Source organism: Saimiri boliviensis, chromosome 9 (assembly GCF_048565385.1).
Source record: "Saimiri boliviensis isolate mSaiBol1 chromosome 9, mSaiBol1.pri, whole genome shotgun sequence".
Classification (NCBI taxonomy): Eukaryota; Metazoa; Chordata; class Mammalia; order Primates; family Cebidae; genus Saimiri; species Saimiri boliviensis.
Genome location: NC_133457.1, coordinates 96,388,279 through 96,454,445, shown reverse-complemented (window position 1 = coordinate 96,454,445; position 66,167 = coordinate 96,388,279). Strand labels below are relative to the sequence as shown.

Sequence of the window (66,167 nt, the reverse complement as noted above, 5' to 3'; positions counted from 1 at the left end):
CCAGGGATCCAGGTTTCATCCAGCTTTCCCATCTTTAGAGTTTGTTTAACTTCTTCAGGGTCCAAGATGGCAGCTATAGCTCCAGCCTTCACATGCACATTCTAGGCAGCAAAGTAGGGGAAGAGATAAAAAACAATGGACCTACATCGAACTGCAGGTAACTCCCTTAACACACACACGTATACTATATCACACACCACCACAGCTGGCTAATACAACTATACATATATCTATTTAACACACACACATGTACTATATCACACACCACCACAGATGGCTAATATAACTCTACATATATCTATTTAACACACACACGTATACTATATCACACACCACCACAGCTGGCTAATCTAACTATACATATATCTATATCTAACCTCTATCTATCTGTCTATCTATCTATCTATCTATCTATCATCTATCTGAAGGGGCAAAGATCCTATACCACTTGTCCTTTAAGAAAGGTCCCTGGGCCAGGTGCAGAGGTTCATGCCTGTAATCCCAGCACTTTGGGGGGCCAAGGTGGGAGGATCGCTTGAACCTAGGAGTTTGAGACGAGCTGGCCAACACGGTGAAGACACTGTCTCTACAAAAAATTTAAAAATTAGTTGAGCATGCACCTGTGGTCCCAGCTACTCAGGAGGCTGAGGCAGGAGAATCCACTGGAGCTTGAGACTTCGAGGCTACACTGAGCCACGATTGCACCACTGCACTCCAGCCTGGGCAACAGAGTGAGACCCTGTCTCAAAACAAACAAACACAAAAAATGAAAGATCCCTGGAAGCTGCTACATTCCACTTTCCACCTACAACCCGTTGATCAGAACTTAGTCACACTTTGCTGCAAGGGGGAGGTAGAGTACGGCCTTCATTCTGAGTGGTCACGTGTTCCTGATGAAAATTCTGTGTCTCTAGAGCAGGCGTCCCCAAACTACGGCCTGCGGACCGCATGCGGCCCCCTGAGGCCATTTATCCGGCCCCCCGCCGCACTTCATGAAGGGGCACCCCTTTCATTGGTGGTCAGTGAAAGGAGCACAGTATGTGGCGGCCCTCCAATGGTCTGAGGGACAGTGAACTGGCCCCCTGTGTAAAAAGTTTGGGGACGCCTGCTCTAGAAGAAGGAGGAGCTCTCATGAGATCTGGCGGGGGTTGGGGGGAGAAGAAGAGGGAGCATGGCTATGGGGACAACTAGCAGTCATTGCCGGCCCCTACAGTGGAAAGGATGGGCCGAGCATGGTTGTTCATGCCTGTAATCCCAGCACTGTGGGAGGCCGAGACAGGTGGATTGCCTGAGGTCAGGAGTTTGAGACCAGTCTGACCAATATGGCAAAAACCTGTCTCTATTAAAAATACAAAAATTATCTGGGCGTGGTGGTGGGCACCTGTAATCCCAGCTACTTGGGAGACTGAGGCAGGAGAATTGCTTGGACCTAGGAGGCAGAGGTTGCAGTGAGTGGAGATTGCACCACTGCACTCCAGCCTTGGGGACAAGAGAGAAATTCCGTCTCAAAAAAAAGGAAGGGAGACAAATGGAGTGCAAATTAATATAGTCTTATGGTCAGAATATAATGTGATGGGGACAGATACATGATCAAATCAAGGGTCCAGTTAGGGGAATAAGGCAGTAGCTTTCTTCCATATTATAGGGGGAAAATGAAACAAATGCTTTATATATATTTAAACTCAAGCCACAACTAGGGGTAGACTGAAACAAGTCATTAGTGCCTTAGAAAGGAGCATGGTACCCTTGCCTTCTTTTGCCACCTTCTGGGGGCAGACTGCATGTAGAACTGGTGACACAAAATTCATCCCCATGTTTTTGTTTCTTTAATTAATAAACTTTTTTTCCCCTAGAGACAGAATCTCACTCTGTTGCCTAGGCTGGGGGGCAGTGGCATGATCATAGCACACTAATTAATAGACTTTTTTACCTGCTAGAGACAGAGTCTCACTCTTGCCTAGGCTGGAGTGCAGTAGTGTCCTCATAGCACATTACAGTCTGGTACTCTTCGGCTCAAGTGATACTCCCACCTCAACCTCCGAAAATACGGGGATTACAGGTGTGAGGCACTGTGCCCAGACGACAAAATTTTAAAAGCAGTTGTAAGTATACAGAAAAATGATTAGTAAGCACAGAGTTCTCATATACACCTTCAGCTTGCCCCCAATTTCCCCTATTATTAACATCTTGTGTTAGTGTGATACATTTGTTACAATCAATGATCTGGTGTTGATACATTATTAACTAAAGTCCACACCTTACATATGGGATCATTTCTCGTGTTGCAACTCTGTGAGTTTGGGAAGATGTATAGTGACATGTATACGCCATCACAGTTTCATATAGAATAGTTTCAAGGCCCTAAAAACCCTGTGTTCCACCTATTCACCTCTCCCTCCCTCCGCACGCCAAACCCCTGGTAACCACCGACTTTGTTGCTGCCTCCATAGTTTTGCTTTTCCAGAATGTCATATGGCTGGAATCGTACAGTATGAAGCCTTTTCAGATTGGATTCTTTCTTAGCAATCTATATTTAAGCTTTCTGCATGTCTTTTTATGGTTTGACAGCACTTTAAAAAAACATTTATTTATTTATTTATTTATTTATTTTTGAGATGGAGTCTCTGTCACCCAGGCTGGAGTGCAATGGCACAATCTCGGCTCACCGCAACCTCCGCCTCCCGGGTTCAAGTGATTCTCCCGCCTCAGCCTCCCAAGCAGCTGGAATTACAGGCACCCACTACTGCACCCAGTATTGTATTTTTAGTAGAGACATGGCCAAGCTGGTTTCGAACTCCTGACCTCAGGTGATCCACCCGCCTTGGCCTCCCAAAGTGCTGGGTGTGAGCCACTGTGCCCGAACTTTTTGTTTTTTGGAATGGGGTTTCACCATGTTGGCCAGGCTGGTCTTGAACTCCTGACCTCGTGATCTGCCCACCTTGGCCTCCCAAAGTGCTAGGGTTACAGGTGTGAGCCACTGCGCCCAGCGTCTGGCCTATTTTTAAATGTTCCTTTTAAGACAGAGTTTCACTCTGTCGCCCAGGCTGGAGTGCAGTAGTGCAATCTCGGCTGACTGCAACCTCTGCCTCCCAGGTTCAAGTGATTATCGTGCCTCAAGAAGTAGCTGGGACTACGGGTGTTTGCCATGAAGCCCAGCTGATCTTTTTGTATCATTAGTAGAGATAGGGTTTTGCTGTAATGGCCAGGCCGGTATCAAACTCCTGGCCTCAAGTGATCCACACTTCTCAGCCTCCCAAAGTGCTGGGATTGTAAGTGTGAACCACTGTGCTTGGCTATTTATTTATTCATTTATTTTGAGACAGGGTCTCATTCTGTCACCCAGGCTGGAGTGCAGTGGCACAATCACGGCTCCCTGCAGCCTAGACCTCCTGGGCTCGGGCGATCCTCCTACCTCGGTCTCCTGAGTAGCTAGGACTGCAGGCACCCACCACCACACCTGGCCAATATTTGCATTTTTTGTAGAGATGGGGTTTCACTGTGTTGCCTAGGCTGGTTTCGAATTCCTGGGTTCAAGTGATCCACCTGCCTTGGCCTCCCAGAGTGTTGGGATTACAGGCATGAGCCACTGTGCCCAGCCAAAATTATTTATTTATTTAATCTCACTCTCTTGCCCAGGCTGGAGTGCAGTGACACAATCATGGCTCACTGCAGCCTCAATTTCCTGGGCTCAAGCAATCCTCCTGCTTCAGCATTCTGTGTAGAGCTGGGACCACAGTTGCATGCCACCACAGCCAGATACATTTTAAACTCTATGTACAGATGGGGGTCCCACTTGTTGCCCAGGCTAGTCTCAAACTTCTGGGCTCAAACAGTCCTCCCAACTTAGCCCCCCAAAGTGCTGGGATTATTTTCTTAGTGCTGAATAATATCCCGTTATATGAATATACTGAAATTTGTTTATCCATTCGCCTACTGAAGGACATCTTAATTGTTTCCAAGTTTTGGCATTTATGAATAAAGCTGCTATAAATATCCATGTGCATGTGTGTGTGTGTGTGTGTGTGTGTGTGTGTGTGTGTGTAGACATAAGTTTTCAACTCACATGGGAGCACAATTGCTGAATTGTGTGGTAGTATATGCTTAGTTTGGTAAATACCTTCCAAAGTGGCTGTACCATTGTACATTCCCACCAGCAAAGAATGCGATTCCTGTTGCTCCACATCCTCATCAGCATTTGGTGTCATCAGTGTTTTGAATCTTAGCCTTTTTAGCAGATGTGGAGTGGTGTCTTATCATTTTATTTGCATTTCCCTAATAACATATGATATGGAGCATCGTTTCACATGCTTATTTGCTATCTGTATATCTTCCTTGGTAAGGTATCTGCTTAGATCTTTCATACGTTTTTAAATTGAGTTTTTCTTTTATTCTTGGTTTTTAAAAGTTCTTTATATATTGCGGATACCAGTCCTTCATCAGATACGCCTTTTGCAAATATTTTCTCCATGCTTGGGACTCATGTTTTTCTTTTCTCTGTCCTTCTTCCTCCCTCCCTGCCTCCCTCTCTCTCTTTCTCTCTTTCCCTCTGTCCTTCTTTCCTTTTCTCTCTTTCTTTCTCTTTCCCTCTTTCTTTCTCTCTTTCTTTCTTGTTTCCATCTTGTTGCCCAGGCTGGAGTACAATGGTGAGATCTTGCCTCACTGCAACCTCCACCTCCTGGGTTCAAGCAATTCTCCTGCCTCAGCCTCCTGAGTAGCTGGGACTACAGGCACCTGCCACCACACCCAGCTAATTTTTGTATTTTTAGTTAAGACAGGATTTTGCCATGTTGACCAGCCTGGTCTCAAACTCCTGGGCTCAAGTGATCCACCTGCCCTGGCCTCCCAAAGTTCTGGAATTACAGGTGTGAACCACCATGCTCAGCCATGTTTTTATTTTCTTAATAGTGTCTTTTGCAGAGCAGAGTTTTTAATTTTAAAGAAGTACGATTTATCTTTTTTTTTTTTTTTCTTTTGTGGATCATGCTTTTGGTGTTGTATCTATCCCCATGTTTTTACCTTTTTGGTCACCAGAGAGACAAGTCAGTGTTGGTTTGGGCAGTATAAATTGAAAGAGCAGGAGGGCAGGAATTGATCCCTTGACTTTGTCCCCAAGCAATAGATTCCAACTCTTGATATCGTGCCTTAGTTGCTGTGGCTATCACGCTTCTATGAAACAAAACAACCTCGGAATGCAAAGGCTTGTCATAATAAGCATCTATTTCTCTCTCACATGTCCACAGCTCAGATGGAGTTCTTTTGATCTAGGCTGGGCTCAGGCCTGCAGGTTCATCTAGGTCTGCTCCATCTGTCACTCATCTTCCTTGGACCATGTTCTTTTCAGGGCAAAAGGCTGGAAGGCAAGCCCAGCCCCACAAGCACATCTCAAGCCTCTGCTTGCATCACATCTGCTAACATCCCATTGCCTAAAGCAAGTCTCATGATCAAGTTCAACACTGACGGAGCAGGGAAGTGTGCTCCTCCCATTGGATTATTATCACATATCATAAGGGCAGATTTCCATCATAAGACCCTGGGCTCTGCTTCCAGGTACCCAAGACACACATTAAAAAGCAAGAAAGTAATTAAATGAGCAACTAGGTAAGTTGAAACACTACTAGATTTATTTTCTACCGTTCTTATATTCAGTTCCTAAGGTCAGAACCCCACACTACTGAGGGGTACAGAATCAAGTTCATGTAGAATTTCATGGGACCCTGGAGGGTGATGTGATGTAGAACCTTCAGGGGATGCAATAATATAGAAAGGCATTGTTTGCTTTTCACTCCTTGTCCACTTCTTTTTGTCTTTCTGTGATAAAAAAAAAAAAAAAAACTAGCTGCCAGGGACTTTCAGCTGAGGCAATATTCAAGAAGCCCCCAGCACTTCATCTTCTCTGCTTCCTACACAGGGCTCCCACCCTTCCACTGAGAGCTTCCCTTGTAGGGTACTAAACACTTCTCAGCAGCCATATCTCCAGACCAGGATTCCTGCAACAGTAAATACCATCTCAACAAGTATGATGGCTGCTTGGCGGGAAACGTTAGGTTTGGGGGAAGTCCCCAGCCCTGGGGAGCTGGAAGCTGACAGCTCTTGTAGCAATGTGGCCTAACAGGAAAGTCAGGATCCCAGATCATGAGAAACCATCCTGGAAGACCCAGCTCCTTGGAGGCAAAACCCATCCAGCATCTGGAGACCAGCGGAGAAGGCAGAATAATTCTCCCTCTACTGAAAGATGTTCACGTCCTGACCCTCAGAGCCTGTGAAAATGTTACCTTGCATGGCAAAAGGGGCTTTGCAAAGCTGATTAAGAATCCTGAGATGAAAAGATCATTCTGAATTATCCAGGTGGATCCAAGGGGTTCTTGCAAATGAAAGAGGGGAAGAAGACTCAGAGTCAGAGAAGATATGAGAACGAAAGCAAAGTTTGGAGGAATGAATGAAACGGACTGATGAGCGAAGGAATGGGAGCAGCCTCTAGAAGCTGGGAAAGGCAAGGAAACAAATTCTGCCTTAGAGGCTCCAAAAGAAATGCAGCCTTGCCAACCCATTCAGTCCCTCTGACTTCTGGAACAGTAAGGTTATACATTCATCTATCTATCCATCTATTCATCCATTCATCCATTCATTTATCTACTGAGACAGAGTCTTGCTCTGTCACCCAGGCTGGAGTGCAGTGGCACAATCTCGGCTCACTGCAACCTCCGCCTCCCGGGTTCAAGCAATTCTCATGCCTCAGCCTCCCCAGTAGCTGGAATTACAGGTGCCTACCATCATGCCTGGCTAATTTTTGTATTTTTAGTAAAGACTGGGTTTCACCATGTTGGCCAGGCTGGTCTTGAACTCCTGACATCAAGTGATCCACCTGCCTCAGTCTCCCAAAGTGCTGGGATTACAGGCATGAGCCATTGTGCCCGGCCCAATAAGGTTATACATTTGTGTTGTCTTAAGCTACCAAATGCATGGTAATTTGTTACAGGAGCAAGAGGAAACTAATACCAGCCAGCAACTATTTTAGGGCAGTTAGAAAACTTCACACGTTGAACCCCAATTTTCTCTCCTTTCTCTCTTTGTTTCTTTTTGTTTGTTTGTTTTTGAAGCTGTCACTCAGGCTGGAGTGCAGTGGCACGATCAGAGCTCACTGCGGCCTCGACCTCCTGGGCTCAAGCACTCCCCAGCAACTCGGTCTCCCAAAGCACTGGTGTTACAAGTCAGAGCCACTGCACCCAGTCTGAATCCCACTTGCCTTTGTATTCTGGTCCCCAGGAGAGTCCTTCACACTTTCTGACTTGTCATACAGGAAGAAGGCGCATAGATATTCAGGAATTGGAAGGACAGGAAAACCAACCTTTGGGTAAAGATTTTGGCATTTATATCTTTTATTTAAATATTCATTTCACTATTTTGAAAGTTTCCCATCCAAACCACAGCTGTAACTGAAATCCAACCATTCCAGGAAACAGAAATATCAAGTTGGGGGCTTCCTGAGAATGTCAGATTATGGATTGCTAGAGTCAAAAAGAGATTTTCCAGTCCAACCTACCCACTGGACAGATGAGGAAACTGTGGCTGAAGCCAGGGTGGGTGTCTGGGAGTAGGAAGGTGGCCTGGGCCCTGGTGGGTGGTGCTGGAGCCACCTTGCAGCCACCACCTGGGCCCCTGGCCCTGTCCTGGTCCTGCCCATTATGGCTGCTGTTGGTACTGGCTCTCTGTGGCCGTGTAGAAGTCATCCAGCACACTCTGGATGTATTCAAAGGTCGGCCGCTCCTCCGGACGGTTCTTCCAGCAGCGCGTCATGATGCTGTAGAGCTCCTCTGGGCAGTGCTCTGGGCGGGGCATCCGGTATCCACGCTCCAGAGCTCGGATCACTTCAGGGTTTGACATCCCTGAAAAGGAGCCATGGAATTAAAAAGGAAGCAGTTGGGAAATGAGATCCCAGAGGTGCCAGGCCCTGCGGCCTCACCAGCAGCCATCACTCCCCACCTCACCTTGCAAGCTGAGCCCCTCCCACTGTGAAAGGCAGAGACTTCCTCCTCCAGCTTCACTTGCAGCTAGGACATGGGCCTGGGACATGGTTTTGGCCAATGGGAGCTGACAGGGAGGTCTGCTGGGAGACACCAGGAAAGGTTTTCCTCCCACTCAGAGGACAGTCTTTGGAAAACACACCCTTCGTCTCTTCCTTTGGACACTGTGAGCTACTTATGATACTCAGAACTGCAATCACCATCTTACCACATGGAGAACATCACCACAGAGGCAGGAACTCAGAGTCCTGACTCAGTCCTGCAGAGCCACTGAACTAACCAGTCACCAGTGCCAGAGGGGGAGTAATAGCTTGCTCTGTTTCAGTTACTCTTAGTCTGTCATTTTGTGGCTTGCAGCAGAACACATCCTTCTGGATTTGGCGTCTATAGTGTGTTGTCTGGTTTTGCCTAGTGCATTCTCAGGACAAAACAGTCAGGTGACCAGATTCAGTGTCACCCTGTGAGTGGGACCATTTTCTTGTTCAATTTAAGTTTTTATTAGTTATTCATAAGAACAGCAGCGTCCTTGATCCCCAATTTTATATTATTAGTTTCAAACTCCAAACTTGGGAGGCCCAGGTATTTGGATCACTTGAGATCAGGAGTTTGAGACCAGCCCGGACAACACAGTGAAACCCCCTCTCCACTGAAAATACAAAAACTAGCCACATGTGATGGTGCACACTTGTAATCCCAGCTGCTCGGGAGGCTGAGGCAGGACAATCGCTTGAACCCACGAGGTGGAGGTTGCAATGAGCCGAGATGATGCCAGTATACTCCAGCCTAGGCAACAGAGCAAGACTCCAGCCCAAAGAAGTAAATAAATAAAAAGTAACATATCAGAAAATAAAGGTGACTGCAATTCTGACCTCTACTGCTGTAAATAAATGAACTCAAATGCCTCCTTTACTTGTAGGTCTCTATACTTAAGTCATCTCAAATTTAAGAGGGTTAAAATGGAGTTCTCCAATTTATTTCTTCTTTTTTTCTTTTTGAGATGGAATCTCGCTCTGTAGCCTTGGCTGGAGTGCAGTGGTTTGATCTCAGCTCACTGCAACCTCTGCCTCCTGGGTCCTGGTTCAAGCAATTCTCCTACCTCAGCCTCCCAAGTAGCTGGGATTATAGGCACGAGCCACCATGCCCAGCTAATTTTTTTTTTTTTTTTTTAAGTAGAGACGGGGTTTCACCATGTTGTCCAGTCTGGTCTTGAACTCCTGACCTCGTGATCCACCAGCCTCGGCCTCCCAAAGTGCTGGGATTATAGGTGTGAGCCACCGTGCCCTGCCAGAGCTCCCCAGTTTCTATCCCTAGACCATCACCCACCCTGTGGTGCAAAGCCAGGGTAATCATCTTTGATTCTCTCTCCCTCACCTCCTAAGTCAGCAAGTCAGATCTTTCCTTCTTTTGAAACGTAGCACGAGTTCATCAATGTATGCCTGTCACAAATCCACCACCCTATGCCTGGGTCACTGCTGTGGCCTCCTCATGGGCTGCCACCCTGTTCCCCTTCCTTCCCATTCATGCTTCACGCTGAGCTAAAGCATCACTTAAAAAAGGAAATCACCAGCCCAGCAACATAGCACCACCTTGTCTCTCAAAAAATTTTTAAAAATTAACTGGGCATGGTGGTGTGTGTGTGTAATCCCAGCATTTTGGGAGGCCAAGGCTGGAGGATTGTTTGAGCCTGGAAGTTTGAGACCAGGCTGGACAACATAGTGAGACCAAGTCTTTACAAAAAATACATATAGAACAAATAGCCAGGCATGGTGGCTCGTGCCAGTGGTCCCAGATACTTGGGAGGCTGAAGAGGGATGATCACTTGAGCCTAGGAAGTTGAGGCTGCAGTGAGCTATGATTGCACTGCTGCACTCCAGCCTGGGCGACAGAGTGAGACCTTGTCTGAAAAAGAAAGAAAGAAAGAAAGAAAAGCATGGAGTAAGGACAAGATCTGATTCACAGTTTAGAATTATCCTTCTGGCTGCAAGTGGAGAATGGGCTGTAGGATGCGTGGGGAGAATGCAGTGAGACCGACGAGGAGGTCGCTGTGCCATCCGTGGGAGAAGATGCTGGCCTGGATGCAGTGGAGACTGCAGGGTTCACAGTGGTGAGACTTGGGATGTGTTTTGGAGTCCAGTAGCCAAAACCTTGTGACTGCTTAGATGTCGTAGGGGTGAGGCTGGGCATGGTGGCTCACATCTGTAATCCCAGCACTTTGGGAGGCTGAGGCAGGTGGATCACCTGAGGTCAGGAGTTCGAGACCAGCCCGGCCAGCATGGTGAAACTCTGTCTCTACTAAAAATACAAAAATTAGCCAGACATGGTGGTGGGCACCTGTAATCCCGGTTACTCAGGAGGCTGAGGCAGGAGAATCGTTTGAACCCAGGAGGCGGAGGTTGCAGTGAGCTGAGATCATGCCATTGCACTCCAGCTTGGGCAACAAGAGTGAGACTCTGTCTCAAAAAAAAAACAGTAATAGGGGTGAGAGAGAAGGAAGGGCCAAGGAAGCCCCCAGATTTCAGGCTTAAGACACTGAATGGGTGGTGGTGCCTTTAACTAAGATGGGAAAGGTGAGGGAAAGTTGGGGGTGAGGATCAAGAACTCAATTTGAATGGGCACGTTGATGAGATGAAACCATTGCCAGGCTGGGCCCTGAAAGCAGCCCCGAGCTGATGCCGCTTCCCTACCTGGGTAAGGGATTCGGCCATAGGTGACGATTTCCATCAGCAGGACACCAAAGGACCAGACGTCTGACTTGATGGTGAAGGAGCCAAAGTTGATGGCCTCAGGAGCTGTCCATTTGATGGGGAACTTGGCCCCTGTAGGGTGGAGCAGAGCAGAGTCAGGGGAAGGCTGGGGAGCAGTGAGGGCTGGGACTCTGCTAAGGTGGGAAAACAGGCAAGGGCAACGGCTGCCAACATCTGCCCCTGCAGAACTGCAATTTCCCTGTTAGGTGGCCTCCCTGTGGAAGCAAGGGACATCCATCCTGAGGACAGATGGCCAGACAAGGAGGAGTGGGCAGAGGGATCTGGGGTGTGGCGTGGAAGTTCACTCTCTAAGAGGCCTCCTCGTTGATCAGCTGATACCCCAGGAAACTACAACTCCAAAGAGTGGAATCCCAGAGGTCACAGATCTTTGGGGACAGAAGGACTTCAGGGGATCTCGAGTCCAGGTTGTAGCCAATGCCTCAGTCTTCTGACCCCGGGCGATAGGGGAAGGAGGATTCTGACTCTCAGCCTATGAGGTTCCCACCAGTCACTGCGTGTCTCCCCCTTCCCTCCTCCCACATAGTCTGACATGGGTTTAGTTAGCCTTTTCAATTTTTTTTTTTCTTTTAGAGACAGGGTCTTACTCTGTTGCCCAGGCTGGAGGAGTGGCACAATCATAGGTCACTGCAGCCTTGAACTCCTGGCCTTGAGCTATCCTCCTGCCTCAGCCTCTCACGCAGCTGGGGCTAGAGGTGTGCACCACTATGCCCAGCTAATTTAAAAACAAAAACAAATAAACAAAAAAACTTGTCCAGGCACAGTGGGTCATGACAAGGCTTCCTTTTTTATAGAAAAGGAATATGAAGGGCTGGACACGCTGGCTCTTGCCTGTAATCCCAGCACTTTGGGAGACCGAGGTGGGTGTGGTTTCAGGTATTCAGGAGGCTGAGGCTGGAGGATTGCTTGAGCCCAGGAGTCAGAGGCTGCAGTGAGCTATGATCATACCTCCACTACAGCCTGGGTGACAGAGCAAGCACCTGTCTCTTCAAAAAATAAATAGGCCTGGTGTGGTGGCTCATGCCTGTAATCCCAGCTCTTTGGGAGGCCCAAGCAGGTGGATCACTTGAGGTCAGGAGTTTGAGAACAGCCTGGCCAACATAGTGAAACCCCTTCTCTACTAGAAATAAAAACTAGCCAGGCATAATGGAGTGTGATTAGGATCCCACCTGCTCAGGAGGCTGAGGCAGGACAATCGCTTGAACTCAGGAGGTGGAGTATGCAGTGAGCCGAGATCAAGCCAATGCATTCCAGGTTGGGAAACAGAGCAAGACTCTGTCTCAAAAAAATAAACAAATAAAAATTAAGCTAACAGAAAATAAAGGTGACTGCGATTCTGACCTCTATGATATAAATAAATTTTGCCTGTTTCTAACAGCTTTATTGAGCTAGAATTCACAGACCATACATTTCACCCATTTAAAGTACATAATTCCGTGGCTTTTAGAATAGTCATGAAGTTGTGGATTTCAGAATATTTTCATCACATTTCCCTGCAAAAAACCCACAGAAGTGACTCCCCATTTCTCCCGATTCCCCACCACCAGCTGCAGGCACGACTCATCTACTTTCTCTCTCTTTAGATTTGTCTGTTTTGGGCTGGGCCTGGTGGCTCACGCCTGTAATCCTAGCACTTTGGGAGGCTTGAGGTCAGGAGTTTGAGGCCAGCCTGGCCAACATGGTGAAACCTCGTCTCTACTCAAAATACAAAAATTAGCTAGGCGTGGTGGTATGTGCCTGTAATCCCAACTATTCAGGAGGTTGAGGCACAAGAATTGCTTGAACCTGGGAGGCAGAGGTTGTAGTGAGCTGAGATCATGCTAATATACTCCAGCCTGGGTGACAGATCAAGAGTACGTCTAAAAAAAAAAAAAAAAAAAGATGGCCTGTTCTGGACATTTCACAGAAGAGGAATTAAACAGTATGTGGTCTTTGTGTCAGCTTTCCCTTAACATAATGTTCTCAAGGATCATCTGTGTGCTGCCTGACATAGCATTTCATTCTATTTTGTGGCCAAATAATATTCCATTGTATGAATATACCACATTTTGTTTCTCTGTTCATCAGTCTGTGGACATTAAAGAGGGTTGTTTCCGTCTTTTGGCTGTTAGGAAGAATGCTTCCATGAACGTTCATATACAAGTTTTGTCTCTTTTTGAATTTTACAAAAATAAAAGCAATTGGCATGTACTCTTTTTTCGTCTAATTTCTTTCATTTTGCTATACCTGTGAGAGTTACCCATTTTGGTGCATTTAGCATTGGTTTGTGCTTTTTTTGAGGCACCAGGCTAATTTTTGTATTTTTAGTAGAGACAGGGTTTCACTATGTTGGTCAGGCTAGTCTGGAACTCCTGACCTCATGATCTGCCTGCCTTGACCTCCCAAAGTACTGGGATTACAGGCGTGAGCCACCGTGCCCAGCCTTTTTTTTTTTTTTTTTTTTTTTTAAGACAAGGTCTTGCTCTGTCCAGCAGGCTGGGTTCAGTGGCATGATCACGGCTTACTGCAGCCTCCACTGTCTAGACTCAAGTTAATTCTCTCACCCGAACCTCCTGAGTAGCTATGACTATAGGCATGTGCCACTATGCCTGGCTAATTTTTTAAATTTTTGTAGAGACTAGGTCTCCTGTGTTGCCCAGGCTGGTCTTGAGCTCCTGGGCTCAAGCAATCCTCCTGCCTCGGCCTCCCAAGTGCTGGGATGACAGGCATGAGTCACTGAGCCTGGCCGGTTTGTGCTTTTGCATCACTGCGTGGTATTAAATTCTGTGAATAAACCACAGTGCATACATCCATCTTCCTGCTTATGGACATTTGGGTATCGGCCCTATTTTTGTCTGTTATGCACAAAGCTGCTCTTGCCCTTCATTTCAACCTATATTGCCTAACTCCCTCTAAAATCTATCAGTACTTCTCCATCTGATCTAAAATCTCCTTCTCAAAGTCTCTGGGTGAGACTCTGAAGTTCAGGACATTATCCAGAAGTATCCACCAAGCTCAAGAATGCACAGCGAAGACTGGGGCAGACCCTTGCATTTTGCCAATCACTCTCACACGTATCAACTCAACGCTCACAACCATCCAAATGGGCAACGTGGGCCCACCGGGCAGCGCTCCCTACCTTCCCGAGCCGTGTACTCATTGTCCTCGATGATCCGGGCCAGGCCGAAGTCGGCAATCTTACACACCAGGGCTGCGGAGACCAAGATGTTGGCGGCTCGGAGGTCTCGGTGGATGTAGTTCCTCTGCTCGATGAAGGCCATGCCTTCTGCAATCTGCACCCCGAACAGAGACACTTCTGTCCTCAGACCTGGCTTGTGCCAAGAGGGCCCCGCCCGAAAGCAGCAGAGAGGTGTGCAAGCGGAAGACCATGGGAAATGTCGGCACCAGCCCTCAGTCTTTTGTTGGGAAGGCCCCGGGGCTCAGGATGGCATTCAGGTTGGGGGGATCCCTAAGGCCTGGGTCACTTTGAGGGATTCTCTAGAGTTCCAAGACTTTCAGAGAGCACTTTGAAGTGTTCTCAAGGAAAAGGCAATGGGACTATTTCTCCAGGACCTATTCCTCCAGGAACACACACACACACACACACACACACACACACACACACACACGCACACACACACACAACTCTAGGACACTATGAAGAGCTTTCATCTTCAACGCTCTTTCTGGGGACAACCTAGGCTCATGTCATATTCTGCTATACCTCTTATATCTTTCTCATGCCCCAGCCCTGGGTAGGGAAAATTCACTTATTTACTCAACAGAAATCTACTGAGTGTCTTGTGGGTGCCAGACATGTTGCTCGAACAGGTGGTAAGCCAGGCAAAACCGCCACAGGTAGAAAGTCCTATAAAGAAAAGATAAAACAGGCCGGGCGTGGTGGCTTACACCTGTAATCCCAGCACTTTGGGAGGATGAAGTGGGTAGATCACTTGAGGCCAGGAGTTCGAGACCAGCCTGGCTAATATGGCGAAACCCTGTCTCTACTAAAAATACAAAAGGACGATGAGCGTGGTGGTGTACGCCTCTAATCCCAGCTGCTCAGGAGGTGGAGGCACGAGAATTGCTTGAACCTAGGAGGCAGAGGCTGCAGTGAGCCGAGATCATGTCACTGCAGCTTGGGTGACAGAGCAAGACTCTGTCTCAAAAAAGAAACAAAAGATAAAACAGAGTAACAAAATATGACCTGTAGAGGGCTTTTTCAGATTGGGTGTTCAGGGAAACCTGCTTTGAGGGAGTGAGATTTTAGCAGAGATAGGAATGATGATGATAATAATAAGTGTGTCACATAAGAATATTCTAGGCAGAGAGAACATCAGGTGCAAAGGCGCAGAGGTAGGAAAGAGCTTCGGTGTTCGTGGAACAGCACAGAGGCCAGCGTGGCCAGCAGAAGACGCCACAGAGAGAGTGTGGAGAGCTGAAGTGGAAAGGAGGCCTCAGTCATGAACAGCCTTGTCGGCCAGGACAGGAGGGTGGATTTTATTCTGAGCATGCTGGGGAGATATTAGAGGCCTTCGAGCAGAAGTGTGACATGTTCTGATGTACATTTAAAGATCACATGGCTGCCGAGTGAAACGGACTGCCTGGAGGATTCTTATCCACACCGGGGGCCCTAGAAGCCTTTGATGAAAACACAGGGATTATATCTTACAGTCATTTTTACTTACGAGGGTTTGGACAAAAGAGGTTGAAGATGAACCCTCAGATGCCCAGAAAGCAGCACTTTTGGCTTACAAACTGGGCTATGAGCAATCTGAGGCAGGAATGATCATGATCTCTGCTTTACAGACATGGAAACACTCGTTCCACTTCACACCACCAGAAACATTCTGAATGTCGGGCTCAAGCCAGTCTGAGGATTCCCAACCTAGTGCTTCCTGCTGCCTCTAAATAACTCAGCACTGCAGTGCTCCAGTGGACTGCAGCTGGGTGCAGTTTGATGAAATTACTCTGGAAGCGAGAGCGTCTGACTAGACAGAACAATCAAAGCACCACCAGCTGGCCTCCCAGCGTCTGAGGCAAGTGAGTGGCGCACTTGCAGGGAGTGGACAGCAGGGGACACCCGAGGCAGTTAGAATGGAGAGCCAGGCTTTTTTTTTTTTTTTTTTTTTTTTTTTTTTGAGACTGGCTCTTGCTCTGTCACCTAGGTTGGAGTGCAGTGGTGGGATCACAGCTCACCGCAACCTCTGTCCCCTGGGCCCCTGTGTTGCCCAGGCTGGGCTCAAACGGTCCTCTTGCCTCGGCCTCCCAAAGCGCTGGGATTACAGGCCTGAGCCGCCACGCTTAAGGGAGACGCAGACTTTTCAATAAAAGCTTGGAAGAGACTCTGATTTTGTTTGGAGTCGTAGGGAGTAGGGACGAGATAGGGATGAGGTTGCCGGGACGGATTGAAACAGCATCTTGGTCCTGGGAGTGTGGGAAATGTATGAGTCTTAGATGCATAGCTTGTTTACAAGATGATAAACACTTAAGTGACATTTACCTTGTGCTTTGGAGGAGGCATTTTTGCTGTCAGCCCCCTTTCCACAGATAAGAAAACTGAAGCCCAGAGAAATAGGTGAGTGGCCCCAGCTTACACAGCTTGCCAGCTGTGGAGCCCGGGCAGGAACTCCAAAAGCGCTGCCTGAGGTCTGTGCACTTGCCTGTTACTCTGCCCAACCTTTTTGCCTGGCTTTTCTTCTGGAACAAGCACCAATGCCAGGAGTTACCGCTGTTTGATCCCCACTGGCAGATGCTCATACTACTGATTTTCACAGGAGCTCAATGGGCCGGGGCTGACACCCGACTCAGGAGACAGCAGAGGATATTGGCTAAATGGCTCTGGAGCTGGACCAGCTTAGCTTGCGTGTTGCAGCTCTGTGATGTCAAGCAAATTGTGTCATCTCTCTGTACCTCACTTTCTTCTCTGTAATAGCACCTGGTTCCAAGGGGTCATGTGAAGATTAATCCCCTAAGCCTACATCAAGGGCTTAGCGGAGTGTCTGGCACATAGTGAAGTATATATTTCAGTAGTGGCTCCCGGTGCTCTCAGTAGGGGACAGTGGCACTCAGAGAGGTTAAGCTACTTGCTTGAAGCTACACAGGCAGAGCTGAGATCAAAACAAAACTCTATGTAACTCCTAAGCCCAGATGCTCATAGTGCTGCCTCTCAAGGGTTTGCAGACTGGAGGAGTAACCAGTAGGTTTATTGAGCCCAGGTGTCAGCACTGGGGGTTGATAAGGTGGTGAGATTTTACGATCCCCAGACAAGGTGCCATGAGGTTGGGCATTGGAACTGGGGTTTGCTTCCAAGAGTATCAGGGTGTCACAGCATCAGGCCTGGAAAGACCTGTAGAGCTCTTCAAAATGAATCCTACGGATGCTTCAAGATTATATGGGGCCGAGGGAGACAAAAGAAAGGCCACAGATAAGCCCCCCACCCTGCTTCAGTCAGAGCAGCTCTGTTTTGACTTGTTTGTATATACACGGCTACTGCATACCATTTCATTTGACCAACACAGCTGTGACTTCAGAAAAAAGAAAAAAGAAAAAAAAAATCCCGCATTGTGGTCCAGTTCCCTCATTTGACACATGGGGAGACTGAGACCCAAAGTGGGTTGGAGGTCAATAGCCAGTTGGTGGTGACAGGCTGGGGAACCCACCTGCTGCTCCAAGCTGCCTCTCTGAGTCTGGAGGTGAAGACCAAGGCCCCAGGTGGGCTCCTTCCTTCCCCTGGGCTCTGAGTCTACCTCTGCTTCTGGACCCAGAACCTCTTTTCCTTCCTTGGTTTGTTTCCCTTCTGTGAAACAGGGAGAGTGGCTCTTGCCCTGGTCCGTGACTGCTGCCCAGCAGGGTTTCTGCTAGTTTGAAGATGATAATATAGCAACAGACCGGTCTATTGTCTCCCAGGGGACTGGGCCCACTGGAGTGAAAACATATTTCCATATCCCTCTGGCATTCCAGGCTCTGAAAGTAGTCTTTTGTTATACCTTGTGGTGTCCTCTGGGCCCCTGGAATTTACATACTCAAATGAGCCCTGCCCTTGGCATCTGTAGCAGGCCCAGCTGAGGCCCAGGCTGGGTCTCACTGGACTCCCACCACCCCCTGGGCTCCTGCCGAGTAGGCTGAACTCCTTCACCTACTTTTGCACAGGCTGTTTCTTTTGTCTAGAAGACCCTTCCCTTTTCTCTTCATCTACTGAACTTCTACTCAGCCTTCAGACTCAGTCTGAAGGCCGCTTCCTCCAGGAAGCATTCTCTGATTGCTAAATGCTCTAACTCTGCACTCCAATAACACCCCATCCTCACACTCTGTTTCCCCACACATTGGAGAGAGCATGAGCGAGGACAGAAGTAAAAAAATCTGCTCAGGCTGGGGATGAGAGGAGCTGCAAAGGGCAAGAGAAACATGAGAAAGAAAAGGAGGTTTTCAGCAGTGTTTCTGCAATTTGCAAACATTACTTTGTTGGATACTGTAATTGTTTGACTCAGCCAAGACCCCTTGGGTCATGGTCCCTAAGAGATTCTGTTATTTAATGCCTTTCTTCCCATTTGGACTGTGAATTCTATTAGGACAGGAACATTTTCATTTTGTTCCCTGCTATATCCCCCATAATTAGCACAGTAACTTATGCAAGCCACTTAACCACACTGGGCCTCAGTTTCCTCATCTGTACTTTACTTCTTCTCTATGCCTCAATTTTCTATTCTGTAAAATGGGACGATAATTACCTCCCTGTGGCCAGACTGTTACACTGGTGGGGGGGGGGGGTCCCTGGGATTTGTGCCCTTAGTCAGTCCCCTCCCACACTGATTCTGGGCATAGCCATGTGACTTGGCCAATGGGTCATTAGCAAGCCTGATGCAGCTAGAGGCTTAATGAGAACCTGCTCATGAGGGCTTGGCCCCTTGTCCCGATCCATTTTGGAACCAAGCTGCTGTGCCATGAAGCAGCTCAGGCTGGGTGATTGGGTGGTGAGGGGCCACGTGGAGGCTGAGCCATGTCTTGGACATTCTAGCCTGGGCAAGTGCCAACAGGATGCATCCGCACCTCACTTTACAACAACGAGCAGAAGAACCACCCAGCTGAACCCAGGCAACCCAGAGGATCATGAGAAATAATAATTGCTATTGTTTCAAGCTAGTAGGACTTGGGGTGGTTTGTTATACCAAAATAGGTAACAAGAATCCCAGCCTATAAAGCTTATATGATGATTAAATGAATGAGTACACGTATAATTAAATACATGCAAAAAGCATAGTTTTATACTGAGCACTCAGTACATTTTACCCATTATTATTACTGCTATGGTCATAGTACATGGTCAGTAAATATTTGGCAAATAAAAAATTGAATCCCTGTCTCCCTTCCCCGTTTCCTCATTAGGCTCTCACCTGGGCTGAGAAGTCAATGAGTTGTGGCAAGGGCTGCTTGCTGCCCTCATCACTTTTCAGAAAATCCAGCAGGCTTCCTATATGGGGGAGAGCAGAGGAAGGTTTACTACTCTTATTATTTAATGGCAAAAGCCACAATGACTTTTGCACCAACATAATACTTTAGCAAGCGGTGAAGATTTTTCACAGTAGTAGATTTAAATAAAAATATTTGCTTGTGGCCAGGCACAGTGGCTCATGCCTGTAATCCCAGCATTTTGGGAGGATGAGGCGGGTGGATCACCTGAGGTTGGGAGTTCGAGACTAGCCTGACCAGCATGGAGAAACCCCATTTCTACTAAAAATACAAAATTAGCCAGGCATCGTGGCGCATGCCTGTAAACCCAGCTACTTGGGAGGCTGAGGTGGGAGAATCACCTGAACCCGGGAGGTGGAGGTTACGGTGAGCCGAGACTGCACCATTGCACTCCAGCCTGGGCAACAAGAGCAAAACTCTCTCAAAAAAAAAAAAAAATTTTTTTTTTTGTTTGTTTGCAAGTTCTAGTGTTTGAGAAAGAGAATTTGAGTTTTTGATTGCTAGATGGGTTCTGTGACTGAGACAGCCCCTGGGCCCGGATACCTGGGATCATGCCTTTACAGGACTGGCATAATTGCATAGTTGAAATAAAAAAGGCTGGAGGTTTCAAATCAGACTAAATGGGATTGCGTGAAATGATTCTGTTTATCCAAAAATGGGCAGAGTGGCTAGGCATGGGGCTCACGCATGTAATCCCAGCACTTTAGGAGGTCGAGGTGAGAGGATCACCTGAGGCCAAGAGCTTGAGACCAGCCTGGGCAACATAGCAAGACCCAATCACTAGCAGAATTTTATAAATATATATGTTAGGCCAGGCTCAGTGGTTCATGCTTGTAATCCCAGAGCTTTGGGAGGATTACTTGAGCCCAGGAGTTTGAGACCAACTGGGGCAAGATGGCAAGACCCTGTCTCCAGAAAAAATTTTTAGAAATTAGCTAGGTGTGGTAGCGCATGCCTGTAGTCCCAGCTACTGGGGAGACTAAGTCAGGAGGATCCCTGGAGCCTCAGAGTTCGAGGCTGCAGTGAACTATGATCACGCCACTGCATTCCAGCCTGGGCAGGCAGAGGGCAACCCTATCTCTAAAAATAAATAAGTAAATAAATAAATAAATAAATAAAATTAGCTGGGTGTGGTGGCATGGGCCTGTGGTCCCAGCTGCTTGGGGGGTTGGGATGGGAGGATCACTTGAACCCAGGAGTCATGATTGCACCATTGCACTCCAGCCTGAGTGACAGAGCAAGACCCTGTCCCTAAAAAACAAACAAACAAAAAATGGGCAGGGTTTGAAAATGGTTGTGAAATAGTGGCCTAAAAAAATTCCCCAAGAAATCCTGAGTTGTGGCAGGGTGGGGTGGAAGCAGAACTGCTGCTTTGCCAGCTTCCCTCTCCCAGGGCATTGGCACGTATGGGGAAGGTGGCTGATGTGGGAGAGAGCCACCCTGCCACCCCGGCCTCTAAGGCTCATTGTGAACCACAAGCCCCTTCTCCCATCACCCAGGCGTATTCTGGCCCCATTCCCTTCTCCTTGTAACCCCATGCTCCCCATTCCCCTTGGTGGCCCCTTAAGATGATCTCACTCCACTAACCAGGAGGGCTGAATGGTTGCACATTAGAATCTCAATGAGTACTTGTTGGAAGAGCTCCTGACCAGACTGGGGCCATCTCAAGGGCAAGAACCATGTCCAAGCCGCCCTTGAACTCACAATTGACCAGTATAGGCCGCAGCCTGCACCCCTAGCCCCAGCATGCAGCACCTTTGGCCATGAACTCCGTGATGATGTAGATGGGCTCCGTGGTGACCACCGCATGAAGTTTGACCAGCTTGTCATGCTGCAGAGTTTTCATCACATTGGCCTCTGCCAGGAAGGCCGCCACCGACATGCTCCCTGGCTTCATCGTCTTCACCGCCACTTTGGTGTGCTTGTTGTAGGTGGCTGAAGGGGAACAGAGAGCAGGGAAGGTGGTCAGAGCTCACTGGTCCTCCCGTATCATCTAGAAGGCCCAGCTGCAGACCCGCCTCCTCCAGAAAGCCTTTCCTGTTCATCTCAACTCTCAGAGAGGGAAGTGAAGTCATGCATGCGCTTAGGCCTCAGACAAATGTGGGTTGAAAGGCGGGCTCAACCACTTCCCAGCTGTGCATACTAGGGCAAGTCACGTAACTTCTCTGAGCTGTGGCTTCCTCATCTGCAAAGTGGAAATGGTATGCCCTGCCTTTGAAGTGCTCTTGCAAGGATTTAAAAGCAACTTTAAAATGCCACTCAGGTTATGTCACACACATACACTGCCCACTTTCATCTTAACCCAGCTCTTAAATAAATGCCAGACTTACTAGGATCCCCAGGTCCGGCATGGCCCAGCCTTATCCACCTCTCCAACCTCATCAGCCACTAAGCTCCACTTGCCTTTTATGTGCCAGTCACCCTCCAGGTCACCCAGTCCCGCAAGCACCCGAGTCCCCTCGCACCACAGGGATTTGGCACATGCTGTTCCCTCACCTCATCCCGCCCTGCTTCATTTGGTGGCTCTTGTCAATTTCATAGTTGCTTGGCTTTCCATTTTGCCTTGGCTTCCAGGAAGCTCCAATCCAGAACCGTGGGCTTCCCGTAGTAGGACTCTAGGGCCTTATATGATATTTTTGCCTTTCCAATCTCACCACTCAGATCTGTCTTAACTTCCTCTCCATATTTCCTCTTTTGTCAAATTCTTTTTAATTTTATTATTATTTCTCAGATGGAGTCTCACTCTGTCCCCCAGGCTGGAGTGCAGTGATGTGATCTCAGTTGCTTGCAACCTCCATCTCCATGGTTCAAGCGATTCTCCTGCCTTAGCCTCCCAAGTACCTGGGATTACAGGCTCCCACCACCACACCCAGCTAATTTATGCATTTTTAGTAGAGGCAGGATTTCACCATATTGGCCAGGTTTGTCAGCTGACCTCAAGTGATCCACTCACTTCTGCCTTCCCAAGTGCTGGGATTACAGGCATGAGCCACCGGAGGGGATTGCCCGGCCTTACACATAGCAGTATCTCAGTAAAGACAGTTGAAATACATGGAGTTTAAACTAATTTTTATCTGGCTGCATTGTTTGCCTCCCTGTAAGTTGCCTTCTTTCCCATTTGGAATGCAGTGAAGTATGAACACAGCAGGGTGCCCCACCCTGGGCTGAGCTCTGCATCTACCCCACACCCCTGCAAAGCAGGCACTGTTGTTCTTAAGTTCTCGGGGAAAATCAGCAGGGGTGAGATATGCCTTTCTGGTTTTCCCACAAGACCCTAACACAGTGCTGGGCACATAGTGGGTGCTCAGAATATCCTGTTCATCACTCGCCTGGAAATCTCCAAGCTTCATTTCCCCATTCTTAATTTTCATCATCCAAAGAGGCCTCTGGTTATCTCAATCCCAAACTGCTAGACAGTCCCTACTCCATATGAGGGCGGGACTCCTCATCCATGACACCTGCTTCCCATAAGGAAGTTTTTGACCCCTACAGGACTGGTCTCAAAGGCAAATCAGTGTTTGCACAGCAGGACAATTTGGTTTGCTATCAGGGGAATTCCTTTCCGGCTATGATTTAAATCTCCCCTTCTGCCTTGGGTAGAATTTCCACTTTGCCATAAGGTGTTCCTGGAAGCGAGTGACCTCCCTCTCCCCCTACTACCCTCTCCCCGCCCCACTCTGACCCCGTGGGCTCTGGCCCTGAGTTCTTACCCATCCAGACTTCCCCAAACTGCCCAGCTCCGAGTTTCTTCTCTAGCTTGAGGGATTCGCGGGGGATCTCCCAGGCATCTTTCTCCCAAGGCTTCTGGGGTTTGGAAGACACGCAGGGCACCGACAGTTTCTGGCAGAGCCCATCGCTCCCCTCTGGAAGAGAGTCCTCAGTCAGCTGAGGGCAACAAGCTCCAAGCCAGCCAGAGGTTGCCCCTCGGAGCCCCCCTGACTTGCCCCTTGGAGCCCTCCCTGCCTGGCCCTCTGTATCTGTCCAGAGTTCCACCTGGTTGCCACCATCAGAGACATTCCCAAGCCAGCAGAGTGTGACGGGGTGCCACCTCTACATCCTGGCCACCTCACCCTCCTGCTCAACAGTCCTAAACCTTCAGAAGCATCCAAAGTAACTATCTGTCTGGGGTAGGGCCAGGAAGGGCACAGCAGGTCTCAGGGGCCGCAGTGCATCTGCAACTAGGGGCCTCTGGGACCATCTCGGGGTGGGGGGTGGATGCAACCCCCGGAGTGCGACTCACTCTTGTAGTGGGCCACCAGCTCCTGTAGGGTGCTGAAGGTGCTTCGGGGGGATATGTAGAAGCCCCCGTTGTCCAGGGTCCGGATCTTGTAATGTTTCACGGTATCTCCCTGCCGAGGATCGTAGTCTCGCACGGACAAAGAGTAGCTTCCTGAATTGGCCAAAGAGAAACCCCTCAGAATGGCATTTCGGGGCCTGCCACCTCATGTCAGCACTCTGACACCTCATAAGGCTACTGCTGGCACCATCCTGGCACCGGGGCAGAAGTGCACAAGGGTCTGAGTGGGCTGTGGGAGCCACACACATGGAGTTCTCATCCAGGCATTACCACATTTACCCGTGAGACCTTGGCCACGTGACTACGTTACCTCTCTATGCCTCTGTTTCCTCATCTGTCAAATGGGAATAGTTCTCATGCCTTCCTACCTGATCCTGTTGCCTGATGGTTAAAAGAAGTCATGTCTGTAAACTAGTTGGAATGTGAACACTCAGCAGATGTTGGCTATCATCATCATCTTCATTAGTCCTGTTCTATCAATCTATCTTTCTATCATCTATCCTATAAAAAGCCAAGAGACTATACTATACTTTTTACTTTTTCATAAAAACTCAGGCTATGACTTTTCTGGAAAAAAATCCAGAGGTCCAGTTCACTTATTGAAATGTGAATGTGCTGTGGTAGGCTGAATAATGGTCTCTCAAGATGTTCACACCCTAAACCCTGGAACCTGAGAATATGTCACCTTACATGGTAAAAGGGACTTTAGAGACGTGATTAAGATAAGGGTCTGGAGATGGGGGGATTATCCCGGATGATCCAGGTAGACTCAATGTAATCACTTGGGTCCTTGTTAGAGGGAAGTAGGAAGGTCAATGTGGGAGAAGTGAAGATGGAAACAAGAGCTTGGAGAGATGTCAGGAAGGGGCCATGAGCCAAGGAATGCTGTAGCCTTCTGGAAGCTTAAAAAAAAAAAAGCAAGAAAATGAATTCTCCCCTGAAGCCTCCAGAAGGAAGCAGCCCTGCTGACATCTTGAGCCCGGTGAGGTCAGACTACTGACCCCAGAACTAACAGTTCTGAGAACAGACGTGTGTTACTTTAAGCCACTAAATTTGTGTTAATTTGTTACAGCAGCAATAGGAACCTAACATACATATTAGGCTGGTGCAAAATAATTGCAGTTTTTGCCATAGAAAGTAGTGGCAAAAACTGCGATTACTTTTGCACCACCCTATACTATCACATAGAGCAGAAAAACATAACCTTTCAGTTTATGACCACCATTTTGCCATTTGTGAGCTATGTGCCCTTGGGCAAGTTTTTAGCCCCTCTGTCTCAGTTTTCTCTACCATAATAGTACAAAGTCATAGGATTTGGTGGGGGTTAAACTGTTTTGTTTTGCAGGGGGACAGAGTCTCACTCTGTCACCCAGGTTGGAGTGCAGTGATGCAATCTTGACTCACTGTAACCGCTGCCTCCCAGGTTCAAGGGTTTCTCCTACCTTAGCCTCCCAAGTAGCTGGGATTATAGGCGCCTACTACCACATCCAGCTAATTTTTGTATTTTTAGTAGAGATGGGGTTTCGCCACATTGGCCAGACTGATCTCCAACTCCTGATCTCAGGTGATCCACCTGCCTCGGCCTCCTAAAGTGCAGGGATTACTGGCATGAGCCACCATGCCCGGCCTGAGGTCACACTTTATACAATGTACTTGGTTTATTTGAGTCAAGCAGTTGTGAAGCAAAGGTGCACTCAGCACATGAAACCTGAAGTCACAAGAATCCTACTGATGTTCATTTCTTTGGGGCAAGGCGCCTCAATCGATGCCAGTTTGAGGTACGTGATGTTTTCCAGCCCTGGTCTTGCCATCTGTGCACCCAACCAGCATGAACCCACCCTTGCAGCACAGATGTTCCAGAAAGCTGGTCACCTGACATTAAAACTTCCAAAAGCTTCCCAGGAGCATTTCCAGCAGGGTCCCAGAGAAGGCTGGCTTGAGTCTCTTCTGGCGACCTCATCCTACCTCATTTCCTTATGGAGGGAGGGAAGGAGGAATGAGGCTTGTGGATAAGATATATTGTAATGGACATTTTCTTTTCTTTTTTTTAGAGACAGGGTCTTGCTCTGTTGCCCAGACTGGAGTGCAGTGGCTCCTTTATGGCTCACTGAAGCCTTGAACTACTGGACTCAAGTGATCCCCTGGTCTCACCCTTCTGAGTATTGGGGAGTACATGTATGCGCCACCACACTTGGCTAATTTTTAAAATTTTTTGTAGTGATGGGGTCTCACTATGTTGCCCAGGCTGGTCTCGAACTTCTGGGCTTAAGTGATTCTCCTGCCTTGGCCTCCCACACTTGATCTGTTATGGGTATTAAAAAAAAAAAAAAAAAAATCAAGGCCAGGTGTGGTGGCTCATACCTGTAATCCCAATCCTTTGGGAGGCTAAGGCAGGCAGATTGCTTGAGCCCAGGAGTTCGAGACTAGCCTAGGCAACATGGCAAAAACCCATCTCTACAAAAAAGAAAGAAAAGAAAGAAAGAAGGAAAGAAAGAAAGAATTAGCCAGCATGGTGGCGTGTGCCTGTAGTCTCAGCTACTCGGGAGCCCAGGATGCAGAAGCTGCAGTGAGCTGGGATTGTACCACTGCACTCCAGCCTGGGCAACAGAGTGAGACCCTGTCTCAAACAAAACAAAACAAAACAAAACAAAACAAAAACAAAAACAAACAAAAAACAAGTTAGAGAAGAGCAAGCTTCAGCCAGATGTTTCTTTGTTTTCGGGGCCTAAGCCACGTGACACTCGTTCCACTGACTGAAGCTGGCAGCTATCGGGGATAAGAAAGGTGAAGCCAGGCACAGAGCCTCAGCCCTCCCGGCTCAGGTAGCCAAGAGCAGGAGAAACCTGGCTGCTGCAGCACCCAGCTGGGTTGTTCAGCCTTTTCCAGGGCATCTTCCAAGGGAAGGGTGGTGGCCGATCCCACCTGGCGCACCTCTGCAGGGAGGACAAGGTGGGGAGGGCTGATGTCACCTTTCGTGGTCTCGCTATCCCGGATCATGAAGGAGCCCAGCATGTTGCCGGGAGCCAGGAGCTGGCGCTCTGCGTCCTTCCGGCTGATGCCCTTGAAGAACCACCTGATGGAAAAGGGAGGAGACAGATGTGAAGGTGAGGACGGGCAGTCCTGTCCTGCCTACACAGGGTGCCTGTGGCCATGCGGGACCCAGGGGAAGTTAGGATACAGAGGGTCTGGATTCCCGCCGCATCTGTTTTACTCAAGGATTGTTTTGGAGAGAGAGGGAAAAGGAGCCATTCTTTTGATATCAAAATAGACATTTTACCAGAGGTGAATCCTGTCTGCTGAGACTGAATGTTACGCAATTTGGGGGAACTTGCTTTAAGAAAAATAATACAGCATTACAAGTACAAAGAGCTGATGGGTCATTCCAGTGCCACCAGCTGTGAGGGACAGGGAGATGGACAGGAAGACAGAGTGGAAAGAGACAGGAGTCTTAACCAACTGTGGTCAAAGTCTTACTTTTGCAGATTTCACAAGCATATAAGACCACGGGGAAGATCTCTCTTGGGGCCTTGGAAGCCTGGGAAGGGCCTGGGTTTCGTTAGCTTTGCAATCGATCCTCCTCTGCATATACTGAGTTGAATATAAATAAAGTTGGCATGAACTTCTAAGCTACAATGTGAGATTGGAAAGAACTTTATACTTAGGATCATGCCCTGGGACCTTGTCTTCATTCTTCCTGAAGAATGAAGAACGAAGCAGCCGAATCCTTTCCCACCTTCACTAGGGTGAGGAGCAGTTGGAAAAAAGCCGCAGACCTGAGCTGAGCCTGCCCTGGCCCTGCCATGAACCTGCAGTGAGTGTCACTTTGAGCAAGTGGCCTTCCTCTGTGGGCCTTTGGTTCTTCTGTTATTAACTGGCGAGGAAGCGAACACCTATCTGGTAATCCATCCAACAACTCTACGGAGCTGTCACGTTTATCATTCCCATTTTTTGTTTTTTTGGTTTTTTTTGAGATTGAGTCTCGCTCTGTCACCCAGGCTGGAGTGCAGTGGCGTGCTCTTGGCTCACTGCAACCTCCGCCTCTCGGGTTCAAGCAATTCTCCTGCCTCAGCCTCCTGGGTAGCTGGGATTACAGGCACGCACCACCATGCCCAGCTAATTTTTTGTATTTTTAGTAGAGACGGGGTTTCACCATGTTGGCCAGGCTGGTCTCGAACTCCCGACCTCAAATGATCCCCCAGCCTCAGCCTCCCTAAGTACTAGGATTACAGGCGTAAACCACTGCACCCGGCCCCATTTGATAGATGATGAAATTGAGGAAAAGAGAGGGCAAGTGAGTTGCCCAGAGTCACACAGCTGGGAAGTTGTAGAGACAGGATTGGAAGCTAGGCAGTCTAACTCCAGAACCAAAGCTCTTAATCACCATGCTATGTGGCCCGTCTACCTTCTTTGCTTTCATATTGTAAAGTGACTTGTGCCATGGTAAAATATTCAACAATGTAAGAGTGAGAACTGTCTCCCTGACAATTCTGCTCCTAGAAAGTTATCCCATAGACTTCGCACAAGGAAGAAGTGACGTATCCCCCAGGAGATTTGCTCCAGTACATGACTGGAAATGACTTGGGTCCACCCATATCAGACAGAGGTTAAATGGTTGTTGGACATCTACTGGACAGATGCCCTCTGGTATAAAAAGGAAGGAGGTGTGCCATGGATGGTCTGAACAAGAGCACGGAACAGTGTGTGTGGTGTCTACCACTCGGGTGAGATAAGCGGGAAGAGATGTCTTTTCTTATACAAGGAGGAAGCATCTGTGAGGACTCACGAGAAACTTGTTGCTTTTGTTGGGGGGGAAGTGGCTGGTTGGGGACAGGGTGGGAGGAAGACGTCTCACTCTCTCTTCTGCAGGCTTCCCCACATTTGCATTTGAATCATTTGGAAGTATTGCCTCTTTCCCATTTCAAGGGGGAGTGACAGAAACTAAGATTCCAACCTGCCCCATTCCCAAGGTCCCAGCTGCGCTCCCTAGAGGCCACATCTGTTAGGAGTTTCTTGATTTAGACACAAGGTCCCCTGAGTGTACTGAAAGGACAGATATGTGTATTTATTTTTGAGACAGAGTCTCCCTCTGTTGTCCAGGCTGGAGCACAGCGGTGTGGTCTCGGCTCACTGCAACTCGCCTCCCAGCTCAAGAGAATCTTGTCTCAGCCTCCTGAGTAACTGGGATTACAGGCACCTGCCATCACACCTGGCTAATCTTGTATTTTTTTGTAGAGGCGGGGTTTCACCATGTTTCGCCAGGCTGGTCTGGAATTCCTGACCCCAGGTGATTCGCCCGCCTTAGCCTCCCAAAGTGCTGGGACTACAGGTGTGAACCACCACCCCTGGCCAGATATATGTATTTAGATCCGTTGTTCCCAAGATGGGTCCCTGGGGCAGCAGCAGTAGCAGCAGCTGCTCCTGCTGCCGCCTCGCCCGAGAACCTGCTGGAAATGCATATTCGGAATCAGAAAGTGGGGCCCAGAAACCACTTGTTAGCCCCAATCCAGGTGATGCTGATGCTGCTCAAGTCTGAGGACCCCCACCTAGGTTATTGCCTTGGTTTGCAATGATAACCCCCATTCATGTTGTCTACACCCTGCCTTTTTCACTTAACAATTATGTTGCCTTTGGGAAATAATACCAGCCATGCCTCCTCCAAGATTGCTGCAAGGACCGCGGGAGGGATTCTGTAAGCATTCAGGCTCTGGAGTGAAGAAACAGAGCATGGGATGACCCACGGAAAAGCCCGGAGCAGGACAGAGAAGCGGCTAAGAGCCCCCAGTTCCATAAACATTAAAATAGGGTGGCCTTATTTAGTTTGTTTGTTTTAAGACAAATATTGCTTTTGTCCCCCAGGCTGGAGTCCAGTGGCATGATCTCGGCTCACTGCAACCTCTGCTCCCGGGTTCAAGCGATTCTTCTGCCTCAGCCTCCTGAGTAGCTGAGACTACAGGAGTGTACTACCACGCTTGGCTAATTTTTTTGTATTTTTACATGAGATGGGGTTTCACCATGTTGGTCAGGCTGGTCTCAAACTCCTGACCTCAGGTGATCCTCCCGCCTTGGCCTTCCAAAGTGCTGGGATTACAGGCATGAGCCCCCATGCTCAGCCAGAAGGGGGTGATGGGAAAAGCTTAAATGTTTTCATTTTCAACAGGCAAGCATCCCAAACCCATAGTACCATCTAGCTAGAAAGAGGAGGCAGAAGAGACAAAACAATGGGGACTGTCATCTTTCAACTTGTTGACTGGTTTTTAATTGGATGTACTGTCATCCCACAGTGTAGTCATATTTTTACTCATCAGCCTCACCCACCATACAGGGAACATCTCCAGCAGGGAGCCCTATCTGAGTCATCTTGTATCCCTGGAATGGGGCCACATACACATTAGGGAATCAACAGGTATCTGCTGGATGATGGATGGATGGAGGGAAGGAGGGAGGGAAGGATGGAGGGAGGTAGGGAGGGATGATTGAAATATACTTTTAGAGTCAAGCTAGACACAAAGAAGAACCCACAGCCAAGAACGAAGGGTTACAGGGAGCTCCTTGAGGACAGGAATATGTCTTATTTGGTTTTGCAGTCCCTCAGCCTGCGAAAGGGACTTAAAGGGTCATGGGCATGTGTTTGTCAAATGAATCAAATGAGCGATGGGCCAGGTGCAGTGGCTCAGGCCTGTGATCCCAGCACTTTGGGAGGCTGAGGCGAGAGGATCACTTGAGCCCAGGAGTTCAAGACCAGCCTGGGCAACATAGGGAGACCCCCATCCCTACAAAAAATATGAAAAAGAAAAAAAAATTAGCTGAGCATGGTGGTGCGCACCTGCAGTCCCAGCTATACAGGAGGCTGAGATGAGAGGATCACCTGAGCCTGGGGAGGCTGAGGCTGCAGTGAGCTGTGATGGCACTACTGCATTCCAGCCTGGATGACAGAGTGAGACCTTGTCTCAAAACAAAACAAATGAGGGATGACTGGCCAGGTGTGAGCTGTCTCACCTCTCCAGAGACCCTTCTTGGCTGCATGCCAGTCTGTGCCGAGGATGCAGCAGCAGACGGAGTCCCCGCTCTCACCAGCTCTCTTCCCGGCAGGGCAGGCAGAAAATGCACACGTGACCAACCAAAGAAACAAGGTTGTTTTGCTAGTAAAACATGTTCAGAAGGGAATAAAACAAGATTTCCACAAGACAGAGTCACAGCAGGGACCCACGTTAGCGTCTCTTCCCTGACAGGAAGGATGAAAGCTGAAGAAAGAGAAGGAGCCAGCCAAATTCATGAGCCCTGGGAAGAGTGTGTGCCAGGCAGGAGGACAGTGTGCACAGAGGTCTTGAGATGCAAACAAGGCTGGCTTTGCTCATGCCCCTTCTGGAAGGCAGGAAATAGGATACTTACTCCTCTGTCTCCAGAGAGTCAACGCGGGCGACATAGTTGCTTGGGATGTAGCCCTCTTTCCGGGTGGCCAGGGACCGAGCCTTCCACCACTCCCCAGATCTGAGGGACAGGAGGGGGTGGAGGTGTTAGGGGGCAGAAGGATCATTCTTCAGTCCCCTCAAGCTCTCTAGCCTTGACCTAGAAAACCCCCTGCCTCCAGAAAGCCAGTAGGGTGAGGGACAGGGCTGTGACTATGTCAGCATGTGCCCATGATTAGGGCAGGGATCCTTACAGTGGTTCCCACTGGGCATCTGAGGGTCTGGAATCACCCTGTCCACAGCCCACAGCCCTGGGTCTCTGGCTCCTCTCCTCTTCCCTGGTCTTGCAGCTTTGGCCTTATTACCCATACCCATGGCAGGGCCCTGTGCCCATGGGAGACTAAGAATGGTTCAGCTGGGGCTGAGAATAGGGACAGTGGGCTTGGGGGTCTGACCAGGCATGACCACTCCCATTCTCAGGCTTCAGCACCTCCTGGACACTATACCCACGGACGGTGAAGACTGTAGGGGATCAGGTGTGGCAAACTCAGAGATCCAAGGATTTCCGAATGCAAGGTCACCTCGATGAGCCTGGTCCACAGGTAAGCCGGTAGCTTAATCACAAGAAAGCGTCACCTGTTCACCCCAGGCTGGACGTGCACTCTCAGTAAGTGCACAGTCCCCTTCATCCAGGTTGGCAGCAAACCCTTCCTCCACTATTGTGATCAGCTTCTCGTTAGCCATGTCTACCCAGGACAAGATAGCCCATCTATCAGGTTCTTTATGGGAGCACAGAAGAGCACCTAGTTGGGTTGAGGAGGCAGGTCTGTCTTAGGGGGAGTGGGATGGGAACTCACTCCTCCAGGACCATCATCTGGTCCCCCTTCCGGAAGCTGAGGTCTTCGTGGTGAATGGCCTCGTAATCATACAGGGCAACCACGATGATGTCCTCTGAGCCTGCTGGGAAGGGAGACACAAGGGAGGTGGGGTTTTGTCTAAGTGCATCCACAGCCCTGGGTGACCCTCACGCAGCACCTGGCACAGCTCCGGGCCCATCGCTTGGTGGCTCCTAGTATAAGTGGGTGTCTCACCATGCTGGGTATGATTCTCAGGTTTAAAGCTAAACGTGTTTCGTTCATGTTACTAAACAGCGTTCTGGAAACACAGTAGCCCGTGCAAAGTACCTCAGAGGAAATTTCAGGTATTCTCAAGAGGGGTTTGGCTGTTTGGGAGTTTTGACTCACTCTGAGTGGGAACCTAGTGGAAGCCTCTGCAGGACACGTGACTCCGCTGCATCTGCTCAGAGATACTTACCCTCCCCGATTCCTGGTGGGCTGCTGTTGTTGCTGTTCGGCCCCTGTGGGGAAGAAATGGGAGAAGGGAATGAATCTGACCAGTGTGCGGGGATCCATGGAAGGTCTGTGTTGAGAAGAATACCCAAGAGCATCTTACCCTAGCCCTGCACATCATGGGAGGAGGCCCATATAGGGCAGGGGACATGCGTGGCACCACACAGCACATTAGGGGCAGAGCCAGCAAAATGATCCAAGTTTTTCTTTTCTTTTTTTTTTTTTTTGAGATGGAGTCTCACTCTGTCAGCCATGCTGGAGTGCAGTAGCACAATCTCAGCTCATTGCAATCTCTGCCTCCTGGGTTCAAGTGATTCTCCTGTCTCAGACCCCTGAGTATCTGGGATTGCCGGCACATGCCTGCATGCCTAGCTAATTTTGTATTTTTAGTAGAGACGGGGTTTCACCATGCTGGCCAGGCTGGTCTTAAACTCCTGACCTCAGGTGATCCGCCCACCTCGGCCTCCCAAAGTGCTGGGATTACAGGCGTGAGCCCCTGTGCCCGGCCAGGATCCAGGTTTCTTGAGTTGTAGCCTCAGCCTTCAGTCTCAGACATACCAGGGGATACTGCTTGACCCTTCCCCTCAACACTCAGTGAGGGGGTTGGTCCAGATTGGTGTTTTCTGACTAAGTTCGAAGAAATCGTAGGTCCACCAATGATTTATATTCCATAAATAGAGGCTCCATTATGTATGTGAAATAATCTAAATGTCCATCCGAAGGGGAAGTGACACCTAAACTGTGGTGTTCTAAGCAGGCTTTTTTTTTTTTTTAAAGAGACAGGGTCTCCCTGTGTTGCCAGGCTGGAGTGCAGTGGTATGATCATAGCTCACGTGGTCTCGAACTCCTGGATTCAAGGAGTCCTCCCGCCTCAGCCTCCCAAAATGCTGGGAGTATAAGTGTGAGCCACTGCACCTGGCCTGTGTTTTTATTTTCAAAAAGAACGTATTTGTGTGTGGCACCTGTAAGTAAACATTAATATGAAGAAACAAGTTTGGGAAACACTGAAAACTACATCCTGTTTTTGGGAGCTTCGCAAAGCCCATTACAAAGATTCACAAAAGCACAGAGCAGTCGGGTAGGGAGGGAGCCTGTTACACTCGAAGTTTTTCAAACTGCTTTGATCCCAGAGCCCTTTCTCTGATGATTATTGACGCCCTATCCTGAAATAATCCTGTATAGGTAACAATTAATCCTTAACTGGTTTACACTGAACTAAAGCCCCACAGGAGGGGAATAGTAAATACGTTGATAACTGCTGCAGGAGAACAATGAATAGGTAACTGCAGCCCTCAGGGCTGATGCTCAAAAAGGACAACCAGAAACTGGTGGGGAAACCCTCTACTTCCTGCTGATGACAAGCCAGAGGACCTCAGAGAACCCGAGAACCTGGAGCCCTCACCAAGAAAGGGCCCAGGGCCACACAGGTCAGGAGAGAAGCATGCATGGGAGTGACTTAGGGTTTACAGTCTGAGATCAGCTCAGGACATCACCAGAGTGAGGAGTGTGTGTAATTTCAGGCTGTATGAATAGAGGTCAAGTGTCAGAGGGAGCGAGGTGACTATTCCATCATTATCCCGTTTCCAGAATTAGTTCTATTCTAGGTATAGTGCCCGGAGAAGGGCAAGCAGGATGGAAAGGGGCCAGAAACCCTTGTCCTGTGAAAGATGGTTTGGAAGGGATGCATGGGTTGGGATATGATCTCTGCCTTCAATCTCTGTAAGCTGTTATGGGGCAAAGGGAGTGGATATATTTTGATCAAGGGGTGAGTGTTATGAGGGTAATAGGTCTTTCTTTCTTTTTTTTTTTTTTTTTTTTGAGACGGAGTTTCGCTCTTGTTACCCAGGCTGGAGTGCAATGGCACGATCTCGGCTCACCGCAACCTCCGCTTCCTGGATTCAAGCAATTCTCCTGCCTCAGCCTCCTGAGTAGCTGGGATTACAGGCACGTGCCACCATGCCCAGCTAATTTTTTGTATTTTTAGTAGAGACGGGGTTTCACCATGTTGACCAGGACGGTCTCGATCTCTCGACCTCGTGATCCACCCGCCTCAGCCTCCCAAAGTGCTGGGATTACAGGCTTGAGCCACCGCGCCCGGTCTTTCTTTAATATAAGGAAGAACTTTCTAAGGGCTCACCCCAGGAAGGACTGCACCCCACCTCGGGAAACATCAAACACAGACTGAGCTCCCAGAGAAAACCACAGATAAGAGATGGACCCAAAGGCCACAGAGGAGAGAGAACTCCAGGTTTAGGGTTGGAGAGACCTGAATCTACCACTTCCCAGCCAGGGGACCCTGGGGGCCGTTTAACCCCTTTGAGCCTTTGTCATCCTGTACAGTGGCAGAACTCCTGCCCCTCAGCTTTCGGTGAAGATTAATGAATAGAAACACCTCCGTCCAGTGCCTGGAACACAGTAGGTGTTCAAAGAACAGCAGTGATCATTCCAGCTGTTCCTGCTGCTGTTAGTACTGCCATCACCATCACAGTGCTAGTACTATTACTTTATTACTACTATTACTGCTCCCATGGCCCTTACTATCACAAACACCAACGCTAGAGAAGCTGGGACCATGGCTGCCACTATTTCCATTACAGCTCCTGCCACCGTTACCACGGCCGCCATTACCATGGCCACCATCACCGTTACTGCTGTCCCTTCAGTTGCATTAGACTTCTGCCTGTTACTCCGGCTGCTGCCACTGGCACTCTGGAACTTGCCCTGCCCTGCCCAAGTTTGAATACTGGCTCCACAGCTTACTATCATGTGGGTTTAGGTAAATTATCTGAACTCTGTAAAATATTAAGCCAATTTGCTGGGCGCAGTGGCTCATACCTGTAATCCCAGCACTTTGGGAGACCGAGGCAGGCGGATCACGAGGTCAAGAGATCGAGACCATCCTGGCCAACATGGTGAAACTCAATCGCTACTAAAAATACAAAAATTAGCTGGGTGTGGTGACATGTGCCTGTAGTCCCAGCTACTCGGGAGGCTGAGGCAGGAGAATCACTTGAACCCGAGGTGGAGGTTACAGTGAGCCGAGATCGCACCATTGCACTCTAGTCTAGTGACAGAGTGAGACTCCATCTCAAAAAAAAAAAAAAAAAAAAAAAAAAATTAAGCCGATTACAAAATAACACCAGGAATACAGTGCCTTGACTGTTATTTAACATATTGTTTGAGCCATGTTATGTGACCTCATCTTTATCATTAATATAAAAATGGGCCAGCGCAGTGGCTCACGCCTGTAATCCCAGCACTCTGGGAGGAGAAGGCTGGCAGATCGCCTGAGGTCAGGAGTTTGAGACCAGCATGGCCAACATGGTGAAACACTGTCTCTACTAAAAACACACACACAAAAAAAATTAGCCAGGCATGGTGGCTCGTGCCTGTAGCCCCAGCTACTCGGGAGCCTGACACAATAATTGCTTGAACCTGAGCAGCGGAGGTTGCAGTGAGCTGAGTTGGCACCACTGCACTCCGGCCTGGGCAACAGAGCGAGACTCCATCTCAAATAAAAACAACAACCACAATGACAACAAAACAATGCGGCCACCCCCTTCTCTAACGATAGAATTGCTTCTCTGTACTGTTCGCTCTGAGCTGACACTGCACTGACTATTTCCCCATCAGAGGGTATTATCCCATTTTAGGGATTATTACCCCAAATTATAAAATGGCCTACAGCCTCATCCATAAAATGGGTATAATGAAAACGGTTACCTACGGTAGGATTATGGTGAGGATTAGGGTGCTAATAGCCATAGAGGCTCAGAACAGTGCTTGGTTCCTCGTCAGCTCTGTATAAGCAAACAATAAGTTGGGAATACCGCTCCTAGCATGACTGCTTCTCTTTTTACAACTCTTGCTGTGGGTTCTGCTGCTGCTCTTGCTGTTACATTCGTGCAGTTAGGGTTGGTTCTATTACTATGACAATCGTTACTCATTTTCGCAATGCTGCTGATACTACCACTACATCCTCACTTCAGCTGCTGTTATTACTGCTGGTCACTCATGACTCTCAGCACTGCTTTTGCCTCCACCCAGGCCTGAGGCCTCAGATGCTCGTGCACACCTGTTTGGAGAAGCCCAGGCTGACGGGCCAAGCCCAGGCTGCAGGACAAGGAGAGGTGACTTCCTTGCTCCTATGCATCCTGGCGCTGCATCCGGAGGGTCAGAGCACTGTGGGCGGCCAGTCAGCTTCATTTCACCCCAAGCCCACCCTGCCCAGTCTTGGAAAGACAGGAGGCTGTTAGGGCAATGTTGGGGCAGCATCCGGCAGCCCCCAGGGAAACTGGGGCCTCCCCTACTCACCGGCTTGATGGTAGATGTGGGATCCGGCACGTACACAGGGCAGTGCGGGTTGGCGCTGGGTTCAGTTTTTGAGAATGTGTTGTCTCTGGCCCGGAGGAACCTGGACTTCACGCACCCCATCCTGCAGCAGACAGAAGGGAGGTGAGCCCCGGTTAACCAGAGCCCCATGCAGGGAAGTTCCGTGTCCCCTGCCCCCAGGCTGGCTCCCACTGGCCGTCCCACTCTTCACTCTCCTGCCAGCTCCATGCACCCCCATCCTCCCCACGTGGAGCCCACTCATCTTGCCACCTCCGGGCTTCCCCGTGTCCATGTGTCACAGCACTGGCCCAGAGCTGACAAGCTGTCATTGTCATGGGTACCAAGGACCAGCATGATGGGAGTTTATTCAGAGGATGGCACGAGGATAATATAAATGTAACAGGTGGAGCTGTTGGCGGACAGAGTGGGGAGCGGGTGGCGGGCACTGCCAGCTCTCAGGGCAGAAAGCCTCACCGATCCTCGACTCCTCCACCCCACCAGCACCTCACTGACCACTTTCCTGCCCCTAGCAAGCTCTCAGGTCCTCATCAGCAAAATGGGGACAATAATAAAACCTACGGTGGGGAAATACTCCCGCGCAGTGTCGGGCTCAGAGTAAACAGTACAGAAAAACTATAGTATTGTCAGATGATAAATTGCCATTTTTATATTAAATGATAAGACGAGGTCACATAACACGGCTCAAACAATCTAGTTTAATAATAGTCAAGGCACTGTATTCCTGGTATCATTTTATAAATGGCTTATAACTCCCTCCCTCCCTCCCTCCCTCCCTCCTTCTCTTCCTTCCTTCCTTCCTGTTCTCCTTCCCCCTCCTCCCCTTCTTCCTCTTCCTCCCCTTCTCCACCTCCTTCCTCCTCCTCCTCCTCCGCCTCTCTCTCTGTCTCTCTCTGATTTACGTGCTCATTCATTCACCCATTTCCACAGCCAACATTTACTGGGCATTTTCTAAACCGTGAACAAGAGAAGCAAGTTCGTGGCCTCAGGAACTCAATTGCAGCTGAATGGGCGACACAGACAGTAAACAGGTCAAGGAACAAATAGCAGGACAAATTGAGTTAGTGAAAAGTGTGAGGATAGTAAGAGAGGGTGCTATGGGGAACAACAGGTCTGGCCCTCCTGGGCAGGGCATTTGGGGAAGGCCTCTCGGAGGAGGGTATATTGAACCTGGGGTCTAAATGACACAAAGGAGCCAATCCGGGGACACTCTGAGGGGAGATGTTCCAGGCAGAGGGAACAGCAAATGCCAAGGCCCTGAGGCTGGCACAGGCTTGGAGAGAACGTGGAGGCGCTGAAACAGGAGAGCGGCCGAAGCTCGTGGGCAGGGGGAGGGTGTTTGTGATGAGGTCACCACAAGTGAGGCCTTTGGATTTTAATCTAAGGATGAAGGAAAGTTTCTGGCAGGAGAATGACGGGATTCGGTTTGCTCTTTAAATAATCCCACCGGCGGCTGAGTGAGGTGTGGACAGTAGGGAACAGGGGAGGGAACGCTGTGACGACTCTGCTGCAATTGTTCAAGGATGAGATGAGGGTGGCCCGGCCCAGGGGTGGCCAGAGAGGAGGTAAGCGTTGGACAGGTCTGGGGACATCTCGGAGGTAGACCTTGCAGACTTTCCCGCTGTATTCAATAAATTAAAAGATGCTTTAAAAAAAAAAATTTACTCTGAGTAGACTCAAAGTGTAATTGTAAAAGTGGAAGAAATGTTTCATTTCTTTTCTTAAAATGCGCACACCCATTTGCTGGGAAGGCCGGCTGCGACAGCCGCATGAGGAAGTGTGCGCTGTTCTCATCTCTGCACAATTGCCGCTTTCTTCTGAAGCAGTTAGAACTGTTAGACTTAGCTTGCTAAAATAAACATGTGTTTGTGATTTAAGCAAAAAACAACAACCAAGTTCCCAGGCTTTGATGAGTTGCTTCTAAAAACGAGAAAAGATTCCTTTTATTTACAAGGATTTGCCTTGTCCTGGTGGGAATTGGGAAAGATTTACCACCTCAAGACATGAGCAGTTTTTGTTTTGTGTTTTGGAAATAGAGGAACACATTCAGACTCTTGGAGTGCTGGATCATTCATTTGAAAAATTATCACAATTAATCACCGATTTATAATGTACTCGCATGCATTTAAAACTGAAACCAGCATCTCTCTTTAATTTGCAATCAATGTGTATTACAGTTCTGGGAAATTACACAGGCGTCTTGGGCGGCATGTATGACACACAATTGTATCACATTTCCTATGTTTTGGTCTGCATAAAGATATTCTGAGAAGAGCAGTGCTGTGTGAGGTAGGGCAGCTCACTCCACCTCTCTGGGCACCCACTGATCTGCAGCTGGGAGTGTTTTGACTCTCAATCCACACACTGAGCAACTCATGTGCGTCACTTACGTTATCAATGTACACATTCAAGATGGCCACAGGGTCCTGGGGAGGGGTCTTGGAAGACCGTGTTCATTCACAGGCCAAGGCCGTCTCTGAGAAAGGATGCCGAGGGTTCTACCTCACAGGGTGGCGGTTAGCACTGAGCGAGTGAATGAGTGTGCAAGGCCCAGCATGTATTAAGTGCTGCAGCCACGTTAACCACAGATGTGGCACTGCCCGGGGCATGAAGCAAGCCCAGTTTGCAATTCCTTTGGCCCACAAGCCTAGAGGGACTGCAATACCAGAGAGGTTCGCTCTTTTCAAAATAGGGAATTCCCATGAGTTCCATTTTCGCACAATAAAGTGTGATTTGCTTTCTCAGAGACAGTCTCGCTCTGTCACCCAGGCTGAAGTGCAGTGGTGCGATCACAGTTGACTGCAGTCTTGACCTCCTAGGCTCAAGTGATCCTCCCACCTCAGCCTTCTGAGTAGTTGGGACTACGGGCACAAACTACCATGCCTGGCTCATCTTTTGTTTGTTTGTTATTTATTTATTTATTTTTGAGACAGGGAGTCTTTCTCTGTCGCCAGGCTGGAGTGCAGTGGTGCTGTCTCAGCTCACCACAACCTCTGCCTCCTGGATTCAAGCGATTCTCCTGGCTCAGCCTCCCGAGTAGTTGGGATTACAGGTGCCCGCCATTATGCCCTGCTAATTTTTGTATTTTTAGTAGAGACAGGGTTTTTACCATGTTGGCCAGGCTGGTGTAGATCTCCTGACCTTGTGGTCTGCCTGCTTCACCTCCCAAAGTGCTGGGATTACAGGTGTGAGCCACTGTGCCTGGCCTAATTTTTTAAAATTTATTTTCTGCAGAGACAGGGGTCGGAGAAAGGGGCAGGGCTCACAATGTTGCTCAGGCTGGCCTCGAACTCCTGGCCCCAAGTGATCCTACTACTTGGCCTCCCAAAGTGCTAGGATTACAGATATGACGCTCCATGTCCAGCTGAAAGTGTGATTTTTCTAAAAGTGATACACTGGCAGGAGTCAAATTTGGGTAAAATGTGATTATCCCCCTAAACCAGAGAACCACGTCTACTGCCTCGTATGAACTGGGCATTTGAAATGCCCATTTTCATGGTCACTAGGCCCAGAAATGTCATGTGGGCCACAAATACAAGTTAAAGTTTTCTACAACCAGGTTTTTTGAAATTAATATTTTATTTTTTACTTTCTTAAAAAAATTTCATTTTTATTTTTATTTTCCTTTTAAATTTATTTCTTTCATTATTATTAATTATTATTATTTTTGAGATGGAGTTTTGCTCTTGTTGCCCAGGCTGGAGTGCAATGATGCGAACTCGGCTCACCACAACCTCCATCTCCCAGGTTCAAGCGAGTCTCCTGCATCAGCCTCCCAAGTAGCTGGGATTACAGGCATGTGCCAACACGCCTGGCTAAGTTTTGTATTTTTACTAGAGATGGGGTTTCACCATGTTAGTCAGGACGGTCTCGAACTCCTGACTTCAGATGATCTGCCCACCTTGGCCTCCCAAAGTGCTGGGATTACAGGTGTGAGCCACCGCACCTGGCTATTGTTTATTTAAAAAAAAAAATTTTACAGTCAGGTTTTTAAAAGTAAAAAATAAGTGAATTAATTTTAAGATGTATTCATTTTACCCAATATATCAAAATTATTAACGTATAATAAAAAGAAAAATTATTGGCCGGGCGCAGTGGCTCACGCCTATAATCCTAGCACTTTGGGAGGCCAAGGTGGGCAGAGTGCCTGAAGTCAGGAGTTTAAGACCAGCCTGGCCAACATGATAAAACCCCATCTCTACTAAAAATACAGAAATTAGCTGGGTATGGTGGCGTGCACTTGTAATCCCAGCTACTCCGGAGGCTGAGGCAGGAGAATCGCTTAAACCCAGGAGGCAGAGGCTGCAGCGAGTTGAGGTCGCGCCACTGCACGCCAGCCTGGGTGACAAGAGCAAAACTCTGTCTCGGAAAAAACAAAACAAAAACATTATTAATGAGATACTTTACATTTTTTTTTTTTTGCACTAAGCCTTCACATCTCAGCATGCATTTTACTTGTAGAGCACATCTCAGCTATGACTCCATCGGTGTTCAACAGCCGTCTGTGGCTCAGAGCTACCGTATCCAAACATGCGGAGACAGAACGTTTCCATCACTGCAGTACCGTAAAGACTGGTGCTCATGCCTGCCTTCCTTGGTGCTTAGCCTGGTGCCTCCTGGCACACAGTAGGAGTGTCATGCACAGTGAGTGGATGACTGCATGCCTGGAGTGCCATGCCTTATGCAGTAGGAAGTAAAGCTTCTGTCAGTACCATAAGACAGGGTATAAAAAAAAAAAAAAAAGTAAGTAAAAGCATCAGGACATGGTTCCTGCTCTATGACCCAGTGAGATGGGGAGACTGGACACCAAATTACATTCCGAAGCCACATACGAAGAAGCTATCAGGAGACACAGAAAGTAGAATGGTGGCTGCCAGGGGCTGGGGGAAGGGGAATGAGGAGTGAGCGTTCAATGGGTGTAGAGTTTCAGATGAAATGAGTTACGGAGGCAGATGGCGGTGATGGTCACACAGCATTATGAATGTATTGAATTCCACTGAAGTGTACACTTTCAAAGAATTGGGATGGTAAATTTGTGATGTGTATTTTGCCACAGTTTTAAGAATGAAAGAAAAAGAAGCTACTAGGGCGTGGTAAAGAGAGTAGGGACCATGCGAAGATTGCCTAAATACTTACTGGGTGGAAAACGCGAACTGCAAACGTGTACAACACCGAACCACTCTTGTAAAATGAATTTATGTGGCTATGTGTATGTCAGTATGTTCGTATAAATAACAACCTGTTTATAATAATAATTGAGCAGCAAGATAATGAGTTGGGTTTTGAAGAAGAGGGAGGATCTGAATGCGTAAAGATTGGGGGAAAGTCAAGAATATTCCGAAGAAGAATTGACTTCCAAAAGGATTTGAGGGAGCTTATAATGTTAAACCATATACAGAGCACTTCAAGACTCAAAAAGGGTTACTCTACACCATGTAGAAGGGAAAGATTATAGAACCAGAAGCACAAGGTCAGACTGCTACTGCCACTGAGTACTAGATTTATCTCTGAGCTTCCTAGTAGCCAAGATAAAAATGGAAACTTGTACAATGTCACCATAAGATCCCAGGAAGCACAGCAATTTGTCTGACAGAAACAAATATTTTTTGAGTACTAAATTCAAAAGAGAATTTGTTCTGTGGATCCTCATAAAAAGGTCACTGGGGCCGGGAGTGGTGGCTCATGCCTGTAATCCCAGTACTTTAGGAGGCCTAGGCAGGTAGATCACTTGAGGTCAGGAGTTTGAGACCAGCCTGGCCAATATGGTAAAATCCTGACTCTACCAAAAACACAAAAAATTAGCCAGGTATGGTGGCACACACCTGCAATCCCAGCTACTTGGCAGGCTGAGGAAAGAGAATCTTGGTTCACTGCAACCTCCGCCTCCCACATTGCCACTGCACTCCAGCCTGTGTGACGGAGTGAGAGTCTGTCACAGAAAAAAAAAAAAAAGAAAGAAAAAAAAAAAAGGTCACTGGAAGGCACAATGGACCATTCCTCCAGCTGTGATTTGTCAGCAGAATCTATAGTGTGTTGGCACGTGGTTCCCAAACAGATGGCACTGATATTATTTGGGTGGGTTTGGGAGCAGGGGATGGGGTGAAGGTGGGGAGAGAATGATGGAGGAGATTTATGTAGCCCAGGGCGTCTCTGCAGAATGCCTTGTGACAAAGTGGCTTGAGTGACTTTAGAAATGCAATACAGTGCTCAGAGTGTGGCTAGCGTGAGAACCAGCAGGCTTAACCTCACACGGAAGTTGTAAGAAACTCAGAATCTCAGGCCCCACTTCCCAAATCAGAATGTGCCTTTTAACAAGGTTCCCAGGTGATTCACGTGAACATTGTAGCCCAGAAGGCTAGAGAACCTCTTTTGCTCTTGCCTCCTCAGATCTGTCCCTCTTCAGATAAGAGCACCTGGATTTTCCTTTGGGGAACCAGCCTTCTCCCACTTAGTACACGACGTTTGGTAGAGCCCATCCCACCCTTGCCTTCAGGGATTGGCAACTTGACACAGGCCTGGCCAATCAGAGAATCCGTATCCCCTGGCCCCTTGGCTATAGAGATTGGTTCAGCTACAGGCATATATATCCTTCTCACTGAGGCAGTCTGCCCTGGTATTTTGCTAGAAAAATTAAGGGAAAGCATTCTCTTTCTATAAGGGTTGACGGGATATAGGAACCTGGAGTTCTTGGAAGCCATCTCAAAATCATCAAGGTAAAACTACTTTAGAGAGAAGCCACCAGAGAGGACAACAGAGCTGAGGGATGGAGATAAAGTAATTTCTGAAGATAAATTGAGCACCTGGATCCAGCTATGCCTGAAGCCCATACACCTCAGGATTTTTCCAGTGCATGAGCAAATAAATTCTCAATTTTGCCTAAGCCAATTTGAGTTGGGTTTCTGCCATTTGAACTCAAAAAGTCTTCACTGGTTCTTGCATATTCTTGGGTTACACTCTGGATTGAATGAACCAGTATCTGGGAGTGAGGACCTGGAATCTGTATTTCTAACAATTCTACAGAAAATTCATATATACACTAAAATTTGAGATCCACCAATGTAGCAGAACTTGAGAGTCAGAATACTTGAGTTTGGATCGCAGTTCTGCCACTGACTGGGTATGTGACCTTGAGGAAGTCATTTGCCCTTTTTGAGAATTGCTTTTGTTTTTGTTTTGTTTTGTTTTTTCCTGCTAAATAGGAGGCCTTGCTTCTCAGGCTTGGCCTGAGGTCCTATGTGACTAAGGATGTGAAGGACTTTGTAAAGCTACTGCATACGCATTTCTCATCTAATGAACTTCAGAAGCAGGCTCTGAGAGCAGAAGTAGCTTGCCTGGTCACACACCCACTCAGAACTGCTGATCCCTGGTAAAGACACTTCCTCAGGCCACTGCCATTGCTGGGAACCTGAAACCTGCTCCTCAACCTCCTTAGCCTCTGCTGAGGGAAACGAGAGAAGTCAGCTTGCTTGTGCCTGGCTGCTTCCCACAGTCACCATGCTGGCTGTGGAGGCCCCAGAGACTCAGCCTGGGCTCTCAGGGTCAAGCTCAAGGAGGAGAGGCCAGGGCCTGCCTGAGCATCCACGCAGTGGGCTGCAGATGATTTTCTGGGAGCTTTGATGCTTACACATAAGCCTGCAAGGACTGGGGGTGTGAAGCCCTGGACTATAGTCCCATCTCTGCCATAAGCTCATTATGTGACCCCAGGCAAGTCTCAACTTGTCTCTGAGCCTGTTTCTCCAAATGTGAAATGAGATGTTGGGTGAGAAGTTCTCTGAAAGGGAAGCTGCAGTTCTTTCCTTTATAGAATCCACTCGGCCTTCTAACAACAGTTCTCCAATTTTCCTTTGAAATTACTCCTCCCCCTGGTCTCAGTCTGTAGATTGGGACAGAATTAACTCCAACCTCTGGCTGTAGAGGTAAGTCTGTGACCAAGTCTAGCCAATAAGAGTTGCAGTAATGGAAGCAAGAGATGGGTGGCTGGGTGCAGTGGCTCATGCCTGTAATCCCAGCACTTTGGGAGGCGGAGGCAGATGGGTCACCTGAAGTCAGGAGTTTGAGAACAGCCTGGCCAACATGGCGAAACCCCGTCTCTATTAAATATACAAAAAATTAGCCAGGCGTGGTGGCAGCCGTCTGTAACCCCGGCTACTTGGGAGGCTGAGGCAGGAGAATTGCTTAGACCTGGGAGGTGGAGGTTGCAGTGAGCTGAGATTGCGCCATTGCATTCCAGCCCGGATGACAGAGTGAGTCTCTGCCTCGAAAAAAAAAAAAAAAAAAAAAAAAAGAGAGAGAGAGAGAAGAAGCAGCAGAGATGGGCATGTGATTTGATTCTGGCCAGTGAGAGCCAGCCCTTGGTTTCTGGCTGGAAAAAAAAGACCTGCAGCAGCAAGACAAAGCCAAGAAATAGGGAAATACAGACTCCCAGGCTTGGGTTAAGCCTTACGTGAGGCTGGTATCTCGGGGATTTTCCAGTAACCTCCTTCTTCTGCTTGAGCCAGTTTTGAGTTGGATTTCTTCCCCCTTAAACATCACAGAGTCTCGCCCAGTGCAGAGGGAATTCTTATAAGGGATTGTGATTCACACTCAAGTGTAAATGGCTGATGGTAAAGACCTCCCTGATACCAGGTTTTGATAGAAAAGAAGTTAAGATGGTACTAGATCCATTAGTGTAGGTGAGGATGGAAGGAATACGGACCTCATTAAGCTGATGGTACTGAAGCTATGCCTTAAAAGAGCCTGGTTATAGCGGCTGGGTGCAGGGGCTCATGCCTGTAATCCCAGCACTTTGGGAGGCTAACGTGGGAGGATTTTGAGCCCAGGAGATCGAGGCCAGTCCTGACAACATAGAGAGACCCTGTCTCTACCCCCAAAAAAGTAGGCAGGCATGGTGGCAGTGCCTGTAGCCCCAGCTACTTGGGAGACTGAAGTGGGAGGGTCATTTGAGCCTGGGAGGTTGAGGCTGCAGTGAGTTGTGGTCATGCCATTGCACTCCAGCCTCGGCTACAGAGCTAGACTGTCTCAAAAAAAGAAGCTCCTGGAATCGAACAGGCCCTCCATACACGTTTGTGGAATGGAGTTATTACATTCTACTCTCTATGGGCCTCACGATACTTGGCTAAAGTCAACAGACCAAAATTATGAAGCCCTTTTTCAGATAGGGAAATGGAAGCCCACGGAGGAGTGGGTCCCCCAGCTAGTCAGTGGCAGGTCGAACTAGCACCCAGCTCTCCTGCCTCTCATCATCCATTGAGGTCAGCCCCAGAGGCTGTGGGTGATGAAGAGGAAGGGGAGAATGAGGAACCCAAACAGAACTGTCAAGAAGGAAGACCGCTGGGGGTTTAAGGTTGTTCAGTTACAGGAACTTTCCCTTCTCAGAACAGCTCAGCCATGGGGGTGGGGAAAAAGTCTTTCTCCAGCAGAAACCAATTCCTAAGCAGTCCCTTGGGGGCGCAGAACCCAGCAGCTCCCTCTCCTTGGGTTCCCTGACTGTCTTCTGAATGAACTGTCCTTATCCCTGAGTGACTCTTGTCCCTAATAGACATTTAGGGGTCACTCCTGACTTCTCACCTCTTCCGTTTTCTGAGTGTCAGCTTCTTTTGCATAGAGCTCAAAACTTTGATTTTGCAAACAGGAAGAAACTTGGGAGACCAACGTCTTCGCTGGACAGGTGGAGTAACAGCCCCAAGAGGCTGTGTGGGCCCTGGCTCACACTATGGCCAGCAACAGAGCAACACGCTGAAGGAGAACTTGAGGCCTTTGGTCATTTGCCTGGCTCAGCCACAGGAACGGCTCTCAGATGCATGTGTTCCAACCATGTGTTCTACCACATATTAAACTCATAGCATGTTCAATGTTGCTCTTGGGTCACTTGGTCAATTTCAGAATTCCAGAGCAACTGTGAACCTCCTTGGAATGGTTTTATCTCTAAGGTAGGCAGGAGGCAGGGCGGTTTGGAAAATATAGGATGAAATTTGAAGTCAGATAGACCTGGGTTTGAATCCTCGTTCTGCCTCTTACGAATAAGTGAGCCTTTTTGTTTGTTTGAGATGGAATCTTGTGCTCTGTTGCTCAGGCTGGAGTGCAGTGGTACGATCTCGGCTCACTGCAACCTTCACCTCCCAGGTTCAAGTGATTGTCCCGCCTCAGCCTCCCGAGTAGCTGGCACTAAAGGTGTTGCCACCATGTCTGGCTAATTTTTGTATTTTTAGTAGAGATGGGGTGTCACCGTATTAGCCAGGATGGTCTCGATCTCCTGACCTCGTAATCCGCACGCCTCGGCCTCCCAAAGTGCTGGGATTACAGGCATGAGCCTTTTAAAATGTAAGTCAGGTTGCATTCCTCCGCTGCTCAAAACCTCCCAGGGTTTCCACCTCACTTGGAGTAAAAGCCTAAGTACCCTCCATGGTGGGTAAGACCTCCGTGATCTGACCCCCTCCTCAGCCTCTCAGATCTGTCTCCTTCCAACTCTCCCCTAATCATTCCACTCCAGCCACACCACACACGTTGCTCTTCTTCAACTCACCAACTGTGCTTCCACCTCCAGGCCATTGCATGTTCTGTTTCTGGAAAATTCTTCACCCAGAAAGCCTCCATCACTTCCTTCAATCTCTCTAATGATTGGACCTTCTCAGAGCAACCTTCCCTCATCATCCTGAAGACAGGATCCTCTGCTTCCAACTCTCATCACTGTCTAGGCTGTTCCCAGCTATAGTCTTCATGCCCCTAACCAACTCTTCAACGTGGTGGTCATGAGGATGCACCTCTCAGATCTCCAACTGCAGGAGTGTGACTGGAGATGATTGATCAATGGCTCAGCTGCTGTGCTCTGAAGTCCACCACTGCTCTCATGGGCTGCTCCCAGCCAATGACTGAGCATGGCAGGGAGACTGACAAGAGACTTTGGCCAAGGACTCTTTTTTTTTTTTTTTTTTTGAGATGAAGTTTCACTCTTGTTACCCAGGCTGGAGTGCAATGGCACGATCTCGGCTCACCGCAACCTCCGCCTCCTGGGCTCAGGCAATTCTCCTGCCTCAGCCTCCTGAGTAGCTGGGATTACAGGTATGCACCGCCATGCCTGGCTAATTTTGTATTTTTAGTAGAGACAGGGTTTCTCCGTGTTGGTCAGGCTGGTCTCGAACTCCCGATCTCAGGTGATCTGCCCGCCTGGCCAAAGACTCAACAGCCTTGCCAAACTTCCCTTGGAACAGCATGGCAGTCCAAGCCACGTCCTCCTTTTATTTCTTTCGTCTTCCTTTTCTTTCTTCCTTTCCTCTTTCCTTTTCTTCTTCATTTGTGGCAGAGGTGCCTGACTAGCTGATGACTCACCTGCCCTTTCCTGGTTTCTACCCATTTTCTCTCATAGACATTTCCTCTAATAAATTTCTTCCGAATATAATGCTGTGGGAGTCTGCTTCTCAAAGGACCTGAGCTATTCAGGGTATGCAGAAGTTAAGTATAAAAAGAAAAAGAAAAGAAAAGAAAAAACATAAAAGGACCTGGACTAGCACATCTCATGTATAACCTATTGATTCACTTATTATCTATCTGACCATTAGGATGTGAGACATATGAGAGTGAGGACTTTGTGGTGTTCACTGTTCTATCCCCAGCATGTCAAACTAGAACACAGTATGTGCTCAATAAATTCTGATTGAACGACGTCCCCTTTAGCCTGCTGGATGCCCCCAGATTGTCTAAACAATAGCATTTGTAGGCCAGGTGCAGTGAGTCATGCCTGTAATCCCAGCACTTTGGGAGGCTGAGGCAGTCAGATCACCTGAGGTCAGGAATCTGAGACCAGCCTGGCCAATATGGTGAAACCCCGCCTCTACTGAAATACAAAAATTAGCTGGGTGTAGTAGTGGGTGCCTGTAATTCCAGCTACTCAGGAGGCTGAGGCAGGAGAATTGCTTGAACCCAGGAGGCGGAGGTTGAACCACTGTACTCCAGCCTGAGCGACAGAGTGAGACCCTGTCTCAAAACAAACAAGCAAACAAACAGAAAACCCAATAGCTATAAATACATGTTTAAGTGGAGAGGGGCGATGTGCGTTTTGCTGGCTACTGCTGGGAGAGGAGCAGTCTTTCCTTGGCTGCCGCTGAGTGGAAGGTCCCCCTCCAGACAGAACACAGTGGCCAGTTCACCATCAGGGCAACTTTACACTCTAACCCGCTGTGATACCGAGGGGTCAGCTGCCCCCAAACCTGTCCTCCACAAATGGAATCCTCAGAGCCACAGTAAAGCACACTCTGGTCCTTTTACATTTTTTAAAATAATTGACAAAGCTCCAGGTCTCAGTTTCTTTTATTTTTTGAAGAGTATGTATTTTATTTTTAAAATGATCTTTTGTCACCTAATAAAATGTTAGTACATCCTTCTTTTTAAAAATTAAACCATTACAGTCCAGGCATGGTGGCTCACATCTGTAATATCAGCACTTTGGGAGGTCAAGGCAGGAGGATCATTTGAGCCCAGGAATTGAAGACCAGCTTGGGCAACGTGGCGAGATCCCATCTCTACAAGATTTCTTTTTAATTAGCTGGGTGTGGTGGCAAATGCCTGTCGTCCCAGCTACTGGCCTCTGCCTCTGCATTTACACACACGTATGTTGAAGCAGAGGCTATCAGTGCCCTGCCTGTACCACTCCGCCCTTTACCATTTCCGACATTCTGGCTGGACTTCCAACTGCTGGCTCCTGCATCTCTTTGCCTGAGAGATTTCTCTGTGGCTACTGGTGCCTCCTCTGCCTGTGAACTCGGCAAGCCAAAAGTGCTAGAGAATTATCACATCTCCAGGAGTAGTTTTCAACGAAAGACAGGAGTGGGTGGACAAATACACCGGCTCCCTCACCCCTGCAGCATGTTTTACCCTGGCTCCTCAGTGGGATTGAATTCCAGGTGCCAGCAGTGGTAACTGGACTGAGAAGACACCTTTACTGTCTGCCTTCTGTTCCCTGCCTCACTTCCTTACTCCCCTAAAAGGGTCTCTGGAATCAGCTCTCAAACAATTTGCTTTTGAAGCCTTGCCTAGGTCTGCTTCCAAACTAAGACATATATGCCATGATGAACTATGGGGTGTGTGTGTGTGTGTGTGTGTGTGTGTGTTGTGTGTGTGTGTGTGTGTTGACATAAAAGGAACTGCGTGGCAGGAATCATGAGGTAGTATCCTCAGTTCCATTTTTTGGATGTGGAAACTGAGGCTCAGAGAGGGAAGGGATTTGCCCATTGCGTCGCAACCTGTCTTTGACAGAGCTGGCGCTCAGTCTCGGTGTCGTCTACTGTGCTCTGTCTACTGTTCTTCATTTCTCTGGTAGAGATGAAGCTGGGACTGCTGTTCTCTTGGCTGCACTTATAACTCCTGGGCCAAAGGATTGCAGGCTGATGCCTGGAACTCAGGCAGGCAGCTGGAGGGGAGAGTCAGCAGTGGACGTCCCAGCGCAGTGGCATCCAGAGGACGCAGCATGCGGGACCACAGCCATGGGCTGAGACCAGGCACATTTTACACTCAGCAGGGGCTGCTTCTGCCTCATTACCCGTGCCTTTGAAAGTACCTCCAAATTCCCAGTCCTGTGGGGATGGGATGGGGACCCACATGTGCTGGGGGTTTGTTTAGAAAGGCAGAACCTGATTGCTTGATGATTTGTGGTATATACAAAGAAAACTAAACTTAAAAGAAAGAAAGATAGCAGCTGAGAGAGATTGTGCCACTAACTTGCTGTGTGGCTTTGGAAAAGTCATAGGCTTCACATTCCTTTTCTTTCTTTCTTTCTTTCTTTCTTTCTTTCTTTTTTTTTTTTTTTTTGAGATCGGATCTTGCTCTGTCACCCAGGCTGGAGTGCAATGGTACAATGTCAGCTTACTGCAACCTTCACCTTGTGGGCTCAGACAATCCTCCTACCTCAGCCTCCCAAGTAGCTGCGACCAAAGGTGTGTGCCACCATGCCTAGCTAATTTCTGTATTTTTTGGTAGAGATAGGATTTTGCCATGTTACCCAGGCTGGTCTTGAAGTCCTGAGCTCACGTAATCCACTTGCCTTGGCCTCCCAAAGTACTGGGATTACAGGCGTGAGCCGGCGTGCCCAGACCTTCATATTCCTTTTCTATAAAAAAGGAAGCCTTGTCATGACCCGAAGGGTGATTTATGAAAACTCAAATGACTCTAGGGAACTGGAGGGTTCTACCCATGAGGAAAGTGGGCCTGGCAAGGGCCATGCAAGCTGGGCAGCCTGGGTCCAGCACCCAGGGCAACCCACAGCTCCACTGAGGTTGTCTGAGGAGCATTGGAGTCGCAGGTTCTAGTCTCAGGGCTGCTAACTCTTCTAATTTTTTAGGAGACAGAAATCCAGATTATGTGAGCTCTTTTAATGTTAGCAACTAATTAAAAATAATCACTGTGGGTGGGGGAGGCTGGGGGAGGGCAGCTGAAATATCTCAGGCAAGGGAAGGAAGCAGTTGTCCAACATTCATTACATTTGTCCACTAAGTGTTTTTTGAGGCCCTACTATGTGCCAGGTGCCAGGTGTTAGAAGATACAGTGGCTTATAAGACAAACATGTTTGTGTTCTTATAGAATTTACGTTCTAGAAGTGTTGAAAGTCCAAGCCCTGGCTGGTCCTTAGAATATGTACACCTTTCTCCTTACCTTCTGGGGTAGGAGCCCCAAGAGGGCAGCCTGGCATGAGATTAAGATTCATGCTTTCCGTACCCATCAGAATGGTAATAATAATAATGAAACATAAACAGAGTAGGCATTGGCAAGGATGTGAAGCCAATTGAAACCCATCTATATTACTGGTGGGAATGTAAAACAGTGGAAAACAGCATAGTAATTCCTCAAAAAGTTAAAGATAGAACTTTTCTATGACCCAGTAATTCTACTTCTGGGTATATACCCAAGGGAATTGAAAACAGGTGCTCAAACAAATACATGTAGGCAAATGCATGTTCATAGCAGTATTATTCGAAATAGTCAAAATGAGGAAACAACCCAAATTCCATCTGCAGATAAATGGGTAAATACATTGTGGAATATTCATACAATGGAATATTATTTGGCCACGAAAGGAATAAAGTACTTTTTATATTTAAATATTTAAATATTTGCCACCATGTGGATGAACCTTGGAAAACATTATGTTAAGTAAAAGAAGCCAGACATGGCCAGGCGCAGTGGCTCACGCCTGTAATCCCAGCCCTTTGGGAGGCCAAGGTGGTTGGATCACCAGAGGTCAGGAGTTTGAGACCAGCCTGGCCAATGTGGCGAAACCCCGTCTCCACTAAAAATACAAAAATTAGCCGGGCGTGGTGGCGGGTGCCTGTAGTCCTAGCTACTTGTGAGGCTGAAGCAAGAGAATCTCTTGAACCGGGGAGGCGGGGGTTGCAGTGAGCCGAGATCGTGCCACTGCACTCTAGCCTGGGTGAAATTATATAAAAGACTGCTGTGCTAGAAAGGTTAAACAAATTATAATACATGCAAACAGTGGAATATTATACAGCCACTAAAAATTTAAGGACATTCTAATAACCTGGAAAATGCTACGATGTAATACTAAGCAAATAAGTAGGATAAAAATAACCTATGTGCAGCATTATATTAATGATGTTAATTTAAAAGTGCAAGAAAAGACTACATAAAGATATATGAAAATATCAGTTACCGTTCCCTCAAAAGATTCATGCTTCCATTTTTTTGAACACCTACTAAGTGCCAGGGACAGTGTGAAGTGCCTTACAGCAGAGAACATGAGCCTGGAAGAAGGGCCATTGGTTTAGAGACAGCTGGGAGGTCAGCAAAGCAACATTCTTCTCTATTCTCTGCCCCAGAGTCCCCGGGTGACCCTTCCAGGCTTCAGTACTCCTCTCACACAAAGGGGAGGGTGACAGGTGCCCTCCCTGGGGAGCCATCCAGCCTTTTGATGTTTTCCTCAAGAAACATTTGTACGTAGGCGGAAGGCTACACATCAGGATACTCCTGGCAATATTGCTTGCTGTAGCGCATGCCTAGAAACAACCTGAGTATTCATCCAGAGGAATGAGAATTAATGTAGAGTGGTCACCTGCTGGGATACTCCACAGCAGCCGGAAGGAATGAATTAGACCTCTATTTTCTATTTCTCATCCTGGATATATTTTGACAACTTAATAATAAAAAGGGGGAAATATGCTCCTCTGTTATCCTCTTAGAATTGCAGAAAGCTCTCATAGTTACCTTTTTTTTTTTTTTTTTTTTTTTTGAGATGGAGTTTTTCTCTTGTTGCTCAGGCTGGAGTGCAATGGCGCAATCTCGGCTCACTGCAACCTCTGCCTCCCAGGTCTAAGCGATTCTGCTGCCTCAGCCTCCCAAGTAGCTGGGATTACAGGCATGAGCAACTGCATACACAGAATTTTTAACGTACACAAAACAGTCCTATGTGTTGTTTCTATATATACATACACACACACAATCCTTTTTTTTTTTTTTTTTAAAACAGAGTCTGACTCTGTTGCCCAGGCTGGAGTGCGATGGTGTGATCTTGGCTCACTGCAACTTTTGCCTCCCAGGTTCAAGCGATTCTCTTGCCTCAGCCTCCTGAGTGGCTGGGATTACAGGTGTGTGCCACCATGCCCAGCTAATTTTTGTATTTTTAGTAGAGGCAGTGTTTCATCATGTTGCCCAGGCTGGTCTTGAACTCCTGACCTTGTGATCCACCGGCCTCAGCCTCCCAAAGTGCTGAGATTACAGGCATGAACCACCGTGCCTGGCCTACACAATACACTTTTAAAGGCACAATCTGGAAGGACTATAACTCATGACAGCAGTTACCCCTAGGGAGGGAGAGAAACAGGACTGAGAGCCGTACAAGGTGGGGAGACTTCCATTTTTTCTGTTACTTTTAGTAAATTAATTTTTTTTTTTTGGAGAGAGTCTCCCTCTGTTGCCAGGCTGGAGTGCAGTGGCAGATCTCGGCTCCCTGCAACCTCCAACTCTCTAGTTCAAGTGATAGCGATTCTCCTGCCTCAGCCTCCCAAGTAACTGGGATTATAAGGCACATGCCGCCATGCCCAGCTGATTTTGGTATTTTTAGTAGAGACGGGGTTTCACCATGTTGGCCAGGATGGTCTCGATCTCCTGACCACGTGATCTGCCCACCTCGGCCTCCCAAAGTGCTGGGATTACAGGCATGAGCCAGCATACCCGGCCAGTAAATTAATTTTTTTTAAATCGGAAGCAAACACAACACAATGCTATTATTTGTTCATTCTGGATGGTGGATTCCTGGGCTATTTAATGTATTATTATCTTCACTTTTCTGTGTTTTAACCTGTCAAAATACCCTTTTTGACAGGACTATAAAGAGAAAACCACAAATAAGGCAACTGATATGTATGGAGGCCTTTCTCTGTGCCAGGCATGGGCTACACCAGTGGTTCTCAAAGTGTGGTCCCTGGATCAGCAGCAGCAGCAGCATTGCCAGGGGAAGCAGATTCTCTGTGTCCTGCACAGAGCTACTGAATCAGAAGCTCTAGGATTCGGCCCAGCAATCTGTGTTTTCACAAGCAGTTGGGGTGAAGCTGATGTAGGCTAAAGTCTGAAAACGCGGGGCCATGTGTCTAGCTAGGGCAATGTTAACATACATTAAGCATGTGTACCGTCAGACAGCAATCTCAGTGCTTTCCTTCAGTACCTTTTATTTTTTTAAATAATCTCTCTCTGTTGCCCAGGGTGGAGCGCAATGGTGCAATCTTGGCTCACTGCAACCTCCGCCTCCCAGGTTCAAGTAATTCTCATGCCTCAACTTCCCGAGTAGTTGGGATTACAGGTGCCCGCCACCATGCCTGGCTAATGTTTGTACTTTTAGTAGAGGCAGGATTTCACCATGTTGGTCAGGCTGGTCTCAAACTCCTGACCTGAAAACCTCCATCTGTCTCAGACTCCCAAAAGGCTGGGATTTGCAGACATGGGTCACCCGGCCCGGAGTCTTCAGTACCCAATTAATCCTCTAAACAACCCCGTGAAGGAGGTGCTATTACTCTCCCCATGCTGCAGTTGTGAAAACGGAGGCAAAGAAAGACCAGATCCTCTACCCCAGGCCCTACAGGCAGTTTGCGCCTAGAATCCCCCTCCCCTAACCACTAGCCTAACTGTCTCTCACAGGCCCCACCTCTCCGCGTACTCCAGTTTCTTGCAGCCTTGCAGGAAAAGACTCATAGCCCCGTTTTACAGATGAGGAAACGAATTCGGAGCGGGAGAATGACTGGTCCAACAAGGAGGGAAGTGACAGCCCACACATGCAGTGGTCTTTGGCCAGGAGGTTTGGGGGTTTGACCTGGACCTGCTGTGGGAGGAGGGGCAGAGAGCCGACCAGCTGCAGCTGGCCTGGGTGTGGCTCGCACGTCACGCCTCCGCCCAGCTGCCCCCTTCCCCAAGCTGGCTGCCAACCCTGCGTGACCCGGCCCCCACCGGGAACCGTAAGGGCCTTCCCCTCCCAGGCCCTGTGAAACCCCATCCCTTCCTTCTTGTTTTTTTTTTTTTTTAATATATATATATATTTTTTTTCCCGTAGAAGGGGAACCTGGACGACCCAAAGAAGTGGTGGATAAAGTCACTGCACCAGCCCTAGCGTCCCTCCCCCGGGCACCCAGCAGTCCGCAGAAGTGCCGCCCCTCCCCTGGGCACCCTCCACTCGCTGGCGACCCTTCACGTCACAGGCTCCCCGCGGCTCCCCCGACGCTCCCGTTTCCCCTTGCTGCCCCCAGCCGCACCCACCTCCAGCCCTGCTCGGGACCCTAGGCTCCCTCCGCCGCGTGGGACCCCTCGAGGGCTGGGTGTCCCCGGTCCCCTGTGCGCGGCACTCACCTGGGCGCCCGCTCCTCGTCTCGCGGGCAGCCCGGATCCTCGCAGCTCGAGCGCCCCCCCAGCTCGGCAGCCCCTGGGGTTCCTGGGTGTCAGTGCCCGGAAACTGACTTTCTAGAACTGGAGATGGGGACGGCGCTCCGAGGGGCTTTGGTGCCGCGGGCTTTTCTCGCCCTGCGCCGCTTCTGGGTCCCCTCCCACTCGCCTTTAAGCCTCTGATGTGCTCCCGGGCTGGGACGGGGACGCGGTGGCGCCCGTAGGCCATCTGGGCGCCTTGGCCGCGCCCTGAGCTATGCTAACCCCGCCCCGAGTGTCCTAACGCCGCCCCGAAGACTCAGACGCCAACCTGGGATCCTAACCCTCTCCTCGAGGGTCATAACCTCCGCATCCTGCGAGCAGGATCCCAAACCTGCCACCAAGGATAAATTAAATTAAATTAACACCAACCATCGGAGGCTTCTAACGCTTCCCCCAAGGATGCTAAACCCCCCTCCCCAACACCTCCCTCAAGGCAGGTAATCCCACCGCCCAGCGTCCTACCACGGTCTCCCAACGGATCCCAAATCCCGCCCCCAGGGATTCGAATCCTCCTGTCTAAAAACCCCAACACCTGCTCGAATGCTCCCAAGATGCTAACCCCGCCCGCCAAAAGATTTTTAACTTGCCTCCAAAGATTCTAATCCGTCCGACGGAAGGATTCGAACTCTCTCTTCAATGGATTCTAACCGTGCCTTAAAGATTTAGGACACTAACCCCAGGGCTCCTGCTCCTGCGCGATCCCAACCTCCCTCCGCCTAAGAGTTTGAATCCCCAGGGGTCTATCCTGCCGATCCAAAGATTCCAACCCTGCCGTCCAGATCCTACCAAAGGATTCCTGCCGCAGTGTTCAAAGATTCCAACCCCACCCTGGAAAGGTCTTACCCTACCCCGGAAATAATCATGATCCCTTTCTCCCACCGCTCCAACCCCTCCCTTCTGGCCCGGCCCTCCCCAGCGCCGCTGCCCGAACGTTCCAGGCCCGTCTGTGGTCAGCGGTTTCCCTTCCGCAGGCCTGCTCCATTCAGACTCCATGCAAAGTTCCTTTCTTGAAGGAACCACCCTGGCCATGCAAAGTTCCTCGACCGAAGGTACCACCCTGGCTTCTGGGCAGTTCAGAGGACCCCCAAGCTGGGGGAAGTGGTCGGGGGAAGTGAGGAGTCGGGCTGGAGGGTGACTGGGGCCCTAAATGGATGAGATCGTGCCCAGCTCCAAGCAATGACAGAACGCACCCTCTCCTGGAAAAGATGGGGGCTATCACCTTAAATTATGTGTAAGTCACCTCCAAAACGTACAGGAATCCTCCTGCGTCTCTCTGTTCCAGTTGCTACCAGCTGATCGGGGCCACCGTCATTTCTTCATTCGTTCATTCATTCATTCATTCATTCATAATTCTTTCAGCAATGTTGTGCTGGGGGCTGGGGAATGCAGGGCTTCTTAAACTTGGCACTATTGACATTTGGGCCACGGGGCCTGTCCTGTGAATGATAGAATGTTTATCAGCATTCCTGGACTCTACCCGCTAGTTGCCTATAGCATCCTACTCCCTAGTTATGACAACAAAATGTCTCCAGACATTTGTAAAGTGTCCCCTGGTGGGGAAGTGGGGAAGAACCATGAATGAGAAAGACAACTACCTTACTCATGTTTTTGATATACATGCCTGTATGGGTCTTTCCCCCTCCTCTTTAGCCTACAGTGCTCAGTATTTTAAAGGGGTCTCCCATCCAAGTACTAACCAGGCCTGAGCCTGCTTAGCTTCTAAGATCAGACGAGATGTGTTCAGTGTGGTATGGCATAGATAACTTTAAAAAAATAGAGATGGGGTCTTACTATATTGCCCAGGCTAGTCTTGAACTCCTAGGCTCAAGTGAACCTACTGCCTTGGCCTCCCAAAGTGCTGGGATTACAGTTGTGAGCCATTGCACCCAGCCTGTATGTGCTTTCTATAAAACCAGATGATGTTTTGAATGTATGTTTAATGTTATTCATTTTTGTACATTCCCTCCTGCCACCCCATCACTGTTGTTAATATCCAGCCATGTTGCCAAAGGTAGCAGCCAAACGTGTAGCCACTGTTTACATCCTTCACATTCTCTTTATCCATTCTCCTAGTCGTGGACACCTAGATCACACACAATTTCCCACTACTGTAAATAGCGCCACAGTGGACATCCTCAAACACGTCCCCGATCGTCCTACATTAAAATTTTGTAAGGACTTGCTTTGCCAAGAACGACAGATGCTTGCAGAACAGCCACTGTCCCACTCTCTCTCCCACCATTTCCCCTTATCTTTACCAACCCTTGGTATTATCCACTGGTCTTAATTTGAGTTCACCAGAAGCAGCCCCTGGACATGGATTCAGGTGAAATAGTTTATTTAGGAGATGCAGAAGACACTGGTAGGGGAGGAGATGGATGAGACAGGGAAGGGAGGAAGGCGAGTTCAAATGAGAATCATGAAGCCAGTTACCATTATGAGTAACTGGAGTGCAATTCTGCAGGGGATCTCTGGAGATATACCCACTTCAGAGTTACTCCACCTGCAGGAGAGGGAGCTGGGGCACTATACACCAACTCCTGTCAGACACCGGATGAGGGGTACTTCGGGGGTACTGATCCTCCAGCATTCTGGCCTCCACCATTCATGCTTCAGCCACCAGAGGGTCTCCAGGAAGAGAAGTGCAGCTCTTAGTAAAGGCCCAGGGGGCATTAGAGGGTCACATCAGCATCAGCTACATCTCCTTCCGAAAGTTTGCCATTCTGACAGTAAAGAACTGCAGAGAGCTGGAACACGCTCCCGTTCATGGACGGTTTCCCAAATGTTTTGCCCTTACATTAATGCTGCAGTTAAAATCCTTGCGTATGTTCCCAAAGCGTCTGTCAACTTGATTGTGGTATCATTTCATGAATAAAATCTACCATCATAAATATTCAGCTTGATGAGTTTTGGCAAATATATATACTGGTATAACCACAACCCCAATCAATATATAGAACATTTCTATTACCCCAAAAAGTTCCCTGAAGTCCTATTGCAGTCAACTTCTCCCACACTTAGGTAGCCTTAGGTAACTACCGACTGGCTTTTGGCCATTATATGTTAGCTTTGTCTTGTCTAGAATTTCTCATAAATGCAGTCATACAGTATGTTTCTTTTGTGTTTGTCTTCTTTTGTTCACACATTGCTTTTGAGATTTTCCATGTTGTTGCATGTTCTAGGGGTTTGTTCATTTTCACTGCTGAGTAGTACTCCATAGTAGATGTATCACAATTTGTTTATCCATTTATTTGTTGAGAGACATTTGGGTTCTTTTCAATTTGAAGCTATATTCACTTACAAGTTTTTGTGTAAGCATTTTTTTTTTAAATGAAGTTTTGCTCTTGTTGCCCAGACTGGAGTAAAGCGGTGTGATCTCGGCTCACCGCAGTCTCGGCTCACAGCAATCTCCACCTCTGGGGTTCAAGCGATTTTTCTGCCTCAGCCTCCCAAGCAGCTCGGACCACAGCCATGCGCCACCACACCTGGCTAATTTTGCATTTTTAGTAGAGATGGCATTTCTCCATGTTGATTAGGCTGGTCTTGAACTCCCTACCTCAGGTGATCCACCCACCTTGGCCTCCCAAAGTGCTGGGATTACAGGCATGAGCCACTGTGCCCGGCCTGTGTTAGACATATTTTTATTTCTCTTGGGTAAATACTTAGGATTGGAATTGCTGAGTTATATAATAAATGTATGTCTAACTTTGTAATAAATTGCTAAGTTGTTTTTCTTTTCTTTCTTTCTTTTTTTTTTTTTTGAGACAGGGTCTTGCTCTGTCATCCAGGCTGGAGTGCAATGGCACAATCTTGGCTCATTTTAACTTCTGCCTCCTGGGCTCAAGTGATCCTTCCACCTCAGTCTCCTGAGTATCTGGGATTACAGGTACACCACCATGCCCAGTTACTTTTGTTTGTTTTTTATAGAGATACAGTCTTACCATGTTGCACAGGCTGGTCTTGAACTCCTGGGCTCAAGTCATTTGTCTACCTCAGCCTCCCGAAGTGCTGGGATTACAGGCGTGAGCCATTGCGCCTGGCCTAAATTGGTTTTTAAAGTGATTACACCATTTTGCATTCCCACCAGTAAGTTATGATTTCCAGTTGCTCCACATACCAACATTTGGCCTTGTCATTCTGTTCAGTTAAAAAAAGTTCCCATCTAACTCATATTTGCATCAGATAACATTTATACAATTACAAATTGTGTTCTAAAACACCCCCTTCCCAGTCTTTGCGGGAGGCAAACATTTCATCTACTCAATTATTCGCTGGTTTGTTGTCATGGAGACTATAGCTGACCATTAAAGTGGTGCTAAGGACTGGGCACAGTGGCTCATGCCTGTAATCACGGCACTTTGGGAAGCTGAGGTGGGCAGATCACCCGAGGTTGGGAGTTCGAGACCAAACTGGCCAACATGGTGAAACCCCGTCTCTACTAAAATTACAAAAATTAGCTGGGTGTGGTAGCAGGTGTCTGTAATCCCAGCTACTCCGGAGGCTGAGGCAGGAGAACTGCTTGAACCTGGGAGGTGGAGGTTGCAATCAGTCAATATTGTACAACTGCAATCTTGGCCCACTCCAGCCTGGGCAACAAAGCAAAACGCCTTCTTAAAAAAAAAAAAAGGGGTGCTAAATGCTCTGTCATTGGAGTCAGACTAGAGTTCAAACCCTGATACTGCCATTACCCGCTGGGTAATGTACAAAGAGGTGACTTGACTATCAGCCCTTGGAGTCTCAGTTTCCTTATCTGTCAAGTGGGAATAATACTACTGCTTACCTCAGTGGGTCATTTTGAGAATAAAATATCAGTGCTTAGGTATGCTGTATATAGATTGTTAATTTTGTTAGTACAGCCTAATCATTAAGATTTCAAACTGCTGTTTAGGCACTGATTCAAGCATAATTTGGAAATCACCTTTGTTCCACTCTGCCTTGTTCCAAAGATAAAAGAAAGTGTATATGACTTTAAAAAGGAGATATTGCCCTGTGGGTAGTGGACCCTTTTGAACATGGAATAAAAGGAACTCTGGAATGATGGTGGACTTGGCTGGTGACTGAAGTCTGGAGAACCCAGTGTGTCCTGGGGCAGGAGGCCAATTCTGGATCAGGAGTAACTGGACCTAGATTCTAGGGCTCCTTCCACCTCTAGATGTGTAGCCTTGAGCAAGCCATTCATTGTCTCTGATTCACTTGGTCAACAAACATAATAATAGGCACATACTGGGTGATGAGTCTTGAGTTGAGTGTTAGGGAACACAACAGAAAATGAGACAGCTGAAATCCCTGGTCTCCTGGAGTTGTCCGATTACTGGAGGGCATTCAACAGATGGTTGCACCAATAAGGGCAGGTTAGAATTGGAACAAGCACTATCAGGGGGTGGGGCTCTGTACAGAGGGTTAACAGGGGAAGGTAGGGAAGGCTCCCCAGCGCAGGCAACATCTTTTTTTTTTTTTTTTTTTTTTTGAGACAGAGTCTTGCTCTGTCATCCAGGCTGGAAAACAGTGGCGTGATCTTGGCTCACTGCAACCTCCACCTCCCAGGTTCAAATGATTCTCCTGCCTCAGCCTCCCAAGGAGCTGAGATTACAGACATGTGCCACCATGCCTAGCTAATTTTTGTATGTTTAGTAGAGACAGGGTTTCATTGTGTTGGCCAGGCTGGTCTTGAACTCCTGACTTCAGGGGATCCACCTGCCTCGGCCTCCCAAAGTGCTGGGATTATAGGCATGAGCCACTGTGCTTAGCCAATAAATTCTTATTGTCTTAAGCCTTTAAACTTTGGGGTAGTTTGTTATACAATGTTGATAACTAATACAATATGCAAAGGCCTCAAGGAAAGTGCTTTGTGTGTCTGAAGAACCGCATTGTGTCTAGCAGAGGAGGGAGGTCCAAGGTGAGGTCCATAAAATTGGCCAGACCACTCAGGACCGTGTAGGCCTCTGTGAGGAGCATAGGTTTTATTCTAACACACATGGGAAGCCGTTGGATGGTTATAAACAGGGGAGTGGCATGATCATTCAATTATTCAACAAATACTTACGGAGCACCTACTATGTGCCATGTGCTATTTTTGATGCTGAGGATACAGTGATAAATAAAATTAATTCCTTCCTGCCTGCTTAGATTTTACATTCTGGAGGGGAAGATGGATAATAAACAGATACAGAAAATTCATTCTGTGTTTCAGAATGATATGGGTTATAAGAAAACTAGGGAGGGCAAGTCTGGCGAGGTGGCTCATGCCTATAATCCCAACACTTTGGGAGGCCAAGGCGGGCAGATCATGTGAGGTTGAGAGTTTGAGATCAGCCTGACCAACATGGAGAAAATCCATCTCTACGAAAAATACAAAATTAGCCGGGTTTGGTGGTGCATGCCCGTAATCCCAGCTACTCGGGAGGCTGAGGCAGGAGAATCGCTTGAACCTGGGAGGTGGAGTTTGCGGTGAGCTGAGATTGCACCATTGCAGTCCAGCCTGGGCGACAAGAGCAAAACTCCATATAAAAAAATAAAACAAACAAAACCACAATTGTATCTCTGTACACTAGTAATAAACAATCTGAACACGAAATTAAAACAATTTCATTTATAATATCACCAAAACAATAAAATGCTTAGGAATAAATTTAACAAAAGGAGTACAGTATACTTTGAAAGGAAGAAAACATTCTTGAAAGAAACTCAAGGCCTAAATAAAATCATCCTATGGCTTGGGAAAGATATCTCATGTTCGTGGACTGGAAAACTTAACATTGTTAAGATGGTAGTACTTCCCAAATTGATCAACACGATCCCTGTCAAAATCCCGGTTGCTTTTTGTTTGTTTGTTTTTGGCAGAAATAAACAAGTTGGTCCTAAAATTCATATGGAATGCAAGGAACCTAGAACAGCCAAAATAATCTTGAAAAGAACAACAAAATTGGAGAACTCACATTTCCTGATTTCCAAAACTTACTACAAAGCTACAGTAATGAAGACAGTGTGGTATTGGTATAAGAATAGAAATATAGGTCAACGGGACAGAATTGAGACTTGAGAAATGAACCCTCACATTTGCGGCCAATTGATTTTCAACAGGAGTGCCAAAACAATTCAATAGTGGAAAAAATAGTATTTTCATCAAATGGTGCTGGACCAACTCAATATTCATTCCTGTGCAAAAGAATGAAGTTGGATCCCAAAATGAATCATAAATCTAAGTGTATGCACTAAAGCTGTAAACTCTTTTATTTTGGGGGTTGGGGTTTCACTTTGTCACCCAGATTGGAGTGCAGTGGCACGATCTTGGCCACTACAACTTCCACCTCCCAGGCTCAAGCGATCCTCCAACCTCAGTCTCCTGAGCAGTTGGAATCGCAGGCACACGCTGGCTAATTTTTTGTATTTTTGGTAGAGAAGGGGTTTTGCCATGTTGCCTAGGCTGTAAAGCTCTTAGAAAAAAAATAGAAGTAAATCTTTATGACCTTGGGCTAGGCAAATTCTTCTTAGATGTGACACAAGTGACAAAACAAAAAATAGGTGAATTGGACTTCATTGAAATTAAGAACTTGTGCCGCAAGTGATACTACCACGGAAGTGAAAAGACAACCCACAGAATGAGAGGAAATATTCGCAAATCACAGATCGGGAAAAGGACTGGGGTCCTGGATATATAAATAGGATGGCTCAATAATTAAAAAAAACACACACACATAATTTAAAAGTGGGCAAGAGATCTGAATAGACATTTATCCAGAGAAGCTATACAAATGGCCAATAAGCACAAGAAAAGGTGCTTAATATCATCAGTTATGAAAAAAATGCAAATCAACCCCACAATGAGATTCCACTTCACATCCATTAGAATGGCTGTAATTTAAAAAGATGAATAATAACAACTATTGATGAGAATATGGAGAGATTCCACCTCATACAATGATGGAGGAAATGTAAAAGGAGCAGCTGCTTTGCGAAACAGCCTGGTAGTTCCTCAAAAAGTTTAACATAGAATCACCATACGACCCAGCAATCCCACGCCCTGGTATATATCCAGGAAAACTGAAAACTTGTCTACACAAAGATCTGCACATAAAATCTTCATAGCAGCATTATTCATAACAGCCAAAAGGTGGAAACAACTTCAATGTCTATCAATGGATAAATGTGGCATATTCAAACAATGAAATACTTGGCAATAAGGAGGTATGAAGTACAGATACAGGCTATGATATGGTGGACCTTGAAAACTTTATGCTAAACGAAAGAAGCTGATCACAAAATACCACGTTATAAAATCCAATTTATATGAAATGTCCAGAACAGGCAAATCTACAGAAACAGAAAGGAGGGCTGGGCGCGGTGGCTCATACCTATAATCCCAGCACTTTGGGATGCCAAGGTGGATGGATCACCAAGTCAGGAGTTTGAGACCAGCCTGGCCAATATGGTGAAACCCCGTAATTGTTTAGTAGTAATTTTTAGTAGTATTTTTTTTTCTACTGAAAATACAAAAATTAGCTGGGCATAGTGGTGCTAGCCTGTAGTCCTAGCTACTCGGGAGGCTGAAGCAGAAGAATCACTTGAACCCAGGAGGCAGAGGTTGCAGTGAGCTGAAATCATGCCACTGTACTCTAACCTGGGCGACAGAGCGAGACTCCATCTCAAAAAGAAAGAGAAAGAAAGAAGAAGGAAAGAAACAAAGAAAGAAAGGAAGGAAGGAAGGAAGGAAAGAAAAGAAAGAAAGAGAGAGAAAAGAGGTTGGGCACGGTGACACATGCCTATAGTCCCAGTCACTCTGGAGGCTGAGATGGAGGATCACTTGAGCCCAGGAGTTCAAGACCAACCTGGGCATCATGCTGAGACCGCCCTCCCCCCCGCTTCCCGCTGTCTCTACTTAAAAAGAAAAAAGAAAAAGAAAAAGCAAGGAGATTACTGGTTGCATTGGGTTGGGGGTTGAGGAGAAATAAGAGGTGACTGCTAACAGGTATGGCGTGTTTTTGGTGGGTGGGTAATGAAAATGTTCGAAAATTGACGGTGATGGTTGCACTACACTGAATATACTAAAAACCATTGCATTGTAAAACTTCAACAGGTGAATTATATAGTATGTAAATTCCTAATTCAATAAAAACGATTTTTACAAAAGAAGGAGGAAGCCCCTTGCGTCTAACAGCTTCTATTGTATTTCACTATTTGTGCAGAACAACAGAACAAACGTGCTAGCATACGCCTGGACCAAGTCCAGAAAGGCACACACAGCAAACAGCCCCAGCGGTTTCTTCCAGGGGAGGAAACTGGATAGTATCTTTTGTACTCTTGAATGTTGAACTACTTGAATGTATTAGCTATTCAAAATAAAATAAAGTCAATTGAAAATACTATCAGAGACTTCGTGGATGAGATAGTACCTCCTGCACCGGGTGGTTGCCCTCACTTCCATTATCTCATTTTCTGTCTTATAAGTAGGGATGACTATAAACGGGTTGCTCAGAGAGGTAAAGATGCTTGCCTGAGGTCACACAGCCAATAAGCGCCGGAGTTGGGATTTGAAGAACCCACGTGGATGTGCCTCCAGCGTGCCTCTGACAGCTGTGTTTGTAACTATTACAGAAAATGCAGTAACTGTGCCCAGGAAGTTGAGGAGTATATAGAGAGATGCAGAGTGCAGGAAGGGACCCAGGGCTCCGTCCTGGAAGCTAGAACACAATGTAAGCTTTGCTTTATAGCGGGTCAGAGGTTGAGTCCTTCCAAAACGTATTTTCCTATTTCCAGAGGGCATTTGCATTTCATATTTCAGATTCTTTGGGACCACTGTTGATTGTTCTATATTCAAAACATGTTGAGGGATGGGAGAGAGAGCACAATCATTATTTCCCCTTTTATTTGCAAAGTAGCCAGTGTTTATTTCATAGCTACACCCTCCCAGGCAGGAGCTCACTGCTCCCTGACCTTTTCCAAAAGGGGGCAAACGAAAATCAGAGAAACTCCCCACAGCCCGTAGGAGGCCCCTGACCCTCAGAAAGCTCCTCCATCCTCCAATCTTCTTTAACTCCCACTCAGCCTTATTTTTCTCCAGAGAATTTGTTGCCACCAGGCACTACGGTCCATATTTTGTATGTTCACCTGCTGTTGATTCTCTGTCTCCTCCACTATGTTGCAAGTTTCATGCAGATACTATTTCATGCAGATATTACAGAGGAAAAGTGAAGCTCAGAGTTTAGGAACAGTCAGTGAGTGACAGTGCCAGTGCTGGCATCCAAACCCTTCATTCTTTGATTAATTCCATTAATATATATTAAGGGTCTACCACGTGCATTTCTGCTGAGGTCTGAGAGCACAAAAATAGACAAGAGGGCTTTGGCCCTCAAGCAACTTTCAATCTAATTATGGAGACAATCATTTAACCAATAACTTAGATACAGTGGAAAGTGCTGCTAGAGAGGGAGAGAGATACGCTCATGATATTGTGGGACCAAGTAGAAAGGACACTGAGTGCAGCCTGGGCCGCAGCAAGGACTTCTTGAAAAACGTGAAATGGGCCGGGCATAGTTCATCCTTGTAATCCCAGCACTTTGGGAGACTGAAGTGGGCAGATCACCTGAGGTCAAGAGCTCGAGACCAGCCTGGCCAACATGGCGAAATCT

At 47.8% G+C, this 66,167-nt stretch overlaps 1 protein-coding gene across 2 annotated transcripts; it reads right to left on the bottom strand.

The window, feature by feature from the left end:
• Positions 1-7,322: 7,322 nt before the first annotated feature.
• HCK (HCK proto-oncogene, Src family tyrosine kinase) lies at positions 7,323-55,740 on the bottom strand. 2 transcript variants are annotated; one of them, XM_039479719.2, is made up of 13 exons: positions 55,468-55,740; positions 36,598-36,718; positions 32,249-32,291; positions 31,792-31,894; positions 30,918-31,016; positions 26,498-26,601; positions 23,472-23,621; positions 22,942-23,094; positions 20,987-21,166; positions 19,156-19,232; positions 13,902-14,055; positions 10,706-10,837; positions 7,323-7,883 (listed from the first exon to the last, which is right to left on the bottom strand). In XM_039479719.2, the coding sequence occupies exons 2-13, from the start codon at positions 36,715-36,717 to the stop codon at positions 7,681-7,683; spliced, it is 1,518 nt and encodes a 505-aa protein (XP_039335653.1). In that variant the 5' UTR covers position 36,718; positions 55,468-55,740; the 3' UTR covers positions 7,323-7,680. The 2 variants fall into 2 exon arrangements, with proteins under 2 accessions (XP_039335653.1, XP_039335654.1); XM_039479720.2 differs by having other exon boundaries at positions 31,792-31,891.
• Positions 55,741-66,167: the final 10,427 nt, after the last annotated feature.

What these genes read in the sequence shown, in the direction of transcription:
- HCK (XM_039479719.2), bottom strand. Translation starts at nt 36,717, where the DNA reads ATGGGGTGCGTGAAGTCCAGGTTCCTCCGGGCCAGAGACAACACATTC. An exon ending in GGATAGCGAGACCACGAAAG is followed by an intron (nt 23,622 to 26,497) that starts GTGACATCAGCC and finishes TGGCCAATTCAG; the next exon opens with GAAGCTACTCTTTGTCCGTG. An exon ending in TGAGTACACGGCTCGGGAAG is followed by an intron (nt 10,838 to 13,901) that starts GTAGGGAGCGCT and finishes TCCACCCTACAG; the next exon opens with GGGCCAAGTTCCCCATCAAA.